Source organism: Homo sapiens, chromosome 5 (genome assembly GCF_000001405.40).
Source record: "Homo sapiens chromosome 5, GRCh38.p14 Primary Assembly".
NCBI classification, from domain to species: Eukaryota; Metazoa; Chordata; class Mammalia; order Primates; family Hominidae; genus Homo; species Homo sapiens.
The window spans coordinates 51,349,549-51,421,637 of NC_000005.10; the positions used below are offsets into that span (position 1 = coordinate 51,349,549).

The 72,089-nt window shown below is 39.6% G+C and overlaps 1 protein-coding gene, 1 long non-coding RNA gene and 1 pseudogene across 3 annotated transcripts, besides 6 other annotated features; 1 reads left to right on the forward strand and 2 right to left on the reverse strand.

The window, feature by feature from the left end:
- Positions 1-23,187: 23,187 nt before the first annotated feature.
- On the reverse strand, positions 23,188-33,784 carry ISL1-DT (ISL1 divergent transcript). The gene is made up of 2 exons (NR_046243.1): positions 33,426-33,784; positions 23,188-29,527 (listed from the first exon to the last, which is right to left on the reverse strand). It is a non-coding gene; the product is annotated as an ISL1 divergent transcript (long non-coding RNA).
- Positions 33,900-45,182, forward strand: ISL1 (ISL LIM homeobox 1). 2 transcript variants are annotated; one of them, NM_002202.3, is made up of 6 exons: positions 33,900-34,151; positions 34,993-35,182; positions 37,942-38,201; positions 40,098-40,384; positions 41,726-41,893; positions 43,946-45,182. In NM_002202.3, the coding sequence occupies exons 1-6, from the start codon at positions 34,124-34,126 to the stop codon at positions 44,060-44,062; spliced, it is 1,050 nt and encodes a 349-aa protein (NP_002193.2). In that variant the 5' UTR covers positions 33,900-34,123; the 3' UTR covers positions 44,063-45,182. The 2 variants fall into 2 exon arrangements, with proteins under 2 accessions (NP_002193.2, XP_011541682.1); XM_011543380.3 differs by lacking the exons at positions 33,900-34,151; positions 34,993-35,182 and adding an exon at positions 36,641-37,078.
- Positions 35,609-36,137: an enhancer, noted in NCBI's record as "ISL1-reporter-2". NCBI's record gives the evidence for it as "EXISTENCE:reporter gene assay evidence [ECO:0000049][PMID:23455426]".
- Positions 35,939-35,993: a protein binding site, noted in NCBI's record as "oligo 1". NCBI's record gives the evidence for it as "EXISTENCE:protein binding evidence [ECO:0000024][PMID:23455426]".
- Positions 35,954-36,137: an enhancer, noted in NCBI's record as "ISL1-reporter-2del 3". NCBI's record gives the evidence for it as "EXISTENCE:reporter gene assay evidence [ECO:0000049][PMID:23455426]".
- Positions 36,022-36,077: a protein binding site, noted in NCBI's record as "oligo 3". NCBI's record gives the evidence for it as "EXISTENCE:protein binding evidence [ECO:0000024][PMID:23455426]".
- Positions 43,243-43,774: an enhancer, noted in NCBI's record as "OCT4-NANOG hESC enhancer chr5:50688625-50689156 (GRCh37/hg19 assembly coordinates)". NCBI's record gives its function as "activates a minimal SCP1, AML or CMV promoter by ChIP-STARR-seq in naive H9 embryonic stem cells {active_cell/tissue: H9 hESC(naive)}" and the evidence as "EXISTENCE:reporter gene assay evidence [ECO:0000049][PMID:30033119]".
- Positions 44,838-45,553: an enhancer, noted in NCBI's record as "OCT4-NANOG hESC enhancer chr5:50690220-50690935 (GRCh37/hg19 assembly coordinates)". NCBI's record gives its function as "activates a minimal SCP1, AML or CMV promoter by ChIP-STARR-seq in naive and primed H9 embryonic stem cells {active_cell/tissue: H9 hESC(naive and primed)}" and the evidence as "EXISTENCE:reporter gene assay evidence [ECO:0000049][PMID:30033119]".
- Positions 59,869-60,671, reverse strand: HMGB1P47 (high mobility group box 1 pseudogene 47; annotated as a pseudogene).

Here is a 72,089-nt window from a genome sequence, read left to right on the forward strand (position 1 = left end):
TCTGGAGTGGACCTCCAGCAAACTCCAACAGACTTGAAGCTGAGGGTCCTGACTGTTAGAAGGAAAACTAACAAACAGAAAGGACATCCATACCAAAACCCCACCTGTACGTCACCATCATCAAAGACGAAAGGTAGATAAAACCACAAAGATGGGGAAAAACCAGAGCAGAAAAACTGGAAACTCTAAAAATCAGAGCGCCTCTCCTCCTCCAAAGGAACATAGCTGCTCACCTGCAATGGAAGAAAGCTGGAAGGAGAATGACTTTGCCGAGTTGAGAGAAGAAGGCTTCAGGTGATCAAACAACTCTGAGCTAAAGGAGGAAGTTTGAACCCATGGCAAAGAAGTTAAAAACCTTGAACAAAAATTAGACGAATGGCTAACTAGAATAACTAACACAGAGAAGTCCCTAAAGGACCTGATGGAGCTGAAAACCAAGGCACGAGAACTACGTGATGAATGCACAAGCCTCAGTAGCTGATTGGATCAACTGGAGGAAAGGGAATCAGTGATGGAAGATCAATTGAATGAAACGAAGTGAGAAGAGAAGTTTAGAGAAAAAAGAACAAAAAGAAACGAACAAAGCCTCCAAGAAATATGGGACTATGTGAAAAGACCAAATCTACGTCTGATTGGTGTACCTGAAAGTGACAGGGAGAATGGAACCAAGTTGGAAAACACTCTGCAGGATATTATCCAGGAGAACTTCCCCAATCTAGCAAGGCAGGCCAACATTCAAATTCAGGAAATACAGAGAATGCCACAAAGATACTCCTCAAGAAGAGCTACTCAAAGACACATAATTGTCAGATTCACCAAAGTTGAAATGAAGGAAAAAATGTTAAGGGCAGTCAGAGAAAAAGGTCAGGTTACCCACAAAGGGGAAGCCCATCAGATTGACAGCTGATCTCTCGGCAGAAACTCTACAAGCCAGAAGAGAGTGGGGGCCAATATTCAACATTCTTAAAGAAAAGAATTTTCAACCCAGAATTTCATATCCAGCCAAACTAGGCTTCATAAGTGAAGGAGAAATAAAATCCTTTACAGACCAGGAAATGCTGAGAGATTCTGTCACCACCAGCCCTGCCCTACAAGAGCTACTGAAGGAAGCACTAAACATGGAAAGGAACAACCGGTACCAGCCACTGCAAAAACATGCCAAATTGTAAAGACCATCGAGGCTAGGAAGAAACTGCATCAACTAACGAGCAAAATGACCAGCTAACATCATAATGACAGGATCAAATTCACACATAACAATATTAACCTTAAATGGAAATGGCCGAAATGCTCCAACTAAAAGACACAGACTGGCAAATTGGATAAAGAGTCAAGACCCATCAGTGTGCTGTATTCAGGAAACCCATATCACGTGCAGAGACACGCATAGGCTCAAAATAAAGGGATGGAGGTAGATCTATCAAGCAAATGGAAAACAAAAAAAGGCAGGGATTGCAATCCTAGTCTCTGATAAAACAGACTTTAAACCAACAAAGATCAAAAGAGACAAAGAAGGCCATTAAATAATGGTAAAGGGATCAATTCAACAAGAAGAGCTAACTATCCTAAATATATATGCACCCAATACAAGAGCATCCAGATTCATAAAGCAAGTCCTTAGAGACCTAGAAAGAAACTTAGACTCCCATACAATAATAATGGGAGACTATAACACCCCACTGTCAACATTAGACAGATCAACGAGACAGAAAGTTAACAAGGATACCCAGGAATTGAACTCAGCTCTGTACCAAGTGGACCTAATAGACATCTACAGAACTCTCCACCCCAAATCAACAGAATATACATTCTTTTCAGCACCACACCACAACTATTCCAAAATTGACCACATAGTTGGAAGTAAAGCACTCCTCAGCAAATGTAAAAGAACAGAAATTATAACAAACTGTCTCTCAGACCACAGTGAAATCAAACTAGAACTCAGGATTAAGAAACTCACTCAAAACTGCTCACCTACATGGAAACTGACCAGCCTGCTCCTCAATGACTACTGGGTACATAATGAAATGAAGGCAGAAATAAAGATGTTCTTTGAAACCAATGAGAACAAAGACACAACATACCAGAATCACTGGGACACATTCAAAGCAGTGTGTAGAGGGAAATTTATAGCACTAAATGCCCACAAGAGAAAGCAGGAAAGATCCAAAATTGACACCCTAATATCACAATTAAAAGAACTAGAAAAGCAAGAGCAAACACATTCAGAAACCAGCAGAGGCAAGAAATAACTAAAATCAGAGCAGAACTGAAGGAAATAGAGACACAAAAAACCTTCAAAAAATTAATGAATCCAGGAGCTGGTTTTTTGAAAAGATCAACAAAATTGATAGACCACTAGCAAGACTAATAAAGAAGAAAAGAGAGGAGAATCAAATAGACGCAATAAAAAATGATAAAGGGGATATCACCACCGATCCCACAGAAATACAAACTACCATCAGAGAATACTATAAACACCTCTACGCAAATAAAACAGAAAATCTGGAAGAAATGGGTGAATTCCTCAACACACACACCCTCCCAAGACTAAACCAGGAAGAAGTTGAATCTCTGAATAGATCAATAACAGGCTCTGAACTTGAGGCAATAATTAATAGCTTAGCAACCAAAAAAAGTCCAGGACCAGACGGATTCACAGCTGAATTCTACCAGAGGTACAAGGAGGAGCTGGTACCATTCCTTCTGAAACTATTCCAATCAATAGAAAAAGGGGGAATCCTCCCTAACTCATTTTATGAGGCCAGCATCATCCCGATACCAAAGCCTGGCAGAGACAAAACAAAAAAAGAGAATTTTAGACCAATATCCCTGATGAACATCGATGCAAAAATCCTCAATAAAATACTGGCAAACCGAATCCAGCAGCACATCAAAAAGCTTATCCACCATGATCAAGTGGGCTTCATCCCTGGGATGCAAGGCTGGTTGAACATATGCAAATCAATACACGTAATCCAGCATATAAACAGAACCAACGACAAAAACCACATGATTATCTCAATAGATGCAGAAAAGCCCTTTGACAAAATTCAAAAACGCTTCATGCTAAAAACTCTCAAGAAATTAGGTATTGATGGGACGTACCTCAAAATAATAAGAGCTATCTATGACAAACCCACAGCCAATATCATACTGAATGGGCAAAAACTGGAAGCATTCCCTTTGAAAACTGGCACAAGACAGGGATGCCCTCTCTCACCACTCCTATTCAACATAGTGTTGGAAATTCTGGCCAGGGCAATCAGGCAGGAGAAGGAAATAAAGGGTATTCAATTAGGAAAAGAGGAAGTCAAATTGCCCCTGTTTGCAGATGATATGATTGTATACCTAGAAAACCCCATCACCTCAGCCCCACATCTCCTTAAGCTGATAGGCAACTTCAGCAAAGTCTCAGGATACAAAATCAATGTGCAAAAATCACAAGCATTCTTATACACCAATAACAGACAAACAGAGAGCCAAATCATGAGTGAACTCCCATTCACAATTGCTTCAAAGAGAATAAAATACCTAGGAATCCAACTTACAAGGGACATGAAGGACTTCTTCAAGGAGAACTAGAAACCACTGCTCAATGAAATAAAAGAGGACACAAACAAATGCAAGAATATTCTGTGCTCATGGGTAGGAAGAATCAATATCATGAAAATGGCCATACTGCTCAAGGTAATTTATAGATTCAATGCCATCCCCATCAAGCTACCAATGACTTTCTTCACAGAACTGGAAAAAACTACTTTAAAGTTCATATGGGACCGAAAAAGAGCCCGCATTGCCAAGTCAATCCTAAGCCAAAAGAACAAAGCTGGAGGCATCATGCTACCTGATTTCAAACTAGATTACAAGGCTACAGTAACCAAAACAGCATGGTACTGGTACCAAAACAGAGATATAGACCAATGGAACAGAACAGAGCCCTCAGAAATAATGCCTCATATCTACATCCATATGATCTTTGACAAACCTGACAAAAACAAGAAATGGGGAAAGGATTCCCTATTTAATAAATGGTGCTGGGAAAACTGGCAAGCCATATGTAGAAAGCTGAAACTGGATCCCTTCCTTACACCTTATACAAAAATTAATACAAGATGGATTAAAGACTTAAATGTTAGACCTAAAACCATAAAAACCCTAGAAGAAAACCCAGGCAATACCATTCAGGACATAGGCATGGGCAAGGACTTCATGTCTAAAACACCAAAAGCAATGGTAACAAAAGCCAAAATTGGCAAATGGGATCTAATTAAACTAAAGAGCTTCTGCACAGCAATAGAAACTACCATCAGAGTGAACAGGCAACCTACAGAATGGGAGAAAAGTTTTGCAATCTACTCATCTGACAAAGGGCTAATATCCAGAATCTACAATGAACTCAAACAAATTTACAAGAAAAAAACAAACAACCCCATCAAAAAGCGGGCGAAGGACATGAACAGACACTTCTCAAAAGAAGACATTTATGCAGCCAAAAAACACATGAAAAAATGCTCATCATCACTAGCCATCAGAGAAATGCAAATCAAAACCACTATGAGATACCATCTCACACCAGTTAGAATGGCAATCATTAAAAAGTCAGGAAACAACAGGTGCTGGAGAGGATGTGGAGAAATAGGAACACTTTTACACTGTTGGTGGGACTGTAAACTAGTTCAACCATTGTGGAAGTCAGTGTGGCGATTCCTCAGGGATCTAGAACTAAAAATACCATTTGACCCAGCCATCCCATTACTGGGTATATACCCAAAGGACTATAAATCATGCTGCTATAAAGACACAGGCACACGTATGTTTATTGCGGCATTATTCACAATAGCAAAGACTTGGAACCAACCCAAATGTCCACCAATGATAGACTGGATTAAGAAAATGTGGCACATATACACCATGGAATACTATGCAGCCATAAAAAATGATGAGTTCATGTCCTTTGTAGGGACATGGATGAAGCTGGAAACCATCATTCTCAGCAAACTATCGCAAGGACAAAAAACCAAACACCGCATGTTCTCACTCATAGGTGGGAATTGAACAATGAGAACACATGGACACAGGAAGGGGAACATCACACACTGGGGCCTGTTGTGGGGTAGGGGGATGGGGGAGGGATAGCATTAGGAGATATACGTGATGTTAAATGATGAGTTAATGGGTGCAGCACAGCAACATGGCACATATATACATATGTAACTAACCTGCACATTGTGCACACGTACCCTAAAACTTAAAGTATAATAAAAAGAAAAAGAAAAGTGGTTCTTAATCTGAAAAGATATTTCAATCTAGTTGTTACAGATATATACATGGAGTAATGGCTGTTCACTTGATGAAGTGGGGAGCTAAATCCATATTGGTAATGAATGACATTAAAAAATGTTGCAATCATATGATTCTTGAATGCAGAAATCGGTTCTTTCCCAAGAATTAGAGTAAGTTCTTTGTGAAGATTTTCCTTATGTACCTAAACAGATGAGATAGATCATTTCTCTTTACTCTCATAGCAACTGTGAATTACACTGATGTTATTCTTATATCTACTTCAAGAGTATAAGCACTGTATAGAATATAGATTTCTTTTATCTAAATTGCTATGGTATAAAAACTATGAATTCTCTCCTCACAGATACTAACAAAACATAACTATGTATCCACACTTAGTTCAATTCTCAACAAAACCCAAAGAGTAGGAAATGGTGTCTGCTCATCATCACCCCTCCTTCCTACAAGACTTGTCTTTATCCTATAGAACTGAAAGGAGGGCATGACATGTGAAGGAAGAGAGTGTACCCTAACATGTTAATTCTGACTCATTTAGTTTGATATATACTTTTGTTCCTTCTGTGTAAAATCCTGAACAATTATTCTACTTAGAGTTTAGCAGGCATTTTGATCTTCTAGTTTTATTTACTAGCCCAAATCTCCTTATTGATCAAACTTGTACTTTAATAAAATGAATCTTATCATATTCCAAAGAATAATGCATATAATTTTAGTTTTCAATAAATGAATTCTTTGTACTAAGAGAATATAGAATGAGTTGGTCATTGGGTGGTGGTTCCAGGTGACAACTAGAACTCAGCATATGTTTAGAATCACATCAGGTCACAACTGCAACAGGACTTTTTCAAGAGATTTGCTGAGATTGGAATGAAGCAAGATAAATAACCTTGTAAGCAAGATACACTAGAAACAGATCAGACGAGCATATTCACAAGATCAAACAAAGCAGGGAGTCTTTGGTCAAGTGTTTAAGCCGCACCAGGGAGAGTTCCCTGTGTACATGATTATCAACATTCAGGAAATGAATGGTCAGTTCTTTTACAACTGGTGGCCAGGAACTTGTCAAACGGACCTAATTCCCAAAAATAGTCTGTCAGATAGCATAGGTCTCAGACCTGTTTAGTCAGATCCCAATCCTCGATGGAAGTGATTCCATTCTCATCTATCTAAAATGTATTGGGATACATAATGCAGGTTAATTGGGAGCTCAGTGGAATGGGCTAAAAAGAATCACCTTACCTAAGGTTATTCTCCCCTTCCCAGAGCAGCCTGAACCCAGTGACTCATTGATTCTGTGTTATAAAGGTCAAGCTCTCTTTTCTCAACTCTGGGAAATTCTGAAGAGCCATTAACCCATTTATGCTGGAGGTTGCAAATTTTCTTGTGTGAAAAATCAAACCTTGGAGATGACTTTGAGCAGTAGGATATAAATAACTCCCACAAGCTTAGCTTTCCAATAATGGAACACCAGGCATAAATCGGTTTAAAACTTCAAGCCCCTCCTGGGGTCAGCTAAGACCCTATTGTGACTGTATCTAATTCACCTCAATCCTGCTTCATTTATTCTTCCCAGAAGTGTTGATCCTGAGAACATCCACCACCATAGAAAGAACAATGAACAACCAGACACATAGAATTATTCAGCCAGCTGATATAGTCAACATCTGTCATCAACCATCACAGTGCTGGTACAATGACTGCACAAATGTAATAGCCAGAGAGGTAGGAATAGTTGCTAAGCAGGGGCTAGACAAGGTAGCTTCACATTCACCAATGCTAATAACCATTACTGCTGCAAAATTCCAACCTGCTGGCAACAAAGACCAGTACTAAGCATCTAATATGGCACTGTCCCTTAAGGAAACAAGCTGGCCACTTGGTGACAAGTCTATTACATTTGATCCTTTTTATCCCAGGAAGGGGCAGTGATTTATTTTGTCAGTAACTGACACATATTCTAATTGTGGGTGTGACATTCTTATCCACAGAGCCTCAACTAGCCACTGCTATCCAGGGACTTACAAAATGTTTTATATGCTGGCACATCATCTCCTATAACTTTGCATCAGACCTATGGGCCCTCTTTATAGCAAAGCTGGTGTGACAGTGAGCACATGACCATAAAATCTACTGGTCCTATCACCACAGTAGCTGATATCCGCATAGAGAATTTAATGGCCTATTACAGGTACAGCTGAGGTGTTAGTTTAGGGATGATACCCTCCAAAGACAGGTGTTATGTTTCAGGACACATATCCACACTAAATCAATTACTATTGTATAGTGCAAAGATTCCAGTAGATAGAATACACAGGCCTGGAATGAAATGCTAGAAGCAGGAGTAGCCCTGCTTACCATCATTCTCAGTGACTCACTTGAGAAATTCACATTTCCTGGCTCTGCAATCCTGTCACTGGGGAACACAGAAACAGTCTCATTGCACTTTAAGCTACAACTCTTGCCTGGACACTATGTATTCCTTGTACCAAGGTACCAACAAACAAAAAGAAAAATTTTCAGCCTGGAGGGAGCAATTAACTCAGATTATCAAGAGGAGGCAGGGCTGCTGTTATACAATGGGGACAAGAAGGATTATGTTTGGCACTCAGGTGGTCAACTGGAATGTTTCTTGGCACCCCCTCGTCCAATGTCAACGGCAAATGGACAAGTGCAGTATCCTCAAAAGAGCATGGTAACCAGCAGCGTGGACCCCCCGAGATGAGGATATTGGTCAACCAACTAAATAACCATCTAGACTAGCAGGGTTGCTAACTGAACATGAGGCACTCTAGAACAGATAGTAGGGAAGAGAGATGCTGTTTCAGTGGCAGCTCTGAGACCAGCTGCAGCAGCAAATGCTGTGGATCCTCCACTAAACTTTCTCATATTGGTTTCCCTGAGGAAAAGAGGCCCTTAGAGTGCACAATGAAGAAATCAATTAGCCGTATATATAAAGTGGAGTCAAGTAGCTGAAGGGTTGGATTGTCAGAGATACTGTGATGTCCTGCCCAAATTCTCCCTTCAGAACTGAGAAAATGATTGTCCAGCTTCTGAGAAGTTTGTTGAAGGTTTTCAGACATGTGCTTAGCCCGTTTTAGAATTACCACTGGCTGAAGAGAACTGCCTTACCTCTCACAGAAGCCCAAATCCAGTGCCTAGTAAACATGGGGCTGTAAAGTCTAGAACCCCTCTTCGAAATTTGGGAAAACCTAGAAGGGCCATTCCAGCTTAGAGCTACCAAGAGGATGGCTGAGGCCTTTGTTGCATTTGTATCAACAAAGACACTGCCTAAATTCTCTCCCTGCCCAATCCTGCCTCCTTTCCTTTCCAAAGGACACTCTAATGAAATGCCTTCATACTAATCTTCCATTTCAATGTCTGCTTCAGAGGGGACTCAAACTGTGACATCTTTGGTTTACTTTCAAATAGGTCCCCTGTCAAGTTCTGCTGGGGAGCAAGACCACCGGTGTGAGGTTCTGCTGGGACCTCAGAGAGCCTGCATCCCCGGATGCTGGGTGGCCCTGCGGCCTCCTCCACCTCACCTCCATGACAGCGGTAGAAGTGTGTGACAGTTGGGAGCCTCTGGGCTGTTGAAGTCACCTTGTGTGTTCCAAGTTTCCAAACAACAGAAAGTCATTCCTTCTTTTATAATGATGCTTAAGTTCCAGCAGATGGCACGTAAGGGGTTTGCAATTTGATACCCCTGGGGAACATTTCTGTAAATACCATTGACACATCCGCCTTTTGTATAAGTTTTGGGTAATGAGAGGTGGCTTTTGCGGCCAGTATTAGACTGGAAGTTCATACCTAAGAACTGTAATAATACCTCAATGTTTGAGGAGCATGTTTTGTATACAAATATATTGTTAATCTCTGCTATGTACTGTGCTAATTCTTACACTGCCTGTATACCTTAGTATGACGCTGATACATAACTAAATTTGATACTTACATTTTTGTATGAAAATGAGTTGTGAAAGTTTTGAGTAGATATCACTTTCTCACTTTTTGAACTAAGAAATTTTTGTAAAGAAATATATATATATATATGCCTTTTTCTTAGCCTGTTTCTTCCTGTTCATGTATTTGCTTATGTTTGGTGTGTAGAACTGGATAAATGAAAAGTTCTGTGTTTAAGTTCTTCAAAATGTATATATTTAGTGCTGCATCTTTCAGTACTTTGAAATACCTCATGTTTCTAAAAATAAATAGCAATTAAATTATGCAACTAAAAAAACTGTGACATCTACTAACAGCGAATGAATTCAATATTTCTCTGGATAATATAAGCCCTATTTACAGCTAAAAGAGACACAGTCTTCATGGTCTGTGAAAGAAATTCATATTATATTATGTGTACTTAGTAATATCCTCAATGTGTTCAAATGATAGAAAAGTGTAAGTTCCTTGAATCAATTCTCATTTTTTCCAATAGGAATGTAGGCATTCCTCTTTTAATTTTTTATTTTAATTTTAATTTTTAATTATGGATACATAATAATTGTATACAGTTACGAGACATATGTGAGTTTTTTATAGAGGAATATGATGTGTGATGATCAAATCAGGGTATTGTGGTATCCATCACCTCAGGCCTTTATCATTTCTTTGTGTTAAGAACATTCCAATTTTACTCCTTTAGTTACTTTTAAATATGCAATAAATTGTTGTTAACTATAGTCACCCTACTGTGTTACTGAACACTAGATCTTATTCACTCTATCTAACCGTATTTTTGTACCATTAACCATCACCACTTTCTCCCCCTCTATGCTTCTCTCCCCACTATGCTTCCCAGCCTCTAGCATCTATCATTGCACTCCCTATCTTCACGGTTCAATTTTGTATATGAACCCATGAAGCACATATTGCAAAAGTTATATGCTTTGGAGAACATCCTTAAATGTTGGGAAAAATCTCTTTACTATTAAAGAGAATTAAAATTATAAATCTTTAATACACATATACCATAATTGTAGCCAAAGATTACATCATTCATATCATTTAATTTTTAACCAAAGCATCCCAGATGTTTCAGTTTCAGGAGGATCATTACCCAAATAGAGTAAACTCTCTATCTGTCATGATCAGGAAAAGGAATGCGTTAGCTAATCATATTCTCCTTAATAGATATTCCATACTCACCACGTTTGAATTAACAACTTTCAAATAATTAGAACACATCAATATACATTTAATATCCAATGACTATGAAAACAATCTAATAGCTTTTTTATGATTCATAAGTAGTTTTGGGATCTTATTACATCAGAGGTTTATCAATACAGACATCGTAATTTAGACTTGCTAAGGAAGGCTTCTGATTGATCTGCTGTTATATCGCAGAATAATTATACTGTTATAATATTTTTGAACTACGTGTTTTAGATACAAAGACTGCTGAAGATGTTCAGGCTATACCTTAATTGTGTCCCACAATCAAAAAGGAATAGATCAAGTGTTTGCTTAGCTTCCAAGTAGTAAACTAGTTGGTCAGGCTGTGTACTTAAGAAATAACTGGGGGAAAAGAAATGAACAGTAGTAGTAAACAAATGTAAAAATGTAATAGGCCAGTGTTGAGTGTCTGTCATGTGTATCTGGCTCTTGGTTCCATAGAAACCACCTGCAATGTGAAGTTCCTTCATTAGCATCTTTGCTCACAAGAGAAGACAAGGTTGCTCTGATATATTTCTTCTGAACAACTACAACTCACTTTGCGAATACACCTGACATGTACTCTGTATCATTTCAGTGCTCACCCTACCTCATTGTCAAGGAAACAGACATCAGCACCACTTAGAAAGTGGTAAGAAACCTGTAAAAGAACAGAAGTATACTGTATATTGTGATGGGGTAGAGTCCCTTTCTCTGAGGGACAACTTCATGAGATTCCAATGTTAATGAATCAAACCCAAACTCACTGCAAAGGATGAAATCAGAGAATGATAGATAAGATGCTATAAACAATGCTCACTGATGGCAAAATAATAACAAGGGTGAGCTGGCCTTACATTTACAGATAGGTTTATTAACTAATATACCCATTATACACAACATATAGTATGCTATGTTCACATAGTGAAAATTGTAAAACTGGCTTAATTCAGTTAGTCATTGTTTTGAAAAACTTAATAACTAAAATCAAGTATATAAGCAATTGACTGCATGCAACTAATTTATTTCAATTTAGAAATTCATTTACTTGGGGGATATGTTTTTGTTCAAGTCAATATATTGAAGTGATTAAGGGCTCAGGTTCTAAAGTCAATTATCCTTGTAATCAAATTGCAACTAACTTCCAAAGGGAGAAAAAAAAGATGGCATGTTCAGAGTAGATAAACTGGAAATAATTTAAGGAAGGAATTGTTTGCAGAGGTGTTGGGAAGATTGAGAAAAACAAGAGATGGTGAAAAAACAAGGGGCTAGCAAAAATGGGAAGCCATTGGCCAGGTGCAGTGGCTCACGCCTGTAATCCCAGCACTTTGGGAGGTCGAGGCAGGCAGATCACCTGAGGTCAGGGCAGCCTGGCCAACATGGCAAAACCCTGTCTCTATCAAAAACACAGAAATTAGCCGGGCATGTGGCAGATGCCTGTAATCCCAGCTACTTGGGAGGCTGAGGCAAGAGAACTGCTTGAAGCCGGGAGGTGGAGGTTGCAGTAAGCTGATATCACGCCATTGCACTCTAGCCTGGGTGACAAGAGCAAAACTCCGTCTCAAAAAAAAAAAAGGGAAGCAGCCATTATGACCCGCCAAGAACTCAAGAAACAGTGTTACCAGAATGTGGTATGGAAGTGGAATGGGCACCAGTAAGAGCTATGGTTGTACAGGGGAAAAGACCCTCCCTAGCAAGGCAGGAAAGGAACAGGAAGTGGCAGTAGGATAGGGGAAAATCTTTCCTTTTCTTTCTTCTTTCACCATTAAGACCCTGTTAATATGTCCCATTGGCTAAAGCCAACCAGAAGCCAGGGGAAAAGAGAATGTGGTTGAGGCAGTGTGAATAGTTCAGCCTCTCACAGGAGGGCAGAGAAGGGCGGAAAGTTGATCTAGGGAAAACAAATAGAAAATGATAACATATCCACGCATTACACATTAGTTACACTACCTGAAGTATATTACTTAACTTATGCTTCTGCCTCATCATCTTTAAAATACTGCTGGCCAGGCATGGTGGCTCATTCCTGTAATCCCAGTGCTTTGGGAGGCCAAGACAGAAGGCTTGAGGCCAGGGGTTCGAAACCAGCCTGCACAACATAGTGAGACCCCCCTGCCATCTCTACAAAAAAATAAAAAATAATAATAATCAAGCACAGTGGTGTGAACTTGTAGTTCCAGGTACTCTGGAGGCTGAGGTGGCAAGATTACCTCAGCCCAGGAGTTTGAGGTTGCAGTGAGCTATGATTGCGTCACTACACTCCAGCATGGATGACAGAGCAAGACTTTGTCTCTAAATAATAATAATAATAGTAATAAATAAAATAAATTATTGCTAATAGTATTATGGATATTGTAGAAATGGCATGTGAAAGTGGCTAGAAAATCATAATAATTCAATAAAACCTAGCTGTTATTATTTTTCCAAGTCTGTTTATGAAAAATCTCAAAGTATTCTTGTCATGAGATGTGGAGAGGCTAACTTGGAAAGTGGCTACTTTAGAAAGCATTCAAACATAAAGGACTAAATATATACAACAGTTAAAATTCAATGGAACACTAGTTCAATAATTTTTGCATCCTTCAAAAAAGAAAATACTTTACAAATTATAAAAAGCAATTCCTTCTTCACTGTAAAATGTGTACACAGTCTTTAGTTTTACTCTCCCTATAGCAGAGACATCAACTTCTTTCATAGTTATAGCTAGTTGGGATCTGTGGTCTGTACACAGAAAACTCCCTTCCTAAAGATATTCACCTGCCAATCCTCAGAACCTGTGAATATATTACCATGCTTTGCAATGTATGGGATTAAGTTAAGAATCTTAAAATGAAGAGATTACCCAGGTGGGCCCAACGAATCACAAGGGTCCTTATGAGAGGAAGCAGGAAAGTCAGAGTGAAAGAGGATGTGACAATGGAAGCAGAGGTTGAAGTGATTGGAGGAAGGAGTCAAAAATGAAGCAAAATATGTAGCCTCTAGAATCTGGAAAAGACAAATAAATCAATTCTCCCCTAAGCTTCCATAAGGAAGGCATCCCTGCCAATCTCTTTTTTTCTTTTTCTTTTCTTTTTTTTTTTTAGATGGAGGCTCCTCTGTCACCCAGGCTGGAGTGCAGTGGTGTGATCTCCACTCACTGCAACCTCTGCCTCTGAGTTTAAGCGATTCTCCTGCCTCAGCCTCTTGAGTAGCTGGGATTACAGGTGTGAGCCACCACACCCAGCTAATTTTTGTATTTTTAATAGAGATGTGGTTTTACCATCTTGACCAGGCTGGTATCAAATTCCTTACCTCATGTGATCCGCCTGCCTTGGCCTCCCAAAGTGCTGGGATTACAGGCATGAACCACTGCGCCCAGCCTCCTGCCAACCTCTTGAATGCAGGACTTCTGATCTCCAGAACTGTATGATAATAAACTTGTGTTGATATTAGCCTCTAAACTTGTGATAATTTGTTACCACAAACATAAAAAACTGACACTAATTGTTTTCCTCTGATTTAGCAGATCCACTTCCATCCTACTCCGACTTGGTCTGTGCCACAGGAGGCTGACCTCTGGCTTCTACCTGAGATCAATGAATAGAAGGTACTGGCAGGCAATGGGAAGGCCGTAAGAAAGAGTCCACGGTATTTATCCTTTTGTGACCTTTAGATCACTGCAGTTTTGGTAGTGATATTTTTTCCCTACAGCCACCACTCATAACATCATCCTCTTTTCCCCAGCTTTCAGGATCCTAGGCCAGGACTCAGAACTCCCCACCGTTGCTAGTCTCATATGCTTCCCTAGCCCTGCTGGATCCCTTAACCTTGCCCACATTTCCAAACATAATCCCTTCATTAATAGTTGTCTAATTAAACCTTTGGAGTGTGTTGTGTCTTTGATGCCAGTCCACTGATTCAACATAAAATATATTTTTCATAACTATTCATTTAAAACTCAATGAGTTGAGTCTTAAAATTCCCCTAAGGTACTCTGAAAGAATACCAAGCTTAAGGAAGTTTAAGACAGCATAATGGTTCATCAGTAATTCAATTTTTAATTTTTTCATCTTTCAAAGTGAGTTATAACATAGCTGCCCTTTGGCTGGGTGAGGTGTCTCACGCCTGTAATCTCAGCACTTTGGGAGGCCAAGGTGGGCGGATCCCTTGAGTCCAGGAGTTTGAGACCAGCCTGGGGAACACGGAAAAACTCTGTCTCTACAAAAAATACAAAAATTAGCCCGGCATGGTGGCACATGCCTGTAGTCCCAGCTGCTTGGGAGGCTGAGGCAGGAGGATCATTTGAGCCCAGGATGTGGAGGTTGCAGTGAGCCAAGATTGTGCCATTGCACTCCAGCCTGGGTGACAGAACAAGACCCTGTCTCAAAAAATAAAAATAAAATAAAATAAAATAATAAACCATAGCTGCCCCCACTTCAGAAAAATTGAATCTTACCATTTAAAAAAATTATGATTGCTCATATTTACATATAAAAGTAACACTTATAAAAGAGTTACAAAAATGCTTTCAAAGAACAAAAAAATGTGTTTTAGGTACTTTTTTTATTAATTAGCAAAGGTATAAAGAAGAATAGAGACACTTATGAAGTTATACAATTTACTGCAATATGAAGGTCAGATAAATGGATCATTACAGGAAGGTAAATAGAATATGATTTTTTAAATGTATGTGCCTATCAGTTGCACATTTATTTTGTGTGCAGTCTATCAAAACTATTACTATAGTTGCTTTTAAAAACTATATCAATTCAATGCCAACTATCTGGATTGATCAAAAATATTTAGTCAGCCAGGTAAATAATATAATTTTTAAAATGTATGTGCCCATCAGTTGCACATTTATTTTGTGTGCAGTCTATCAAAACTATTACTATAGTTGCTTTTAAAAGCTATATCAATAAAATGCAACTATCTAGATTGATCAAAAATATTTAGTCAGCTGGGCATGGTTGCTCATTCCTATAATGCCATTATTTTGGGAGGCCAAGGTGAGAGGATTGCTTGAGGCTAGGAATGTTAGAGACCAGCCTGAGCAACATAGTGAGACCCTGTCTCTACAAAAAAAGTTTTTTAAAATTAGCTAGGCATGGTGGCGTTCACCTGTAATCCTAGCTACTCAGGAGGCTGAGGTGGGAGGATTGCTCAAGCTCAGGAGTTCAAAGCTGAAGTGAGTTATGATTGCACCACTGCACTCCAGCCTGGATGACAGAATGAGACCGTGTCTCTTAAAATGAAATGTCTATTTTCTAGAGATTTTTCTCTCATATGAAAATAAATACCAAAAATGACTGTCACTTTACATCCGGCTCTTTTGAAATTATATATAGACAGACCAACCAAATTATGCCCTGTAAGAACTGGGTCAAAGTTGCCAATAGAAGGAAATCTATTTTATGTATTTAAATGACAAACATTTACACTTCGTTCAATTAGGTAAGTTAGGTAAAGTAATAATAAATCATAATTCTTAAAACTCTTCACCAGTCCCTCAAATTGGTTGAATAACGGTATTTCATACAAATCATGGAGTTATCTCTCCATCTCCCCAGTACCAAACCCTAGAGGTTAACTTCTGCTCTAAGGCATATGGTGAAAGATTCTGGAAAATACAGCCAAAGTGGGCTGGGGAGATTTTACACATGAATTAAAATTGTCTTAGGTTACCATTTTGCTATAGCTTCTACCTCAACTCGGAACTCCGCTCGCCTCTTCCTACCTTATTCATGAACGAATATCACAAAAGATAACACGATTTGTAGATGACTGAATACACATTATTGTTCCTGGAAATGCTACAAAGAGTCTTACATATAGAGACACAATAGAGTCAGTTCTACATTCTCACTGAAATGAAGGTACAAGAACAGGCTTTACTCTAGATAAGGCATATTTTTAAAATGCCTCGAGTCAAAGTATTGTGACATACAAAGCCAATTAAATATGCACATTAAGATTATAATTTTAGAACTTGCATTTACCTATAAAATAGGTTCCTATCTCTACAGGCATATGAAGAGCAGAAAAGATTTATGCCCATATTGTCTACACTAATCATTTGTTTAAACTACCCTGAGCTGCTTTCCTTAAACGTACTGGTGGTACTCGTTAGTAAAATATCATATAACGTGCCTGAAGTGTACAAGTAAGCATGAGTGCTTGCCTTTCTAAGGTCAATTTAACATTTTTACACAATATTATAATAAATAATTTGTGCTTAGCAAAGAAACTAAAGATAGGTTTCTAATTAAAATATATGATAATTGATGTCTTTGATATGAGGTTTAACTCCATTTTAACTTGATGTGTATTTTATTATAATGTGTGTGGAGTCTACATTATAATTTTGTAATATAATATTATGCATTACACCATGGCTGATACTTATATACGTACATTAGTGAATATGTGCTTACATTAGTATTTATTTGCATATTATATAATATGATATAATATATTATTTTCCTAGGATCACTGAGAAAATAATAAATCTATATATTTCTGTGGAGCTAGAATAAATCATCAGCAAGTCATTAACAATTAAACCCCTAGTGTATTTCCCAGTCTTAAGTCTTCTGACATTTGAACAGGAATTGACTATCACTACCACCAGTAATAGTAACAAGAGTAAAATAATAGTAATAATGTTATCACTACTATTGTAACTATACTGCTTATAGAACTAATCTGTTTTATATTTACAAATTATTTTCACATCAATTATCTTATTTTTTCAGATCAACCATGTGTATTAAAATGTAATATTTAATGGTAGAAGAACTTATTGCAGTAGTAGAAAAAGAAAATTTGCTTTGTTTATGTCTCATCTGTATTGCAACTAAGACTTACACTTTAACCTTCTTTAGGAGTAGACTTTCCATTTCTGCTTTTATGAAATCTGCTTCTTTATTGCTTCTTTATGAAGCAATTACCTGCAAAATGCTTTTTCTGGTTTGGTGCTGGAAAACCAACCAAACTCTAAATGATATGGGGCTGCCTCAACCCACCAGAGACATTACCTGAGAGTAATAAATGCACTTCAACAGCCTGATAGGTATTGGGAACAAGCCTTAAATAGACAAATCAGGGCTGGGAGAACTTGTCCACTCCCCCACCCACCCATTTTTCGGGCCCTTGAGCTTTGTTGGAACCAGCATGGGCATCCAAATTCTCCCCATAGAGTTTAGAGACTGATAAGATGCCTCAGCAGGGTCCTCAGGCATCCTGGCCACAGTACCTGACTGAGCAATAGAGGACAGGTTAAGAAGTGGAGGATGCTAAAAATCAACTTGCTTCATCATTCCGCCTTCTCAAGAGTCATTCTTTTCCTTTCAATTTGCCATGTGAACTGGACATGAAGCAGTATTCCAGTTTACAGACTGTGGAAGGCAAGCGGATAGAACACCTGTCAAGAACAAAGACCAGAAGACGGAATGGTGAATTTGGTCCCCTATTGTCTGCTAAGCTGATCAACAGTAATTTCTTACTAATGTCAAGCAAGGACTAGATGTAAACTGCATGTTCTGTGGCATCTTTCCAGGAGTTACAGAGGCGAAAGAAGGTGCAGTAGCATGCCTACATTACACCTTTTTGAACCATATTACATGGAAAATTTTGTGAGAGATTTCATCCTTTGAATACTGGAATTCCATACAGAGATAACTTTCATTTTCTGCATTTTCTTCCCAAGAAATTACAAGTTATCTTAACTAATGTAGACAAGCAGCCCATATTCCCTTTCAGATAACTCCAATTACTTTGTAGATAAGATTTATAACACTTGCTTGAAAGACTAGAAATGTGAGATACATACATTTTCCAGTGGGAACTTCAGAATAAGCTTGGAAGGGGCCTCTTTCTCCAACAGATGAGAAAAAAAGGCTAGCTGCTGGAGTGGAGTGTCTCTTGCTCCAGCTTTAGAGAGAAAATCATTATAGACAATGTATTTTGGACCAAGAACGTTTAGAATACTAGATAAGAAGAGAATCTCTCTGTAAATGCTAGAGGAGAGCAGAACTGTTCTTCATTTTGTTTCTGTTGGAAGTATTTATTTGCCCACCCAAAAAAATTCCCAAAGCATAGCTTATTGAGATTATTTTTAAAAGATAAATATTTAGAAGAACACAACATACTCAACATATTTTTAGAAAATGTTGATATTAGCAGCAGCAGCTAGTTGTTTATTTTATACAATTTTGAAACAAAGACTAATCAAGATAAATCCTACAAACTCTAACTTGATACTGACTCAGAATGTGAGAGCTGATGCTTTCTCTTTAAAAAGTATATATATTATGTATGTTATATACATTTTCTAGACATAGTTATGCTTTCTCTTTAAAAGTATAGTTATATAAAATACATAGAAAACATGCATTTCATATATGTATGTGTATACATTTTCACATATATAAAACACATGTCCTATGTTGATAGGAGAATATATATAGCTCCCACCAACAAAGGCCATTTTTTGCACGACATTGAAATGTACCTAATAAAGTCTGGAATTATCAACCACAGCATGACCCTACATAATATGAATTATATGTGTAATGGACAATTTATAATTCTTCTATCCCCAATGCAATACAATATATTATCTAATTTGCATCTTTTTTTTCTCATCAGAGATGTTCTTTGGGATGAAAATAAAAGCAGCCCCTGACATATGGGAACTGGTCTGACACGTAACAGCTGGGTCTCAGCATTGTCAGAATTTGGCCTGGCTCTCATAGCCAGGGCTTGATGTTCTCCTCTTGGACCAAAACATTCTCAGGGAATATCAGCATGAGACGAGGTAACTCTGTGACTGTGAAGAAGTGATACAAAAAGTGAGACCATTCATAATTTTGTCTAAGCACAAGACAAAAACAAGGTCACTGTAGCAACCACAGAAATACCAAACATCTCGCTCTCCTGGCTAATTTAAGTGATTGCTTCTGCTTTACCAGTTACAGCTTTACTTTCCTTCTAGTCTTTCCTCCTTCTGGAAAAGATTTATTAAGGTGCTCAATAATAGAATTATCTCCATTTCCTGATAGCATCCAATCCAAAGTGAGCAAACCCCCATTTCCTTGAACTCTCCCCAGATCACCCAAACAAAGCGCAAATTCTCTAAATCCTAATACCCTCTTACTAAGACACTCCACAATACCCCATGATGTGTAGTCTCCCTTGTGGCAATGAACAAGGAACCCAGCTTGTTCAAGTGCAGGTGAATTCCTGGTGATATTTGGCTGGGGGTCATTAACAAAACTTTTCCAGAATATTATGTATTGTATGATTTGATTTATAGTACATAGAGATGTGTATAGGTTTATGAATATACAATTATGTATGTTATTATATATAATACATACCTATTTGTATTGTAAATCCACACTTTTTGTCCTTTTGGGGCTAGGATAATCAAAAAGTGGCTGCTAACAGTGCCTACCCTTAGGGAGTAAAGACATATTGGTATATTTGAAGGAGAGCCTTCACTTTTCACTCTACTTTTTGAAATTTTATTTTTCGAGACAGGGTCTCACTCTGTTACCCAGGCTGGAGTGCAGTGGTGCAACCATAGCTCACTGCAGACTCAACCTCCCAGTCTCAAGTGATCCTCCCACTTCAGCCTCTCAAGTAGCTGGGACTACAGGAATGTGCCACTACGCCCTGCTAACTTTTTAAAATTATTATTATTTTGTTAGATACAGAGAGTCTCACTATGTTGCCCTGGTTGGTCTCAAATTCCTGGGCTCAAGCAATCCTCCCACCTCATCCTCCCAAAGCGCTGGGATTACAGGTGTGAGCCACTACACCTGGCCTCAACTTCTTTTTTTTTTTTTAGACAGAGTCTCACTCTGTTGCCCAGGCTGGAGTGCAGTGGCGAGATCTCGGCTCACTGCAGCCTCCGCCTCCCCGGTTGAAGTGATTCTCCTGCCTCAGCTTCTCAAGTAGCTGGGACCACAGGCACCCACCATCATGCCCCGGCTAATTTTTTATTTTTAGTACAGATGGGTTTCACTATGTTGGCCAGGCTAGTCTCAAACTCCTGACCTCAAATGATCCGCCCGCCTCAGCCTGCCAAAGTGCTGGGATTACAGGCGTGAGCCACTGCACCCAGCCTGAAATCAATTTCTTTTTACTCAATTATTCCTTTGCATTCCCAGAATAAAAGACATAATTTGTAAAATTAAGGGAAATAATTAAGTATACTTTATTATTTTCCTGACATTTCCAGAGCTTGTAACAGGAATTGTTTCGTTGCAAGTATTAGAGATGTGCCTGTCTACTCTGGTGAAAGAAATGAAGGGCTTATCATCTTAATGTGCAGGAAGCCCACAGGTAAAGAGTTGTGATAGGCAGAATTCTAAGATGGCCTCCAGCAGTCTCACTTCCTGTTATACATATGTCATTTGAGTGTGGACAGGACCTGTGAATATGATAGGATGTCACTCTCATGATTAGGTTACATTATATGGCAAAAGTGAAAGGACTTTGCAGATGTAATTAAGGTCCCAAATCAGTTGATTTGGAGTAAACAAAAAGGGAGATTATCCTGGGTTAACGGACTTCATCAGGTGAAATCCCTTAAAAGAGGAGAGAAATTCCTGAAGAGAGAAAGATTCTACTGTTGGCCCTAAAGATGCTAATAGCCATGATATGAGCTATGGAGATCAAGGTCCTAAACTAGTTGCTGACAAGTAGTCTCTGACCAACAGCCAACAAGAAAACAAAATGGAGACCTCAGTCATACAACTGCAAAAAAAATGAATTCTTCCAACAATCCAAGTGATTTCAGAAGCTGATTCTTTGCCTAGTCAAGCCTCCAGATGAGAACGCTGCCTGGTTAACACCTTGATGATATCCTTGTTAGACCTTGGGCAAAGGCACTGGTCAAGCCATGCTCAGACTTCCGACCCAAAGAAACTGAAATAATAAATGGATGTTGTTTTAAGCTGCTAAAGTTGAGGTAACTTGTTATACAGCAATATATAACTCCACAGTCCAAAGACAATATGATGGTTCTTGAAAATAATCAGTGATCCAGGCAACACCCATTGCATCTGACTTCCATCCTCGGTGTCACCCCAAAGTGAAAAGAGGGTGATGGAATTCCAGCCACAATACCCAGGTTCTAGTCAAGAAGAAGGGAAAGAAAAAAATGTCAGAGAAGTTTGTGCCAGTTGTCTGTCTCCCTTGTAAGTAGTTTTCCCCGAAGACTCACATGGCAACCTCTACTTATCAGCCACTTCTAGCTATAAGAGAGGCTAGAAAACAGAGTATTTTAGCTGGGAATATAGCCAATAGGTAAACAAACACAAATATCAGGATTATATTAGAAAGGAAGAATGAAGTCAAGGGAACAAGGACTTTTTTTTAAACAAATAGCAATCTCCTCCTCAGAGAGGAAAAAAAATAGGAAAAATTTTCCTCACATCAATCTTTTAATGTGAGTTTTTGTTTTAAAAGTTTCTGATAAGAGAAAATTTTCAAAGCAGAATGCTTCTAGCAAACACAGAAATATATTACAAGACATGTCAGCTGTGTGCCTCTGATCAGAGTATAAAGAAAGAATTCTAGTCAATACTAATGCTCTTAATCTAGCTCCATCTCCTCTGACCCTAAATGCTTCATACCCATCCCTGTCCTTAATGAAGCTATTTGCTCCCTCACTGGGTACATGTCCTGCCCTGTGGAAAGACTCACAAATATGATCCACAAAGAAACTGACTGATCTTTTCCCTGATCAGTGATGTTTAAACCCCAAATCCAAAACATGAAAAGAAATAAATCTTGTATTTAAACACATCCCAGTTAAATCATTTCCCTTCTTCCTTCCCTCTGCCTCACAGAAAAGTCTGTCTGTGGCTGATTGATTTACCATAGAGCTGATATGACTACTTGAAAATCAGATATTGAAGTCAGCTCATAGCAAATTAAGTTTATGAGGAAAAAGGAGTGGGATATGGACATGCTGGAGCCTCATTCACAAGGGCCAGAAAGAGAAGGTGGCAAACCTGTCTGGAAAGACTTGGGGTGCAGCCAAGTCTCAGAGGGAGTGCCCAATGGGTATGAAGAACTCAGATATGGATCAGGCTGACTCCAGGGTCCCGTGGGCCAAGAGAACAGGGTACCCAGGAAATGGTGTCTTTGTTCAGGCAAGCATTTGGGTGAACCAGCAGTTGATGTCTGAGGAAGTTCAGCCAAAGGCAGCAGGAGCCCAGCTATCTGGCTGGGAGACCATTTGATAATTCACCGAAAATTTGTAGAGACAATAGTTCACAGTAATGGTCCAGATATGGACTCTCTCCTCAAAAACTTTTTTTTTTTTTTTGAGTCTTGGAAGATGGTGGCAAACCCTATATGTAAACAAATTATAAAGTGATGTGTTGAAAAAAATAATACAGAGTGCTAGGAATTACAGAATTAATTTGACTTTGGGGAAAGCAAAATATAGAGATGTTTTCTGGGAAGCCTATCTTGGGATCCTGAAGAGTAGTATTACAAGATGGGAAAGTGCTTGAAATTGTAGTATTAGGCAATAGAAAATTCAGATTGGTATTCCCCAGTACCCACTGACCAAACACCAATTAGGCTGAGCTAAACTCCTTTTTTTCTCCCTTCAAGTACCTTATTTCATAAATACAGTGCTGCGTATTTGCCCTTTCCCCTTTATTGTAAAAATTATGTAATACTACTACTAATAACAATAACAAAGAACAGGACAACACAATGCAGTTTCTTTTCTATTTTTAATAGCTTTATTGAGGTATAAATGATACACAATGAACTGCCCATATTTAAAATATATAATTTGGTAAGCTTTGCCACAGCATACCCCCATTAAACTACCACAATAAAAATAAGGAATATAAATTAAGGAATATGTCTATCACTTCCAAAAATTTCCTCTAGTCCCTTTTTAATCTCTGCCTTTCCCATCTACCCTTCGCCTACTCCATCCCACAGTCACCACTCATCTGATTTCTTTCACTATCAGTTTGTCAAACACTAGTTTGTATATCCTAGAGTTTTACATAAGTAGAATTATAGAGTGTCCATTTTTGTTCTGGCTTCTTTTACTCAGCATATTGAGACTCACCCACCCATGTTAAAGTATGTATCAGTTGTTCTTTCAATTGCTGAATAGTATTCCATTGTGTATCATTTATTTTTAGGTTTATCATCTTTATTTCCTTTTCAACTCCTTCTTTCCTTCTTTTTTCTTATTATTGGCATGCTTATTATAGAAATCTTCATAATGGTACAAATGGGTAAAGAAGCAGGAAAAATCAATTACAGAAAGCTTTGGCATTAAATAACCAACCAACAAAACTAAACAAAACCTCCTGAAAACTAAAGAGTCTTTATGATTGTCAAAGTAGTAAATCTTTCTTAGAGTTATTTGAGATGCTTTGACAGATATAGAGGGGCTACCATTTCAGTCTGGGTGGCCTTGCCTAGAGCCCTCTAAACTGCACAATTTAGTGGCGCCTATTCAGTCTTCCAAAGACTGTCATGTAACATGTTTTGCTTATACAAATGATCTCAATGAAGGGAGATTATGAAATGAGGCAATATGTTAAATCTAGAAAGACAAGGGAAATACATTAAAAGTAAGGTCCTGGAAAGCCACAGGCTAACAGCTACCAATAATATTTTTTAAATGGTATTACCCCAAAGTGAATGTCATGAGAACTGAGGGGGAATGCAATTTTGATCACGTGTGTTATCAGGAGTATTTCTACTGTTGAAACACAAATTATTATTTTTTTAACAGTAAAAAATCCTTAGGTGTTCTCCATCTGCCGTGGGAAACACTCCGCAGCTGCTTCTTTAGCCTAGCAAAGATCAACCTGACCTTGGCCAACCAGCTTGTACTTTGAAGAGTGTATTTTGTGAAACCTGTGAGTAGAGAAGGATTCATGCTTGGCAGAATTTGTTGTCTCTTTTGCTCAGTATCTTACCATGATTAATCCCCAATCCATCTTTCTCTGCTGCTGCTGTTGCTGCTGTCAGACACATATTTCTTCTCCATAACAGACGCTGTTCCAACGTTGCTGGATTCTGGCTGGGTGTGACCTTTTATGGGGCACTGCTGCCTCCTATCAGGCTTTTATGGGCATGTTGGTTTATGCACATGTGCAGGCATTCTGACCTTGTGACCTCCAGAATAGATTCTAAGAGAACAACTGTATCTGATTTTTCTGACATTTTGGGCACCCAAACTCTTCCCAAGTGCATAGGTACAATGAATACTCCCTTGTGGTTTGGGTTTACATTCTTCTCACATCAGAAGAACTCCTCTAGGAGAATGTGAAGCCAGATCAGAACTGCTAACATAACAACAGTGTTGCTGGCAGCCTTTCAAGTTGTTTTGCATAAATTTGAGCATGAGGCAGTGTTTTCACAACATCTTTCCCTTTTTATTGTGGTTTAAGTAAGCAGTGCAAATACTTGAATTACACTTTCTGATATAACCACGTCTGCAGAAAGGGCAATGGCTAACAAAACTCTGGAAAACTTTGAAACCATTTTTTAAAATTCCTTCTCAGATCTGGTCTTTTTTCTTTTCTGAATCCTGAATCTTATTGTTAGATAAACCTAGTTACATTAAAAAGAGAAATCCGTATTGTGATATTTCTAGTACTTTTAGTTTGTATTTTCTGTACTGACAGTGTACTGACAGTTTACTGATAGTGAGGAGTTTACAAAGGTGAACAGTCTAGTATGATTAAAGATGCGACAGAAGTTTTTAAAATTATTGCCAAATAAGCTGCTTTTCTACCATTAAAAAAAACCCCTCAACTCAGATTTTAAAGTTTTAAATGCCAAGTTAAAATAATTATGAATCTACTGTTCCCTAGTTCCATCCACTACCTATTTCGGATCTGGGTTTTGCCCTTAAACGCCTATTCTATCAGAATGAACTGGGTCACCACGCCCTATTTCTTTATGTTCCTCTTGACATTTACTCCATGTTTTCTTTTTCTAAATAAGCTTTCTCTTTCTGTTTTCAAAATTGAATACTTTTCTCATCTTAGCCAAGCACCTATTTTCACTCTTTCTTCTGCTAGCTAATAAAGTCACCCACACTCAATTCTTTCTCCAATACTATATTCAAAAGTGTGATTTTTTTCCATCCACTTACATTTTCCTCTGCTTTAAGAGCTCTACTCATGTTTCTTCCTCATTGATGGCCTAGCCTAAAAGAAAATGCTTGCCCTCACATGGTATATCCAAAGTCACATCAGATCTGCTATGGCTCGGGTATAGGACAACGAAGAGACGTATCACGTGACATTAGGGACAACTATACGAACACTTCAGAATTGGAAGAAACACATCGTCAAGACCTAAAAGATATGGCTTATATTTGTTCATACATTATATGAGAATCCAAAGTCAGTAAAACTATATAGAGTGGTTCTCATTGTCACCAATGGTTTGTGCAGCTTGTAACACGGAGAGTATAGAATAAATCTAAAGACTGGGCCAAGAAGATAAAATAGCACATTGTGCTATGTTCTGAAGTGAGACATAAAATAATTTGGGTCCTGATATTTAAGTGAAAGTCAGGAGGATTCTACTTATGGGTAACGACATAGTTTCCGATTCAGCATTACTGTTCAAGATGCAGGGATCTTCCTGGGCTAGTACATGTATCTGGAAAGAGGAGGGAGAGTCTTAAAATATAGCATAGCATCAATTTAGCAACATTCAAGTAATGGCACACATCATATGATAGTTCAGTGTGTTTATAACTAGACTGAACTCTCCAATAATAGAGTGATAGCTACATATGTGTTACACATACATGAATCCTATTATTACTATATTTTGGTAATAGGTCCTTAAATAGACATTATAGAAAGTAAAGCAGCTTGTTATATTTGCTTTTCCATTTTTTATAAATTAGGAGGTGATGAAATTATCTACTTATATTAATTTCAATATATTAATATTTGCATTTAAAGATCAGCACAATATTGTTAAGCTACAAAAGTTAAACCATACTTATTCCTTACACATTGCCTAGGACTTATTCAGGTTTTATTTCCTGCTGAAATGATGTGACTGAAGGTTTCAGAATAATAAGTGGTAAAACACACATTGACATGCACAACTGTAAAATGTGCACTTTGTGCACAAAAAGTTACAAAAACAAGAGTATTTTAAGTTATCATTAACCCAAAGCAACCTAGTTATGGACCACCTTGCTTGATAGGATTTTAGTTCATGAAGCTTCAGATTTTGTTCTCTTGATAAAAGCACCCTTGAATATCATTTTTAAGCCTGACAATTATTTTCTTGTAAAGAGGGTGTTATATATATCAAAAATAGAACTTCAAGTTTTCTATAGAATTACCTTGTAACGTTAAATGATGGTATCATTAGCATATAATTATAACATATATAATTATACATAAATGATATGCTATATACTTTCGACATCTCTTATGTATATGACTGTCAGGTATAGACTATCTATTAACAAAGCCAGGTAAAATTAAAGTAGACCTATTATCATTATTACCTTTTTAACTTACGATTTATTCTTCAATTTTGGATAGAATTTTGTACAATGGAAGCATACTAGAAGTAAGTCAACAATAGACAGTTAAGAAGAGGCAACAAGATAATTGTTCCATCTTGCCTGGTGAACTCTTAAGTCAACAAAGGAGCCCGCCCCTCTGGCTAATCACCCAGTGTGGGTTCTGTGACTGACAGGAGAGCAGAGAAGTGCATCTCTGCTGCGGGAGTTCTCTCCTGTTTTCTAATTCAAACATTTGCAGCACAAAGTGAATAAACTTGAATAATGCCAACTAAGAAGTAAGGTATCTGTATTTTGGGGTGATATTTAGAATTAAGCTAGTCATGAAAATATTCTGTACCAATAACTGTGCAGTTATCGTTTCCGCACGCTGCCAACAAGGCAGACAGATGCAGAGGAAACGTCCTTACAATTTTCTGGAATGTAGACACGAAGCGCAAATTGAACCTCTGGCAGATGGCAGAAAAGGTGACTTGACAATGAGTTTGAAACAATTAAAGTGATATTCTCATTCATTCATTTCCACAATTTTATTCATTTCGAGGAAAGCCCAGAGGATTGGAACATGGATATAAAGGAGGACAACCTAAGACTGCAAGTTTCATCTTCCGAAAGGCTGCATTTATAAGCAGGCTGCCAGAGGCTGCGCTTTCTTTCTCACTCTTTGCATCCAGGAGCCTGGAGGATCTTGCTGCCTACCCCCCGCCCCACGCCAACCCCATGAGACAGGGACACCGCCGCCCCTTGTTTAGTAATCCTCGGGTTGTCTGATCACTATCCTCTAGGCCAGCGATTGGATTCACCTCTTCTTTCGCGTACTTACGGGCAACCGAGGCCATCCGAGGCCCTGGTCCCGAACGAACTTGAGTAGCGAGAGATTCACAATAAAGAACTAAGTGTGGCCTCCCAGGGGCTGCGCTCGCCATCCAGGGACTGAAAGAGACCTGCGGGATGATTTTCTGTTTTCCTCTAGCAGGAATCAGAACAAGGGGCGTAGATTCGGTTCAATTTTTCTGCTTCGGTCAATGGGAAGATGAAATAGAAAAATTCTCTTTCACTCGCAACACGGAGACTTAGGGGGCTGTCTAGCTAGAAGGTTGGCAAACTGCAAAACGGCGGGGCAGGGGGCCAAGGGGACGGTTGGGGTCTCTTTGTTTAGCTCTTCTCTCATCCCAGGACTCAGGCTAGGCTAAATTTCTAGCGCCGTGTGTGCTTGAAAGCAGACAGGTGGGATTCTTGGAAAGAACATACACAACACAGCTTCTGAGCCCCAGAAGGACCTTAAGACAGGAGTTCCTGAGCCCTGAACAAGAGGCTACCTAGGGTAAAGCGATTGATCTCCGCGCGGTGCGGCTGAGAAGAGAAGGCGTTGTTGACCTTTCGGGGAGCAAGTTAATAACTCAGCCGAGTTGATGAAGTGACGTTCTTTCTGAAAGGGGTCGTCTCCTGGGCCCCTTTTCTCAGTCGGCATTTAGCAGGTAGGGAGGCAGGGCAAATTCTTCTCTCCACGTGAAGTCACAAAGAATTGATGAGTTTCAACAGCATGGATCTGAAGTCGTAGATAATTCTAAACACACCCGCGCCAGAGTTCACACTCTTGTTCATCTCTGCGGAGTTGGAGCAGACAGCGACCTTCAAAATTGTCCCTAAAATCTCTCTCGAACTGACCGGGCATTTACTGGGATTTGAGGGGTTTTTCTTCAGCTTCCAAACTACTGTTACATGCAGAATATACTGGTAGATGCCACCAATGATTGCCCACCTCTCTTTAAAAGTTGCCCCGTCCACGCACCATTCAGCTTACACTAAACTGTCCCGACATGCCTTAGCCGTCAGTTTAATTCATAAAGTAGCTGTAACTCTTGACATCACCTCCGCAGCCCACCCGAGGACTCCTTCCCAGGACACCTTATGAGGCTGTTTTCCGAGGGCTGAATTCTGAGACTTAAAGGAAGGTTACTTGAGGCATCCTGGTATATTTCCGGGCTTCCAACTCCCTCCCCTGCTTGGCTGGTAATTTTCTGCTGCTCCTCCTCCTCCCCCACTTGACCTCCTCCGAGGTACCTTCGCCTCCCCTCCCCCGCTCGTCCCCAGTAAATCTCCAGCGGGTGGGGGAAATCAATCCTTTGGCGCTAAAGCTAAACTCAGAGCTGCCCGTTGGACAGGATTGCAGTGGGGTAAATGGTGTCCGTCCTTTCAGAAAGAATGATCAACTACATGGAGGTAACTTGCTCTGGGTTTCCTGAGATCTCGGGCGGACCCGTCCGTGTTTTGCCAGATTCAGTGCAAATGTAGATTTCAGCTGAACCGGTCAGGACTTGAGAGATAGCTGTTTCACTCTCCGGACTGCAACCACTTCCGCGAGAATCTGATACATTTAATGAAAGCTTTGCCAAATGTACGGGTCAGCGCGTCCTTGGGCCACCACCACTTGGGTCAGCACACTGCACTCACTAGCGCCAACCTGGGCTCCACGCAGCAGAACTCGGTTAAAAATCGTCTGTTCCTGGTCACTTAGGAGTTCTAGGGGGCAGGGGGAAGCAAGAAAAAGGTTTCACTTGACACTGCCAGCCGCTTTTGATAAGTCATAGTAAATACTTTCAGAAGCACAATTTTAAAGGGAGAATACAAATTTCCGTCCTCGCTTGGCCGAACGCCTCCCTGCAATCAACTGCGGACCTTCGCATGCTCAGGACTGAACTGAGGTTTGTGGTTTCGCAGCTGCCCCGATGCCGGGAGCATGAAATTCTATCTCGGCTGAGAACCGAGCAACAGACCGCACAAGAACGGTGCCTTCTGGCCTGTCGTCTGCCAAGAAATACCAGGAAAGCTGGTGTCAGAAACAACTACCTGAACTCAGAAAGTAAGGCTAGGAAGCTCTGCGTGCAGAGAAAATTCTTGCTAATTCACCCAGACTGTTTTATCTGGTTAATAAAGCAATTGACACTCAACAAAACCACAATCGCAGCAGGAGTCCTAGGCATCAGAATAAGAATCACAACTAAAGGTTTGTTGTTGTTAACAACTGCCTTTATTATCATTGCTTAGTATTTTTTTAAGTAAAAGGAAAGAAAAAGAGAATCATTTCATACCCACTGGTATCTCTTCCTTTTCTCTGAAATTAGAGCACAGATTCTCCTGATTGTTCCTCAATAAGCCACCACCACCAACGGGAAGAGACGCAAATTGGTTCTAAACACCCACACCCCGTTCGCGGTGGAATATAAATGGTTAATCGTAACTCCCTTTAAACGCACATAATTTTATCTGACCCTTGGACATGATTAAAGATACTGAGGATTTATATAGCCTTATTCTACATCATTAGAGACTACACAGAAAAGATAAAAACGGGAAAGGGGATACATACGCATCTACTCAATATCCATTTTTAGAGGTAAATAAAATCTTCCTGTTTCATTTTGGCCCCCAAATTATATGATGTGGACATCAGAAAATATAAATCCTTCAGTTATACATATTTTTTCATCTGAATACCTTACTCAGTAAAACTGGCAGTGTAACTTATTCTACTCTTTCAAACCTGATTCTGATGTGAGCTAAACATATAGCATCATCTCCCTGGGAATAAATTCTCAAATTTATACCTCCATTGGAAAGCTGATCAAAGCCCCTCTTCCCTTCCCAGTCTTGGTTAGATGAGAAGGAATAAGCTGTCTTACTGTTTGTGATTTCCCAAAGAAACAACTTAAAATTCATTTATATCTGCCAGAGGTTATTGGGAGATAAATAAATGCTAAATGTGTAATTTTACCTTTCAATTGCAATTAAAACCTATTTAGATTTTTGAAATGTAGCTTGAGAGCATGATGTTTGTGCAGGAATCTGTATCTGACATTAAGTTTGATGTGGAATGTTTAAATGGTAACTAAAGCAGAGAAAGCAACAGTACACAAAAACACAAGTCTAAGAGCCCATCAGGAGGTTGGGTGTAACAGCCACATTTTGGAAGGTGTATACAAGGGCACATGGGCAGATGCCACAGACTCCAGAGGAACTTAAATTTCAGTATCCCTTTTATATTGAAAGACACTGTCAGATATATTGAGGCAGCCTGGAGGTGATGGGGACTACACTTAATAACTACTCATACTCCTCATTTTCTCAGTAAAGGAATCAAACCAGAGATTCACACTATTGCCGTTTTCAAGGATATATTTTTGACCTAACAATATACAAAGGTCAAAACGAGTCCTTTTTTGAGAGGAGAGGGTCTAATCCCCGCTTTGAACACAAGAGGTCGCTCCTGTGATCAAGTATTACGGATAAATTGCTCATCAGTTTTATGTATACAAAATTTTACAGATATATTTGATGCACTAAATCCACATACAGCAATCAGCTGAGGAAATCATAATAATCCATGATCAATTTAGAACTTCAAGGTAAAGTAAAACTACAAAGCCTGCTATTCTAACTTGGATTTTAATGCAAAATGTGTCATGATACATGCACTGAACTTCAGAGCATGTCCATCATGGTGGGGTCCCTCAAACGTCTCCTTTTAATGCTGGTATCTTCACCATGCGTCTTGCTTCTATCAGTTTAGGAACTTATTAAGAAAATACTTGTTTACAACAATGGTGCAGAATGAAAAGAGGAAAATGTTGTCTTCACCATTAAGGTGAAATTGTCTATTACTAAAGGTTTCCCCCAAGCCGCATGCAAGCTTTTCTACTTGGAAGTGCTATCATCTGCAATAATTCTTTGTAATAGCTTATTGGTTTAGGGAGTTAAAATACCACACTGTGGGTGGGAGGTGGGGGCTGGTTTGAAGGAGGATGGATAGTGAGGGTGCTTTGTGGATCTCAAATGTAAGTCATCAGGCTTCTGGTGGCTTCTGGTGTTTAATTCCATCTTATAAAAGTGGCATGATGGAATATGACTAGGTAAAACTCTATTTTCTGGCATTGTGGTGGTATCTTTTTTTTTTTTTTTTTTTACTAGGGTCAACATGTTTATCTCTATGGGAAACACACACAAATACTAGGAAGATTTGCTTCGTATTGAGATTAACAGCATCAGCTTTGCAAAAGCAGCCTGACAAAAGGCTCCATACATCTAATACCAGAGACTAGAAACAGACCAAAAAAAAAAAAAAAAAAAAACACACACCACACAACTGGTAAACTTATCAACCTAGGTCTATCCAACTTTCGCTTTCATACACGCGCTCTAAAACAACTTATAATAAAAATGGAAGGGAAGACAGATCCAATTTGAAATCCTCCTTGAGAAAAAACAAATCAAAACTAGTTCCTGGGGAAGAAAGCCTCAGCTAGGTCAGGAGGAAACTTACGCATCTTTGATTCCCTTTCCGCTTTGGAGAGGCATTACCCGTTCAAGCCCAGCCAATGCGGCCGGCCAGGATTTACAGCTCTTATCAAGGGTTAGATTTTGCGAAAGATATAAAGAAAGGAGTTTCCTAACACACCGGGTCTTCTCACAGCAACAAGACACCGAAATTAAGCCTTCTATGGTTTGTGTCTGTAGGACTTTTTAGATAAAACTGGCAGCCCCATTAGATAAGAAATGGCTTTTTAGAAGCTTTGGGGGAAGCGCGGGGGTTCTTCGTGGCCTTCCTGTGACTGTCTTTGGGAGACCGTAACAGATGATGGGAACATGTAAGAATGATTGAAGAAGGTTACCGGCGAGTTGCACCTAACAGTCTTCTCTCTCCAAGTAGTTTCTCGAGAGAAAATTATATATTAACGCCTGGGGACGTGAAATAGGTCTTTCACTGTTCTGTAATAAATCCCTCCCTACTCGCGCCCTTAGACTAATGCATTTTTAAAAAATCTCCACAAAGTCATGGAGACTTGTCCTTATAATTACCAAAATACCACAGCTAGTTGCACAAGTTTGCTTAAAAACAAAGGGCAGGAGACCAGCAGTGAGAAGAATTGAACAGTATATAAAAATCTTACAAACTTTAGACTACTGAAAGATCATTTCGCTCTTTGGCTTCGGGTTAGTGAGCTTCAATTCTAGAGTTAAACTGAGAAGCAGACCTCGCGGGTCTGAAAGACAAAAAGTCAGTCCGCGGAGTCAACTTCGGTTTACCGGTGCGTTCCAACCTGATTGTCCCAACAGCAAGAAGCGCCCCTTTCCTCCCACCCAACGTTTTTAGATATCTGAGGTTGGGGGAGACGGAGTAATGGTGTAGCAGTCAGGAAACAGTTCCTCTGGGTTTAATCATCCCATTCCCGATTCTTCTTCCCCTAGCGCGCCGAGCGCAGCCAGTTCTGGAGGAACTAGCCCTCCGGAGCAGCCAAGGCAGGCCAGGCCCCGGGGATGTGCACCACGGCGTGGGGACCAAACCAAGCTGAACGGCCTGCTCCAAGTTCCCCCCTTTTCCTAGAGCCCGGGAGGGACCTCGTCAACAGGTAGACCTACCCACCAGCCACTCGCCACCGGCGGCAGAAAGTGAGCCCCGCGCGCAACGCGGCCAGCCGGACTGCGGGGACCCCAGGAGCGCAGGGCGGAGGAGCAGCGCCACAGGAGGCGAGGGCGCAGGCGGCGCGGCCGGGAAGGAACGCGGGAGGGGACAGAAGGAAGAGGAAGAGGAGGAGAGGGAGGCCAGAGCCAGAACAGCCCGGCAGCCCGAGCTTCGGGGGAGAACGGCCTGAGCCCCGAGCAAGTTGCCTCGGGAGCCCTAATCCTCTCCCGCTGGCTCGCCGAGCGGTCAGTGGCGCTCAGCGGCGGCGAGGCTGAAATATGATAATCAGAACAGCTGCGCCGCGCGCCCTGCAGCCAATGGGCGCGGCGCTCGCCTGACGTCCCCGCGCGCTGCGTCAGACCAATGGCGATGGAGCTGAGTTGGAGCAGAGAAGTTTGAGTAAGAGATAAGGAAGAGAGGTGCCCGAGCCGCGCCGAGTCTGCCGCCGCCGCAGCGCCTCCGCTCCGCCAACTCCGCCGGCTTAAATTGGACTCCTAGATCCGCGAGGGCGCGGCGCAGCCGAGCAGCGGCTCTTTCAGCATTGGCAACCCCAGGGGCCAATATTTCCCACTTAGCCACAGCTCCAGCATCCTCTCTGTGGGCTGTTCACCAACTGTACAACCACCATTTCACTGTGGACATTACTCCCTCTTACAGATATGGGAGACATGGGAGATCCACCAAAAAGTAAGAGGCTATTTTACCTTGTGGGGCTCGGTGTGCTGTTCTTGTGCGGGGTTCTCTCTCAGGCACAGGCTGAGGTGCCAAGGGCTCTTTGGAGTTGGAGTCATTGCCTGGAGAAAGAGAAAAGGTGGCTTTTTCTTGTTGCCGCCACGCCTGCATGCTTACTGTCGGTTCTTATCTTCGGGAAACTGATTGTACCTTGTGTGTGAATTCGCCTGTGTGCCCTCCAAAGCTCTAGCTTTCTGGTGCTAAGCGGTGATTTCCTCCTGGGGAATCCTGAGCTCTCCGAGAAGGTTATTATGTTGCAAAGGTCTGCCTGCACAGTCAATGCCCAGAGATGTGAATTAGCATTAGACTTGCAAAAGAGAACGAGTGACAACTGTATTTATGCCTGCTCTTGCTAACAATATCCAGTCCTGTGTGCTATTTAAGAGCGCGCTTCACGGAAAATATAGACATCCCTGCGTTCACTTAACGCTTCTAGTCAAAACCTTTTCTTTGACTTGACTTATCCATAATCTTTCCCAATGATTATAGCAAAGAGGAAGGGGGGGGGGAGAAATACAAAATGAGCGGGTTTGATTGCGTGCTAGGCGTACAAATGTAGACTATTCCAATCTGCATTTTACATATATTCCACCTCCTTTTAAAAATGAGTCAAGGTTTTGATGGCACATTTCAATTACCATCCCAAAGTGCAATGCTCTAAAAAAAAAAAAAAAGAAAGAAAGAAAGAAAGAAAAAAACCTCCCAGAGTACGCCCTATAAGAGAACGACACTAAAAGTGTGTTTATCTCTGTAGGAAGTAAACGGTTAGTCAATCATGTATTTATTTTCATTTCAGAAAAACGTCTGATTTCCCTATGTGTTGGTTGCGGCAATCAGATTCACGATCAGTATATTCTGAGGGTTTCTCCGGATTTGGAATGGCATGCGGCATGTTTGAAATGTGCGGAGTGTAATCAGTATTTGGACGAGAGCTGTACATGCTTTGTTAGGGATGGGAAAACCTACTGTAAAAGAGATTATATCAGGTATGGCATTTACACTTCTTTCTTAATTTTGTGGGATTTCCCTGAATCTCCCCACTCTTTATGTATTATTTGGTGTGGCTTTGTCTTTTTGTGAAGTTTGCCTCAGTGTAGTCATACAAGCCAAAGTTACCCTGTACATGTGTTAAAAAAATCAAGCTATGCTGTTCATTTCATTCTTTAGTTGAGAAAAACAAAAACCCTTAACAGTGGTATTCATAATTCCGGGGTATTGAGGCTTGTTTAATTACTCTTGGAGTTTATGATGCACAAATTATTTTCCTCTTTCACCCTCCCCCTTACAAAACAAAATTTTAAAAAGATGGAGAAGTTTGGATTTTTAGCTTTAAAATAGGGTTGATTTTTGTTGTATAGTGCAGTGTTCTGTTTGTTTTAGTCCTTTTTAAAATTAGTAGCTTACAAATTCTTTGGTGGCATCAATGCAATAGGTGAAATAAAAGTTTGACCGAAGCATGTTTAGAGATGTACTTTGAAAGAGCGAGTACAGGTATTGCTCCTTTTATTTTTGGGGTAAGACCTCCTTCTGAGAAAAATTTAAAACCAACCTAAATATTCCTTGGAAAAAACACCGGAAACTTAATCTTTTTAAATATTAACCCTTTGGTGACATCTAACTGTCTCTTCTTTCTTATCTTATCTGAGCTGATGAATTAGAGCAGATCAAATTGCCCATCATCTGTCTACGAACAATTGGTATATTTAGATAATTGAACAGCTTCCTTTCTCACATTAAAATCTGGTAACTGATAAAATGAGCGAATTGTCCAAATTGACAAGACTGAAACAACATAGGAACTTTCTGAGTTTGGTTTTGTTGTTTTGGAGAGTTTTTGTTTTTTTTTTCCTCCAATTTATTCTGCAACACGTTTTGCTAATCTCAAGTTTCCTCTGACTTGTGTGTATGTATCAGAAACTTTGTTTTCTGCCTTAGAAAGCCAGTAGTCTCTAAAGAAAATTGTATTCATTTTATTAACAAACAGAAGAGACATCAGCATCATTATTATGTTAAATAATAGCAAAATATCACTTTTTAAATGTCCGGTGGCTATTAACAAGTAATTAATTAGCTTTTGTTAGGCAAATGGTTTCTGGAGCTTGAGAACTTTTATTAAAGTTTAGTTAAGATTTAATATACAGTCACAGTTTGCTCCTGCTCACTTAGTATCCAGCATTTTTTTCTTCTTTTTTAAAAATCATGACACAGAGAGTATAATCTTGGTAGATAAAATTAACCTGGTTGGGGGAGGTTAATACTTCGGAGAGGGAGTGAAAGGAAGTAAGGGAAGTCGGGGTACAGGAAGGGGGAGGGATTTTCTAAATTGTTTGGTCACCGCCAAAGTCAAGTCTTCACCCTATGAAATGGAAGATCTCACATTGAGTAGGCGGAGGGAGGAAAAACTTTTGAGTCCACCTTCTAACCTCTGACAAATGAGCGTTTTCATTGTTTACTAGATTGGTGTGTAAACGCAAGATTCTAGAGAAGGAGAGCCCACTTCAGGAGTATCTTTACTGCTATGGAAATAGTATTTTGCTCAATTGCACACAGGCTTGCATGTGCCTAATTCTGGATACACACATGTGTAGAAGGAACTAATCATTTTTACCTTCTCTTCACTCTCTCTCAACTCTGTGTGTGTGTGTGTGTGTGTGTGTGTGTGTGTGTGTAATCTTGTAGTTGTAAAAGCAGAACAGACTGGACAGTTAGATTTCCACATCTCTCCTTGGAGAAGCAGGATGCCTCCTCCTGTTATGTGGATCTTTTCCTCTCTCTTCCATTCTTTCTGTTCGTAGGAATGCCCCAGCTTCTGTTATTCCTGAAAGATGGAGAAGGGGCCAGGGAAGTGCAGCCTAGATGGAACCTATAAAGATTGTCCCTTGGTAAGGAAAGGCCAGGAGTGAGAAAGACCTTAGAAGCGGGTCTTTGCATTTTTTTCATTCTGGTCATGGTTTTCAAGAAAATTGAAATGAGGTAGATGATTCAGCAACTTGAAAAAGATTGAGGGAACAGACGCAGATTTTTTTAAAAAAATAATAATACAAGGAAGAATGGAGAGGAAATTTTCTGTTAACATTGCTGCCTGAAGAAAATCTTTAGTTGGAGAAAGACTGGAAAGTACTTGTGCAAAAGGAGATGTGGAAACTCTCAGAGGTTTCATTTTGTTATTCTGCTTGTTTATTTGTGAGTGTTTGCAAACCGAGTGGGGTGACAATCCCCTTCTCCTACCTCCTTTTTTCTTGGAAGGAGGACTTTTTGTTGCAGTTTTAGACATTTCTAGCAGCAGAAATTGTGGGATAGGGAAGTGAAAGTGTTGGTGTCGGTGGCCACCAGAGTCTTTCTGGATTCCTTCCTGCCAAGATCTGCAAGATCAACACTGGGATTGATTGCTAGAGCAGCAGCCCGAGTTTGGAACCCATCAATACATTTTCTGTGGTACAAGCTAGGTGTTTTGAGCTAAGAGTTACCAACTAAGACAGAGGTTCATCGGAAAGGAAACGGGAGTAAAAGAAAGGGAGGAGGGAGGGAGGGGAAAAGAGAGATGGGGGAAGGAAGAGAGACAGGGAAGGAGAGAGCAGGGTTTCATTTCTGTCCTTCTGTTTCCAACTTCTGTTTGGAAATGCTGTTTACTTGGGGCGTCTTGCCCGGGATCTTGGGCCAGGGAAGTGCCGGCCTGAAGTGACCCCCTCTTCCTGTACTTCTCTCCCCGCTCTGGGCCGCCTCCGCTCCCCCCTCCCCCGCACAGGTTGTACGGGATCAAATGCGCCAAGTGCAGCATCGGCTTCAGCAAGAACGACTTCGTGATGCGTGCCCGCTCCAAGGTGTATCACATCGAGTGTTTCCGCTGTGTGGCCTGCAGCCGCCAGCTCATCCCTGGGGACGAATTTGCGCTTCGGGAGGACGGTCTCTTCTGCCGAGCAGACCACGATGTGGTGGAGAGGGCCAGTCTAGGCGCTGGCGACCCGCTCAGTCCCCTGCATCCAGCGCGGCCACTGCAAATGGCAGGTACTCCTCTGCCCGGCTCGGGTAGGCAGGCGCCAGGTTAAGCCAGCCTGTGTGCCAGCGGCCACAACAACTATGGTAGCTACAGGGGTGGTCGTAGTGTTTGCCTGCAGTTAAATGAAGTGTTCTGTATGCAATTTGCGCTGTGCTCTGCTCCTTTGCAGCAAGGTTCAATGCACTCACTGTCTCCCTTGATTCCCCGAGCACACCTACACCGTCTGTGTGTCTCTATATGGTTACACATAAATGTACACCACTTGTGTACACGTGTATACACACGCCCAAACATTACTTCCAGTTCGCTCTGGCCTCCAAACCTTGGCTTGCTGAAAACGGGCTTCAGCTCCCAGCCAGGTATTCTCCTGCTGCCTAATTAAAGGGGCGGAGCCCCGGGTCCCTGGAGCTTCATCCTTTAACCCAATGAAGGAAGCTTAGGTGGCCTGAAGTCATTTAGTCTCCCAAATCCTTTTTCCTTGTGAGTTGCTTCACACTCGAAATTTTTTTTTTAATTTTTTTATCTTTCTGTGAGAGAACAGGACTGAAAAGATACAGTTTTAAAAACTGCAGGCCATTGCACAGAGTTGTAATATAAAACTGTCAACAAGCTTATCTGCAGTAATTGCCTTTTAAAGGGAGCCTGCTTCTTTAAATCATTCATTCTATATGATTTGGTGAGAATTTCATCTTCAGGCCCATGGTTGTAGCTCTAAATTGACCCCATAGGTGTTGGCCTGACCCTAGGGGGTTGTAGAAGGTGCAGGATTTGTATCATGTAGATAAGAGGACTCATTCCCAAGGAAGAGGAGTGGAAACACAGCAAGGTTGGCCGGGACCAAAGCAGTGGGTTAGAAGGTGGACAGTGTTTCCAAACCTGACTTCCTGCCATGAATAGATCTACCCCTTTGCAGTTTTAAAGTATCAATTCCCACTAAACACTGAAGGTGAGGAAACTATAGCCCTCCCTTACCCTTCTGCCTTCTGGCAGCTCTAAGAATTCTGTTCAGGGGGATTTGTGACTAGTTTGCACCGGGGCACGGCTGGGGTGGTGCTCCTGTTCAGTGGAGCCTGCACTCTGCTTGTGGGGAAGCACAGAGGAAGCTAAAATACCGAGAGGGAGGCGGGGGACATCTCCCAGCCACCGTTTATCTAGAGCCTAGGCAGCTCAACAGAGTTTCCGTTTTCCACTGCTTGGGATCAGCCCATCTCAGGAACATCCATGTATTACCTTAGATTTAATACTAAGAGCAGGGATTGGAGATATGGCAGAAATAGCGAATCTCTTCAGCCCCTTCACATGACTGTCCTCTCGGACTGAAGTTCAAGGCGTTCTGGCAGAGTTCTCGACCTTCCCCTTGCAGAAGTCCCTGCTGGTGTAGTATTTATGGCTGTCACTGAAGTGCTCTGCGTTCCTTTCCCTGGTACCCTCTGTGGCCTTGGCCCAAGAGAAAATTCTGATCCTGGAGAGGGTGGTAATCAATGTAACTGGGGCCCAGTCTGGGCACAAGGAAAGGTGAGAATGGAGGAGAAACAGTGCTGAAAAATGCCACCCCTGCTGTGAACAGGGGGACAGACTTTGAGACCTGCTTCCCTTGGCTAACACTTTGTTGACACGAGGAGGGGCGAGTGCTGCGTTTCAGGCCGGGATTACTCAGCAAAGACCTCTGCAGATTAGAGAGGAAGATTTTATTCTCCCTTTCACCCTCTTCGCCCCCACCTCTGCCGCCCCCTGCTTTGTGTGCTGAGGCTGCAAACCCTAGCCATTGTCCTGAGTATCTCGGGCGGGCGAGCAAGTAAGCGGGCGGGCGGGCGGGCAAGCGAGCGAGCGAGCGAGCGCGCGACCGCGGGCGGGCCGGCAAGCGAGCCTCCAGCCCAGCGCTCACGGCGCTCCTTGCCCCGCAGCGGAGCCCATCTCCGCCAGGCAGCCAGCCCTGCGGCCCCACGTCCACAAGCAGCCGGAGAAGACCACCCGCGTGCGGACTGTGCTGAACGAGAAGCAGCTGCACACCTTGCGGACCTGCTACGCCGCAAACCCGCGGCCAGATGCGCTCATGAAGGAGCAACTGGTAGAGATGACGGGCCTCAGTCCCCGTGTGATCCGGGTCTGGTTTCAAAACAAGCGGTGCAAGGACAAGAAGCGAAGCATCATGATGAAGCAACTCCAGCAGCAGCAGCCCAATGACAAAACTGTGAGTGGCTCTGGGGCCGGGCAGGGAATGCGAGGGGGAAGGAGACGCAGCGTGCGAGGTGCGTTCCTGGTACGCAGGATCGCACGGTTTTCAATCCTGCTCCTGGGCAGGAGTTTGGCCGGGGCTGCCCCTCATCCTTACCCCCCTACCCATGCCCCGGGGGACAGGCTACCCGGCGCCGGCCGCCAGCTGAGGGCGGGGAAGCTGGGAGGCTCCGTGCGCCGGGGGAGCAGCATCCAGGTCCCAACCTCGTGGGTGGGCTCATGCCCTTCCACCTCGCCTGTACCTGTGAACCGGAGAAACGCCGTCCTCCCCTCTGAGGGCAGGCGGCAACGAGGTTTGGCCCGGGTTTTGCCAACATTCAGATCGTCAGTTCCTCACGTACACAAGAAGAGGGAGGGATAATACCTTGGATTCCTGCCTACATCCAGGGGTTCCGTGGGCAGGTCACCCTGTGAGCCCCCAGGGCGCACCGCACTTCTAAGTAAGGTCGGCCGCTGCGCCTTCAGGCTGGCGAGTTCCCCCAAGGTGACCCGCATGCCCAGATCACCCTCTGCTCCAGGTGAAGCCCAGGCCTCCACAGAGGCATCAGGCCCCTCGCACCAGTATCCACTGTTATCTTGGTCCCACGGAAGCACCCACTCTGCAGGCCTCCTGGTGAAGTTAAGCTAGAGTTTCTTTTCTTCCTTTTTTTCTTTTCTTTCTTTTTCTTTTTTTTTTTTTTTTTTTTTTTTTTTTTTTTTTTTTTACTGCTTTGGACCTATTTTTAAATGCCATAAAATCTGCTGTCATTAAACTTGGCAGGCTGGCCAAGATTGGGCCAGGGCACTTTCTGAGTTGGTTAGTGCATAATAGCACAATAGGAACCAGACCCAAATGCTTTGGGGGGATGGAGTGGGGGGCTGGCTCTTCCTTGAGGAGAACGGCTTGGAAAAAATCTGCAGCTAACTGAAACTGCTCAGAAAACCACCCTGTCTAGAGGCTGAAGGGAAGCCCTGCTTACCTCAGCTTTTTAGTTCTGGGAAGCTATGGTCTGAGAAGGCAGAGGGGAGGAATTGGGCTGAGCTGTGAAGGTAAGGGGGAAGAAGAAAATCAAAGTAGAATTTGGTTTAATAAGGTCCATGCAGACCTAATAGTCCAGCCCACAGAGGCAGAAAAACAAAACAATAAAACAAATTGAATTCTAACTAATATCCGTAGGTACGGCGGATTAACTGAGTCAATAAAGACCACTATATAGATAAGATAATACCAGGGTATATTTGCTTAGCCTGTGCAGACAACGGAGGGAGGGAATTTGCTCATTAACATGTTGGGATTGGTTGGGGGGCCTATTCACAGAATATCCAGGGGATGACAGGAACTCCCATGGTGGCTGCCAGTCCAGAGAGACACGACGGTGGCTTACAGGCTAACCCAGTGGAAGTACAAAGTTACCAGCCACCTTGGAAAGTACTGAGCGACTTCGCCTTGCAGAGTGACATAGATCAGCCTGCTTTTCAGCAACTGGTAAGTGTCAGCTCCCAGATGGAAGAGGCTGAATTCCCAACAGGAGACTCTGGTTTAACTGTCACACATTGAAAGATTCAGTGGGGAGGGTGCCTTCTTGGGCTCAGGGTTGGGGAGAAACCAAGGAGGTGGGTAATGAAGAGAAGGGAGACAAATGCAGGGAAAACGAACCTCTTGGCATCTTTTTTTTTTTAATGAGACTGCATAATTTGACCATATAGGTTGAATTTTCTATCAATCAGGCCTTCTTTGAAGGATTAATTTCAAGGTACCTAACTCTAGGTAGCATGTGCCAGAAGATGTACAGTGTTGGAGAATCATACATCTTAGAATTTTAGAGTTGTCAAGGACTTCAGGAAATCGTCTTGGCATTTCAATCAGCAATTAGTAAGTTTATCCTTCCTGAGCATCTAGAGAATGGGATATATAGGACCCAAATCAAGGCGATTGTAGTATATAATCAATGCTATAATACACAATCAGTGTTGTTATCAATAAACAGCAGGCATGTGTCTGGGTACAATTTTCAAATATATTAATAAAGATTATTCAAATAGATGAATACTTTTTGTTACAGTATCCCTTGCTGGGAATGTCTTAATCTAAAATGTAGGACCGTTTAAATGTTTTCAAGTGTATGAGTTCAAATGTCATAGAGACACACAGTGTGTACCATGTATAGCAAAAGGGACATGAGCTCTACCAATCAGAAGTAAAGTGTTTAATCTGTGAAAACCTTAACATGTTTTCCACATCCAGAGAGGAGAAAATTAATTCACTTTTTGCCTACAAAAGGCTTAAGGGGTCAAGATAAATAAGAACAATAAATATATGTCCTTTGTAATATGCTATATTTATATAGATGATTTTTTTTTCTTAAAGAGTAATCAGCCTTATAGAATCTTGTTTTATAAAATGTAAAGATCTATCCTGAAACCTTGTTCCCTTTTTTGGAAATGAAGCTTTAGTTGAGGTTAGCTTTTTACCCTCATATTTACCTGGAGGGCATTTGCTTTCTCAATGTCAACAGTTAGGTAATTGGCCAGAGGCAAGTGGTTAAAAGGGCTTGGCCCCAGGCTTGTGTTTGCAAATGCTAAGTGGGTGCAGAGGCTAGAAGTCCCTTAATCTCATATTGGAAAAATTTACTGTAGAAAGAAATGTAGGCTCTAGAACTAGGAAAAAAAAATTATTCTAAGCTCATTAATCTGTTGAGTTATTTGAGCGAATCCTGAATCACAGGAGGAAGGTAAGGGGAGGCTTCAGGGCAGCCAAATGTTTGCACTTTCTGAAACTTTAGTGTCAGATGAGAGCAGTGGAAGGGAAGCTGAGGCAGGAGTGGGCATAGTTAGAGAAGGTTTACAACAGCAGTACAATGCGTTTAGGGTTAAAAGAAGGAGTCAGATATTTAAGAAGGAGTCAGATATTAGGGTTAAAAGAAGGAGTCAGAATGGGATGATGTCATAATATATGGGTCTCATTTTGGAAGGAAGAGCCTGATTTAAAGAGAGAGAGAGAGAAAGGCCAAGAGGCAGCAGGACCAACAAGGAAGAATGCCCAAGCTGTGAGCCTGCTGAGGAGTTAATCTTTGTTCTGTGGAGCCTCCTCTCAATCTCCTGTCAAAGGATCTGAGCCTGTTACGGATTTTCCAACTGAAGAAGAGAGTCTTTGATGCCTAGAGACTGAGAGCTCACCTACTCCCAGGGCAACATGTAGCCAGCAGGATAATTTTATTTCGAGCATGCATAGTAGAGTTGTGATGCCATTTTACAGTGGGAAACACATTTGTTCTTAAATAATTTAATGCAACATAATGTTGGGAATTCAGTTTCAGTTAAAACAGAGATCTTTTGGAAGATGGGAAAGTGAGAGGATTTCTTCCCAAGTTTTTCTCCTCTAGGCTTTCTCTAAGCCTGTTAAAATTCAGTTATCTATGTGAATATCTTTACATATCTATCTACACAAACATTTCTACATATACAATATGATGAGTTTATAATCTTTTTATGAATACTATTCCAGTGTCCTTTATTTATTTCTCAACCTTCTATGCAGGTCAATTTTTCAGAAGGAGGACCGGGCTCTAATTCCACTGGCAGTGAAGTAGCATCAATGTCCTCTCAACTTCCAGATACACCTAACAGCATGGTAGCCAGTCCTATTGAGGCATGAGGAACATTCATTCTGTATTTTTTTTCCCTGTTGGAGAAAGTGGGAAATTATAATGTCGAACTCTGAAACAAAAGTATTTAACGACCCAGTCAATGAAAACTGAATCAAGAAATGAATGCTCCATGAAATGCACGAAGTCTGTTTTAATGACAAGGTGATATGGTAGCAACACTGTGAAGACAATCATGGGATTTTACTAGAATTAAACAACAAACAAAACGCAAAACCCAGTATATGCTATTCAATGATCTTAGAAGTACTGAAAAAAAAAGACGTTTTTAAAACGTAGAGGATTTATATTCAAGGATCTCAAAGAAAGCATTTTCATTTCACTGCACATCTAGAGAAAAACAAAAATAGAAAATTTTCTAGTCCATCCTAATCTGAATGGTGCTGTTTCTATATTGGTCATTGCCTTGCCAAACAGGAGCTCCAGCAAAAGCGCAGGAAGAGAGACTGGCCTCCTTGGCTGAAAGAGTCCTTTCAGGAAGGTGGAGCTGCATTGGTTTGATATGTTTAAAGTTGACTTTAACAAGGGGTTAATTGAAATCCTGGGTCTCTTGGCCTGTCCTGTAGCTGGTTTATTTTTTACTTTGCCCCCTCCCCACTTTTTTTGAGATCCATCCTTTATCAAGAAGTCTGAAGCGACTATAAAGGTTTTTGAATTCAGATTTAAAAACCAACTTATAAAGCATTGCAACAAGGTTACCTCTATTTTGCCACAAGCGTCTCGGGATTGTGTTTGACTTGTGTCTGTCCAAGAACTTTTCCCCCAAAGATGTGTATAGTTATTGGTTAAAATGACTGTTTTCTCTCTCTATGGAAATAAAAAGGAAAAAAAAAAAGGAAACTTTTTTTGTTTGCTCTTGCATTGCAAAAATTATAAAGTAATTTATTATTTATTGTCGGAAGACTTGCCACTTTTCATGTCATTTGACATTTTTTGTTTGCTGAAGTGAAAAAAAAAGATAAAGGTTGTACGGTGGTCTTTGAATTATATGTCTAATTCTATGTGTTTTGTCTTTTTCTTAAATATTATGTGAAATCAAAGCGCCATATGTAGAATTATATCTTCAGGACTATTTCACTAATAAACATTTGGCATAGATAAATAAATAAACACAGTGATCCAGGGTCCCTCTTTTATGTTTACAAACAAGCTATTCAAATGTCTGAAAGTAAGGATTGCATGTGAATTGGGGTAAACTGACACACAGTAGGGGTGATATTGTATTGCAAGTAGTTAAGGTCGAGTTTGCATGTTTGGGTTTCAGTAGTTGGATCAAAGTTGGTTGGAAGCCCCTTAGCTCTCAGCTATGATAATGCTACTGGTTTTGTGAAAATGAGATGCTGTTCTCTGTCCTGCCCCTCTCTTTCCTTCCCCCAGTCTCTTTCTTGCCATACCCCACCCATCCACCCACCCCAAATAGGAAGAGGGTCTTGCTTAAAATGGCTTTTGATTCAGAGTCACTATTTTATTTTCTTAGAATACGTGATTTATACCAAAGTCTCCTGCTTGGGATTGTTGAAATGACCCATATGTCAAATATATAAGCTCTTGGTAAGAGAGACTTTCTGCCTAGCCAGTGAGGTATGACCATTATTTACCAGTGGCGGCTGTCAGCCGATTGAGAAATGCTGCTCTATTTGTGCAGAAGGAACAGGCCTAGAGAAGAGAGTATGCTCTGCAATTCCCAGACTAGTCGGTGTATGCATTTTCTTGCCTCTTCTCCCCTCTCCCACCTCCGCTTCGTCCCTTGCCCAAGTCCAATTTCAAAAATCTTGGGAAGCATGACTGGCTATGGAGAGAAACATGGCATATATACTGTTGGGAAACCACCTTTTATGGGATGGGGTAGCAGGTCATGTGCTTTGCTGGACCCATCAGCTATCAGGGTTACGGGCATGCTCTCTGGGACAGACTATTCCTCCCCTGGCATTTAGCAATAGTTCAAGTGCAAGAGCCAGAACCCTGGAAAAGATAAATGGCACTGCCCGAAATCGGGCTTCTTGGTGCTTCTTCATTTGCTGGCATTGAATTAGGATTTGGGGCTCCACCCTGTTCCCCCTCCTCCCTTTACCCCACCCCAGGATGATGCTTTGACTCTGGAAACTGCATTGATTTGTATGCGCGAGTGTAATGCCATTTTCAGTACCTGACAATTCTTATTATGAAAGCTAAAGTACCCTAATTGTGTGTCATGTGGCGTACCCCTCCAGGCTCGATAGGGTGAGGTGGAGGCTGTGCCCCCCAGCTCTCAAGTCACTTTCACCCTCTGCAAACCTGCCTCAAGTCTGGAAGCCAGCCTCAATTAGGCTTTTGTTTGGCTTGGTTCTACATAACGGGTTAATTACAGGCTCTAACGTGGGGGCAGAGAGAAAACAAACTTTGCATTGAAAATGTTACAGTGCATTAGACATGCCCGTTGATTACTTTGATTGTTGTGTCTAATTCTTGACAGAGGGGTAATAATTTGGCTGGTGGCAATAATGGCTTGCAGTCTTCTGCTGAGAAAAACAGAAGTTATGTCTTATCTCACACGGATCTTCTCCGGGAAAGGTTTTTTTGTTGTTGTTTGTTTGTTTTGTTTTGTTTTGTTTTTCACTCGGATCTCCCTCCTCTAATCTCTTGCCAAGGGACTTTACTCTTTTAGCTTCCCATTCACTATTTCTATTGGTCTCTTTTTTCCTTTTTCCTCACCATCATAGCTGAAATGGCAACTAATATGCATGTGTAAGGATGGCAGGTTCAACATGAATATTGGTGTCATGCCTGCAAAGTTACTGAGAGTCCAAGCCTTCCTTACTTGGAAAACACTGGACCCACTTCCCCAGCCGTAGCCTCTGGTGGACTCAAAAATGTTAGGGACTAGAGATGGAAAACACTTTATTTAGGATTTGAATGCAATAGAGAGACTTAAGTGAGGCACCCATCTTTGAGAATCTTTTTCCTCCTCGAATTGATGAATTGATTTCTAAGATTAAGAATATGTTTGCATGTTTGGGTGGGGGGCGTTGATGTTTTACATACATAGATGTCAGTATTCTGAAGTCCATCGCTTGAATTTAAGCACAATAATTTAGGGAGGGGGTGATGAATGATTTGGTTTCACTTGCTAGATTCAAGATATTTGTTGCCTGATGGCTGAGAATGGATTGATGGGTCAATAGCATTCTAGTTCTTTTATTATTTATACGAAGGTGTGTCTTCCCCTTTTAGACTCCTCAGCCTGCACTCTAAAATGTGTAGCTGAAATGTCATTTTGTTTGCAAATCATCTCTTGCATACTTTTCTCTGCACACCTCTGGAGACTGAGTTTTGAGCTCTGCTCTTGTAATGAAATTCCTCTTGTTCGTTATTATCTTTAATCGTCCCTCCCTTATTACTCTGAATTCTTCCTTCTGGACATTATGACTCATTTCCTCCAGCTTCTGCAAGCTAAAATTTAATGCAGCTAAAAAACATCTAGTATGCTCCCCTTAAATCAGAAAATTCATATCAATATACATAGTCTTAAAGTCAGGATATTGTTTCCCCTGTAGTTTCAGCGCAATGCTATCTTCCATTTCAGCCTATTTTCCCTCTATCCCATTCATCAAATGAACTTGGGTTTTCTTACAAATCAAAAAAGTTCTTTTCTAAGTTAGAAGCATGTTTGAAGATTTTTTTCTCCTTTGAAACAAGGTTTCTGGTTATTTGTAATTCTGTGTGTACCCACTTGCCCATTGACGACTTGCTTGGAGTTCACGATTAAATAGATGACTTTGTGATGCTTGGCTGCTATTCACCCTGATCAACTTGTTAAACTCATAATGTTGACCTCTTTTCTGGTGTATCTTATCCTTTTGAGACTAGCTAAAAAGACAATGTGCTTTCAGGTTACGTTGGAAGTACCTTGTATTTCCCTAGCACCTTGAATTTTAAGCCATAAGATCTATCTCATGAAATGTAACTGTTGTAAAATCCCATGTGGCTTTACTTAGCGTTTTCTTTTTTCTAAAAAAAAAAAAAAAAAAAAGTTTAAAGAGTTAAGTTTGGATGGCACCCAGCCACTTTGGGTTTTTAATCTCATTCCTAATACGAGTGAACTGTCTAAGCAGAAAGTACTTCTTTTCTTATTTGTAAAGTTCAGTTTAGTCAACTTTTGTAAATGAGATTCATCATCCAAATGATGCCTGAGTTCTATTTCTTTAGGAATATTTACTTCCTTTTCACTAATCAACAATTAAAGATTTACGTCGCAACAGGGCAAATTGTTTTTCTTGGGGGTGGGGCACAAGAAGAAAAAAGGAGGGAGCAATTTTTGTGTATTTATTTTAAAAATGTTCTCTTAAAAAAACGGCCCCACATCTTGAATTCTCAATAACTATTTACAATAAAAAGTAACTTGTACAGTGTGAGTTGGTATTTTTAAACTAAAACGCAAGGAGTTAATTCAAGGCTCTGGCAGCCGATTTTGTTTACTGATCTTTTCTGATTGTTGTTTTCTTGATAATGGAGCAAGCCACTGAATGGCTGTTTGAGCCCAGGCGCCACAAACATAAACTTCACAGCTTACAATGTCCCAAGCCGTGATGGAGGATCTCTCCACACCTCCCAGAGACTTCTGAAGTGTAGACAGAGAAGTTGGTTCACAGGGAGCGAAGGAGGGGGAGGGGCGGCAGGGAAGGCTGCTGAGTGTTTGCTGTGAGCATTGTTACTATCACATCCTTTAATTTTTATGGTATTTAAGCTGTTGGCTCCAAGAAGCCAGTTTCTCTGTCTCGAGGAAGCCAGTCTCTTCCCGGAACTGCACTTAGGACTCCTTGATTCTAATTTCTAAAAATTTATTTTGCAAATCTTTCTGCTTAATTATCTGTCCGCAAGAGCGCTCAGCATTGAGAAGCAAAAGATTCTAAAAAGAAAATTATATATATGTATGTGTGGGCATACATGCATATATACATACATATATAATATACACATACCTATATGTAATTTTCTTTATATCATTTATATGTGTATGTATACACACACACAGCCCCCAAAAGAGACCACCTGGATTTGGAAGAAAGATGTATGGTAAGATTGCTTTTTGCCAGGTTGGGAGGAAAGACACATTGATTCTCCCTTTCCGAAGCCATGTAAGATTCTACTTAGCCTTAGAACTGCTTATTCCTTGCCTGGGATCCTCTTTCCATTACATTGATCAAAAGTTAGTGTTCATTTTGAAGTGATGTTATTTGTGGATTTGACCGAGTTAGCTACTTAATTTTGCGCGTTGTCCCATTGGTTCTACCCCCAGGTGCGTTGCCCACGTCCAGCGGGCAGGGCAGCGCAGCGCCTGTCTGCACTCAGGTTAGGGGTGGGAAGTGCTGGGAATGGGGGACCCGGACACTGGTCTAACCAGCCCCGCCACTCCCGCGGGCAAGTCAGCCCTTGATCCTTTAAAGCAGGGACAATCGACGTGGTCCGAGAGAGGAAAATAAGGGTATTTCTGGGCCCTTCTCTTTCAGGAGTTGATCAGGTTGGCAGATCTGGAGGGCTAATCCAAACAAGGCGCTTGACTTGTGAGGTCGCGAGTCTAGACAGAGCTGGTGGCTCGGCGGCTCCTTATCTTTCCCTGGAATCAGCCGAAGAGGCGCTCCCCGGCCCACTCCGCTCGGCTCGCCCGGGTCCGGAGCCACCGCTCGACGCAGACGGCACAACAAACAGCACCTGAGGCTTTATAGCTCGCTTTATTGTTTAATGGAGAATGCGGCATAACATTCATTTGTCTTCTTGGTTCCGCGACCTGGCCGCTTTGCAGCCACAGACGCTGGGTACGGGCGTGCGCCAGCGCCCGGCCGTTATGGTCCCCATGTTGAGCAGCGCCGGGCGTTCCGCTTCGGCATCGCGCGTGTAAGCGCGCACGGCTCTGTCCGTGCGCCCTCAGGCCCCTGGAGAGGTACCCAGCTGCAGCCCCTTTCTTGCTTCCAAAGCCCGGAGGCGGAAGGGTGGAGGGACAGTGAAAGAAAGCTTAGGCGAGGTGTCTTTGACTAATCCAGTATCTCCTCTTGCTGCTTGGAAATGACAGTTTTGCGCCAAAGCCATTTATGGTTCGCAGGGTCAGTGGGCTCTGACTCAAGGGCAATCAATAAAATATTTAGTTCAGTAATAAGCTGAGTTTTTTTCCCGAATGTACCGAGAAGGATGTGTCACCATCTTGGACAAGGTGTCACTGCGTAGCCGATCGCCCTTTCCCCACTAATGTAAACAAGTGGCGTGACTTTCCAGTGTTTTCGTGACCACTTCACGGGACACATCATGGAAGCCTTGGTCCTCCCTAACAGGCTGCCACCACAAAGAGAATGGCAGTGTTATCCACTTGGGACCAAGGGAACTATTGGGACAGATTTTGTAAAGCCCTTTTTGGAGGAGCCAATAGCTGGGCTTGGAGATTTATAGTCAAGGATTTTGTGGCTCGAATTCCAAATTAATTGAGATTAAGTTGTTTATAATTTTGGCCCTTCCCTATGGGATTTGTTTTTTCTTGTTTCAAGAAAAGGGGGTTTCTAGTTACATCTTAGAACTGACTATTCTAGTTTACAAGTGTGTGTGTGTGTGTGTGTGTGTGTGTGTGCGCGCGCGCGCGCGCGCCAGATAGAAAGAGAGAGATTGGAATAGAATAGGTACTACTGCCTCTGTCTGAAAACTACCTATAGATGTAGGTGAGAGTAATTTGGTTATGTGCCTAACGTGGTGTTAATGCAAACACCACATTTCCCAGGTTTGGTGACAGCGAAAATCCACATCTTCGTGTTTTCCCTGCCTGTTTTCTGTGTCACAGCTGTGTGTCACCAAGAAAAAAAACAACAAAACAAGGCAAAACACAAGTTTTGTGAAATTGAAGAATATCTGTAGGGAGATTTATTATCATTATTTCTTTCTCCAGAAAACAATCCTTAGCAATAACTCAGGCACAGACTTTTCTTTTTCTCATGGGTAAAGGTTACTGTTTATTTTGACCTGTCACAAATACAACGTGTTGTTTGAAACATGTTAAAGTTAGCAGGTATGTAGAGATAATACTAGACAGGCCACTGAATATGATAAAGTAAAATATGGTGGGAATTAACTTTTAAAGGCTATGAAAGATTTTACTTTTTTCTAATAGCTTTTTAATTAATATTCTTTCAAAAAGTATTAACTATTTTCTCAGAGTTCTGTAATAAAAAAACAGTAAACTTGTTCAATGCACAGTAAAGATATGATTTGCAAAATGTTACTTGTGCAGGTTCTATTCTGTGATTTTTTTGCTGATTTTAATTACTCATATTCTCGTTTAGTTTTAAATAAGTTTTCTTTCCCTCCATAAAAAAAAAAATTGCCCACACCTAGGTAAAGACATGTTTTGTCTTAAAATTTTCAATTCTTATTTATTAGAACAACTATTAATTTGGTTTATTAATTATAAACAGGAGGTTTACTCTACAAATAGGTTTAACAAAAAAAAAATTTATCCCTGATTTTTGGAAGGATTAGGAGGAAACAGAAAAAAAATGAATGAGATTTGTAAAAAGAATATATACTTTGAAACAGTGTATTTTAAGTATGGAAAAACTTTTGGGCCCAAGTAGTAAAAATCTCATATTAAACTCTAAAAGTATAACTGATGGTTATTTAAATTTTTATTTCAGTAGTCCAAGAATTTTTGTTATAGGAGATCAGTTCTCAAAAAGAAATAGTTGAAATAAAAATAGGCTGGCAACCTAAAAAGCAGTGTTTCATTTACCAAAAAAATGAGTTATTTTGTTTTTAAAATACAGCAGTTCACTTTCACTAACATGGAACGGCTGATATCTGAAAAGATTACATGTGAAAAATATGGATTAGCAGTTTCTGAAGAATAACACTTTTTAGTAAATTCTGAAATAATTCATTTACTTTCCTCCATAACATATGGAGATATTTTGGAGATCGCTACTTAGAATTCTGTTTTTGTATCAAAGCACATTTCATATTTTAAGACTATGATGTATTCTTAAAATCTTCGCAACTTCAAAGGCACTAGTCACGTTAACAGTTTATACATGGGCAAATATCTATCTATTTACTAGAAGTTGAACACTTGGGTGAAGGACGCTTTACTGCCGATAAAAACTTACCTTTTAGTTCTGTTATCCCATCAGGATGGACTCATAAGTCTCATTAATGTTAATGGAAAATGTCCTTGTCTGTCATGTGGAAAAAAGGGCTTGGAGATATTTCAACCAGCAATTTCTTTGTAGCAAGTATGCTAGGGCTAAAACCACCTAAGAAGTAATTTTGATCCCATCTAGGCCCTGGAAATATGTTGTCTAATAAATGAAAATAAGCATGTGAAATGGTAGGATTAGAATTGACTTTAAAGACAAATGCATTATAGAAGGGGAAAAAAAGGCCTGAAAATATTTTTCTCATACTTCCGAATTTTAGGAGTAATCCCTTAGTTAACTGACAGTTCAGAAATACTGCTGCTAGGTAGGTGATATAACTTCTCTGCTACCGAGATCTAGAACCAAAGTTGCTCTATACTGCTTACTTACCACATAGGAAGTTGTTTGTATTCAACTATTTACTGGAATTTGAGTGATGCTTTGTTTATGTTTTCATTTTGTAATAGTGATAAATTACATGAAATCAATCTCGTGGATAAATATATGCATTCCTAATGTGTATTGTGGCAGCCTTTGGCTGTGGTCTAGAGTTTTCTCTAGGGCAAAGCTAAGTCTCTGGTATTGGACTAGATTCTCTAACATTATAGAACTGAGAGTGATAGTCCAAGATTATAAATGATGAATGTTGTTCACATTCAATATTGTTTTGGTTATTCAAGCTAAAATATTCTAGAAGCACTACGTAGACTGTTTTAATTCTTCTTTATAGGGAACATTAAGAAAGGAGTCAGTTTCTTCTAGAGTGAGAGGTGCATAGTGGTTGTTTCTGCCATGGCGTAACACTTTTCTATCTGTAAAGCACTTCACAGTCATCAGTTATGCATGAGAGCCACCAGAGCCCGTTTTCCTAATGACCTCTGTACCTGTTTTTCAGAACAACTCTCAGTTCCCTTGTTTTTCCTTCATATGTGTAATAGCAGAACTTCAAAGAAGTCCTTGGTGACTCGAGTGAGGACTATTTTAGATCAGATAATGAAAATTATTTTACCAACATTTTCAGTGATTTCTAGTCTTCTTACTTCTAGGAAGTGAGGAAAGAAGATGACGGGGAAAGGGGTGGGTGCCAAAAACTGTAGCAAAACTATAATTTATCACCTTAAAGCAGTGGCTCCCAAACCTGCTTTACACTCTTAGAAATTATTGAGGACAAAAACGGAACATGGGAAGGGACAAATAAGGGAATAAAAGCTGGCCATCCCAGCCAGCAGTGGCAACCCGCTCGGGTCCCCTTCCATGCTGTGGAAGCTTTGTCCTTTTGCTCTTCACAATAAACCTTGCTACTGCTCAAAAAAAAAAAAAAAGGAAAAAGAAAGAAATTATTGAGGACCTCAAAGGTTTCATTTATGGGAGTTATATCTATGAGTAGGTACCATATAATATATTAAAAATAATTTACAAATATTAATTCATTAAAAATAACACTACATGTTAATGTAAACAACGTTTTAATAAAAATAACCATAGTTTAACAAAACAAAAAATTTAATGTGAAGAATGGAATTATATCAGTTTTTGTAAATCTTTGAAATATCCGGCTCAAATGAAGACAATTGAATTCTTGTATCTGCTTCCTCATTCAAACTATAGTGATATCATGTAGCCTCTGAAACTCCAGGTTCACTTGTGAAAGAATGAAAGTAAAAAGGCAAATGAGGTCTTAACTTTTTTTCTTTTTCTTTGAGACAGTGTCTCACTCTGTCACCCAGGCTGGAGTGCAGTGACATGATGTCGGCTACTGACCTCTCCCGGGTTCAAGCTATTCTCCTGCCTCAGCCTCCCACGTAGCTGGGATTACAGATGCCCACCACCATGCTTGACTAAGTTTTGTATTTTAGTAGAAACAGGGTTTTGCTATGTTAGCCAGGCTGATCTTGAACTCCTGGCCTCAAGTGATCCACCCACCTTGGCCTCCAAAGTGCTGGGATTGCAAGCATGAGCCACCAGGCCTGGCCCAACATTATCCTGAAAAGAGTTTTGACCTCACAGACTCCCTGAAAAGATTTTGGGAACATCTTCTTAGAGTTCCCCAGAGCACATATTGAGAACCATTGCCTTAAAAAATGGGCTTTTGCAAAATGATTACAGAGAAACTATTGCTTGAGGAAATTTATAATAACTGCTTGTATTAATGCTCTGGTGATATAGATTTGTTTTTTACATCAAATCTAGGTTGCAGTTTTATTTTGTGACTTTTCAATTACATTATCAAACACTGTTCCGAAAGCCCCTTATATACAGGGCCTTGAAGAAAAATGTACGGTGATGTCATATAACTGAAAATTTAAGTCTCCACTTTAAGAAACTCTAGGAGAGAAAGCCACATGAACATTGGCTAGTGTACGTAAAATGTGCTGGACTTTAAAAATTTTTAGAGCCTAACTTTGTGAAGTTGTGGAGGATATCAGCACTGAAGAGAATTTTGAAATCCATCCCAAATAATTTGAACTTGTCATAAGTAGGAATTGCTAGCCACAGGATTTTGAGACCAGGAATTAAAAGTCATAGTTATAATTTGGAAAAGTCATTTGGCTTTTGAAATGAGATAGGGTGGTAAGATGAAAGACTGAAGGCCAGGAAAATAACAAGTCAAGGATCCTAGTGGTTCAGGCAGGGAGTGGCATGAAGAGAAAGGAAGAAATTGATCTGTGACAAATTCCAAGGAACTTACTCATATGGGGAGTCTGGTAGTTGTGCATCAGAATTTATTTTTCCCTTCTTTGTAAGCATATGGATAGGCTGCGTATGCCAGGCTCCCTTACAGTTAGTTGGGTGGATCACATGACTACATATTGCTAATGGAATCTAAACAGATTTGTTTTTTGATGTAAAAAACAAACCTAAATCACTAGAGCATTAATACAACAGAAGTACTGTGGGTCATTCTAGGCTTAGACCTTGAGATAGTGAGTATGCTTCCTTTATGCTGTCTTTTTCCATCCAACTAGCTGGTACTCACAAAGGTATACATATAGAAAAGCAACATGACAGAAATAACCAATGTCCCAGATAACGTCAGGGAGTGGAGCTGCCTGCAACTTGAAACATTCAGCTCAAACTGTAAAGGAGAAATAAATGTTTTAGTTTCTTTAAGCCACTGAATTATTGTGTCTTATTTGTTGCATTTCCCTAGCCTAGACTAAGCCAGATATAGACTAGAGCATTAAGGCAGCATTAAGAAGTCAAGGATGACTGAGGTTCCGAATCTGAATTACAGCATCTGAAGGAAATGTGCATTTACTCACTTACTCACTGTTTCATTAATCCATTCAAATTTTTCTCTAGTGTTTACTATGTGTCATGCACTATTCTATGTGCTAGTTATGTAGAAGTGAACAAAACAGAGTTCTGCCTTCATGGAGCTTACATTTTTGTGGTGCATTCAAAGAACATACAAATAAGTGCATACTATAATGAAGGCACGGATAGACACTATAAAGAAAAATCACCCAGAGAAAGGGGATGGAGAAATTGATATCAAGCAATGCTTCTTTGAGGAGGTGACCTTTGAAAAGGTGGCGAATGCTCAAAAAAAGTGAAAATGAGATAAATGTATATGCATAAATTGTATTAATATATTGAAGCTGTGTGTTTGAGTTTTGATATACCCTTGTTGTATCTAACACTGTACATAAAGAAATAGATCAGTGTTAGGTATCTGGAAGTTATTCTCTTGTATAACTTAGTGAAAATAAAAGAATCTGTGAAGAGTTTTAAAAAGCAGGAAGACACAAATAATATAGTAATTCATCAAAGATACATTGGAAAAAAAGTGACTGGAAAGGTATAAGAAAAAAAAGAAAGACATAAATGTGAGAAATAAGTGAAGAGATCAGGGTGGTGATGAGGAAAAATAAAAGACAATAGAAATGTCTCCGGAACTGAAGCCAGAAGTCTTCAAAGGGGCAGGTATGAAAAGCTGTGCCCCATACATCAGAAAGATCAAGGAAGATAAGGACAGAGAAAATGCCTTTGAACTTGGCTGAATGGAGGTCATTGGATACCATAAAGAGGCAAAGATGGAAGCCAGATTTAGGAGGGGAATTAGGGAGAAAATATTTTAAATATAGTTCTTCTAACTCTTCACTGTTGTTATTGGACATTTATTGAGTGTGGTGATTCTATAGAGATCCACTCTAATAACCAAACATTCACTGAGTCTAGTTACCAGGCTTGTGAAGAATGACTGAAGAAGTACCAGAGGCCCGTACTTCTATTAACCCTTTTAGATGGGTTCCAGAGGATAGAACTAACTAAAATATTTTTAACTCCTTTGGCTGTCTGACTTTGCTGAGTTCAAGAAGACTCAAGATTCCACAGTCTAAGCAAACAAACCAATTAGATGTTAAACTCCCAGAGGCTAGAACTAAGCTGTCAAAAGAAAGTGAGTATGGAGAGGTAATTGTCCAATAATTACAAGAGTCTAGGCAAAAATCTAAGAGAAATGTCTATTGGCATGTTGTAAAACTGTTTAAGAAGTTAGCAATTTGCTTGGTTTCGTTGCCACTATGCTAAAATTTGTGGTGTTTCATCAGAAGGTAATATTCCTTGAACTATGTATTACCATACTGTTAAAAACTCAGCTGCAAAGATTTGAAAACAAGCAACAGACTTAAAAACCACGGTAAGTTCTTAATCTGTTGAGCCTTTGAAATTCAGGTGGAAAGAAGCAAGGTTTTTATATATTTTGTACTGCGACATATCAACCAGCTGATACTTTGCAAGCCTGATAACACTGAGCAATCAGAGGGTAATGTATCATTTTGCATTGCTGAGGTGTCCATGGTAATAGAAAATCAGTAATACTATCTGCCATAATTTGCCTCTCCTGGGATGGATACCTACCAAGAGTTTATAGTTTCTCTTAGTTCTGCTTTGCTTTTTGCAAAATGATAGGGCATATTCAACTATAGGTGTGCCCTAGAATGCAAGCTCATTGGGGGAAATAAAGACTAAACCTAGTAGCACTTATAATCACACTAGGTTAGCTATTATTTGTAATTCAAAATAACTTTAAAAGGTTAATGACTCACCACCCAATAGTTTGGAGTATATACAAGAGGATAAATCATAAAGTCGCTAGTAAATGTTGAAATGAATAGAGGAAGAAAAGATTTGAAGATTTTTGAGGGTCAGTGTGGAGCACATAGAAAGGAAAAACCCATCTGATGGGTAAGAAAATGCATAAGGAGTAGTATAGATAAGTGTGTCAAGATAAAGCAAAATAATTTGATGAGTCTAATTGAAAACACTCAGTTTTAAAAATGTTTAGTTATGGTGACTTCTTTAATGCCATTTCCTTCCGGAATGATAAGGATTCCATCTTTTTTCTTTTGAGCTCTAACTTTGATTATGCTAAAATTATACAAAGCAATAAAAATGAGAGTACTTCCATAATTATAAATATTTTAATTATTCCATTCCTTGAAGAATCCAAATGTGATACATAAAAGTCTTCTAATCTAAATCTTGATTTTTTTCTGAATGAACTATCATCATTCAGTGTTCACCCATGCGATTTCTAAAATGCACATCACGTACAAAGTATATTAACAATGGAAAAATAGTTTACCTCTTCTAACTGTATTAATTTGATATTGTGATATTAATTATCTGTTTTCAAAGACAAATCTTGATGGTCCATATGTGGGGGAAAAAAAAAACACACCGTAACTGTTCAAACTACATTTGTTTTCACCAAATTGGTGTTCTTCTAGAAAGGAAAAAAAAAATTTCTTCAAAATTAATGATACAAAAAATAATTATTAAACTTGAGAGTTAATGAGAATCATTTTCTTTCTCATCACCCACTATCTCAGGGTGGCAGTCCAAATTATTCACTATTGCTTAGCAAGAATACATATACAGCGTATCATGGAAAGTTGTAGAATTAAATAAAGGTCTAGGTTTTACAAGGCATAATACAATTAAATGTCTCAGAAAGATACATGCCTAGATAAATTCATAACAGTCAGGCTTTCTAAAGGACTCCCCAGACCTCTTGGCATTGAACTGATTAGCTCTATAGTAAGCCACTCATAAGCCAGATGGGTAGCTAGAAGACAGAGGCAGCGAACAAGAACTTTTGGGGCACCTTTTGCTAAGCCTAAGAGCATCCTAACTGTTCCTAGAGTCCTTATCTTGAATGTATCAAGACTTCTGACTTGAAGCTGTTGATCCATAGCACATATTCTTATTAAAACATAAATGGACATGAAGTAGGGGAAAGGCAGGAAGGCTTTGGAATCATTAGCAAAATTGAACTCTGCTGTTAGTAAAATATTCACGTATTTGAACAACCAATCAGGACTGACGACCAAGTATGAAGCAGATGAGAAAATGACTTTTTCTGCTTCTTGTCACTAAATTGAGATTTAAAGACATTTGGCTTTCTAAACTCTTCTACTATAGCTACCACTTAATGGTTATCATCTATGTGCCAGGCCCCTGGCTAGGTGATAATTTTACATTGTTTCTCATTCTCATCTGCAAACGTGTAAGATAGGTTGCTATAGTTTGAATGTGTCCCACAAAAGTTCATATGTTAGAAACTTAATTGCCATTGTAACAGTGTTGAGAGGCAGGACCTTTAGGGGGCGATTAGGTCATGAAGACTCCACCATCATGAATGGATGAATGGTGTTATTGCAAGAGAGGATTGGTAATAGCGAGAGTGAGCTCCTGATAAAAAGAATGAATGCTGCCCAATTTCCTCTCTCTGTCTCACCATGTGATATCTTCTGATACGGGATGACCATCACCAGATAACACCTCCGTACTCTTGGATTTACAAACCTCTAGAACTGTGAGCCAAATGAATTTCCTGTCTTTATAAATTACCCGTCTGTGGTGCTCTGTTCTAGCAGCAGAAAACATACTAAGACATAGGTGTATTCCATTTTGCAGAAGAGGAAAATAATCTCTAGTCAAGAGAACATGCCCAAGTCCTCACAGAATTTGTGGATACAAGCAGCAATTATTTAAGTTAATTGAATCAGTAATTTGCATAACAACACTTAATTTAGATGTGCTTATTCAAAAAGCAGTTTTTATTTATTTATTTTAATAAAAAATTATATATAGTTGGTTAGGCACAATGGCTCATGCCTGTAATCCCAGCACTTTGGGAGGCCAAAGCAGGCAGATTACTTAAGGCCAGGAGTTTGAGACCAGCCTGGTCAACATGGTGAAATCCCATCTCTACGAAAATACAAAAATTAGCCAGGCATAGTGACTCATGCCTGTAATGCCAGCTACATGAGTGGAGAATCGCTTGAACCCAGGAGGTGGAGGCTGCCGTGAGCCGAGATCTTGCCACTGCATTCCAGCCTGGGCGACAAAGTGAGACTCCATCTCAAAAAATAAATAAATAAATAAATAAACCTTACTTACTTAGGAGCATTCAGAATGTCAACAAAAGAACTGCAAGAACTGCAACTTTTTTTTTTTTTTTTTTTTTTTTGCAATTACAGGGTAGTATTCTGTTAACAGAACAACAATTATTTCCTAATATAAGCTGCATCAGAGACAACTGAAGATGACAACACTACTATCCCCATATAAAACTAATTTGTGCTGTGCACCAAGAAGAACATGCTTTAAATTTCCACACCAATTTACAACCCCCACACTGTACCAGGCAAAGTTAATGGCTATTAGACAGGTCTATCTAAAGACACATTCAACAGTGCGCTGACTATACACAAAATGAATAGTTTAAAAACAAATCTTAGTCTTAGATTTCAGTTTTTTTTCCTTAAAAGGAGGGAGTTGTATACAGGGGGGTTAAATGTTTTATAGACAAAGGAGAAAAACTGTTAGAACCATCTTATTCATCATCATCTTCTTTTTTATTTTCATTTTCCTCCTCTTCCTTCTTTTTCTGGCTTTTTTCAGCCTTAATAACTCCCGTTTTTGTTGCATCAGGCTTTCCTTTAGATTAGTATACAGCAATATCCTCTTTGTAATTTTCCTTCAGCTTTGCAGCCTTCTTTTCATAAAGCTTCTTGTCATCTGCAGCAGTGTTATTCCACCTCTGCCAGTTTCTTTGCAACATCACCTACACATAGGCCAGGATGTTCTTTGATTTGGGGGTGACAATCATAAGAGAACAATAAGGCCAAAGGAGGCCTATTGGGTGCACTGGGATCCTTGATTTCTTTTTTGTTTCCCCTGCAGGAGGGATATTTGTTTTCATTTCTCTTTCATAAACTGACCTTGTCTGCCTTTGCCCTATCTTCAGATTTCCCTTTCTGTTTTGAACCCATGGTCTTTCACCTCTCTAAGCATTTCTTAGAAAATTCTGAGAAGTTGACGGAAACATCTGAGTGCTGCTTCTTGTGCTGTTCTTGGCAAGATTTCATGAAGAATGCATATGATGACATTTTGCCTCTTGGCTTCTAAGGCTCTCCTTTGACCATGTTTAGTTATTTTTTCTCAGTGAAGAAGAGTTGTCCAGGGACTGTCCAGCTCTCACTTGTCCTGGCACTTAACTCTGTAGAGCTCAGTGTATAGCAATGGCTGTCTCACAAAGCAATTTTTACTGTTGACATGCAATAAGGCAAACCCTAAAAAGTGTTGAGTGTTGCTTTTGAGATCTTTAATCATTTTTTTCCTGGAAAAGGAAACCCTCCAGGTCTTTAAAAATGTGACTGTTCCAGTTACAACAGTTCTGATGCTTATTATCGCACTCTAAGTCTGGCTAGATGGATCACTTTCAAGTTTCTGGAATGTACCATGGTCGTTTTTTTGTTTTTTTTTTTGGTTTTGTTTGCTTTTTTGTCTTCTTTTTATTTTTTTTCCCTTTCACCCTCTACAGGGATTTTTTTCCTACCATGCAGCATTCATCTGCCTTTCCTATCTCTTCCTTTAATTTCTCAGTTCAGTTGCCAGTTTTTCAAGAAGCAGAGGTCTTGGGCTCTTGTAACAGACTGCATTTGGCAGTTTGCATATTTGTATTCCTGACATGTCTGTAGGTTCTCAAAGTGTTTTTTTTTTTTTTCAGCTTTGTATCTCACAATCTTTGTACCATTACAATGCATGGAAGATACTGAAATATTTATTTACTGGATATGAACTAAAGTATGAGTGAATATCAGACCTTCCAATGGCAGATGAAATCTGTACTGCTTTATTAAAGGCTATGGTCAAGGGAAGAAACAGAAAAGAGGGCTACTTCAAAATGATGACTGGGACTTAAAGATTCTGAACAGCAGAGAGACGAGGGAGAGAGACAGAGACAGACAAAAGAGAGAGAAAGGAGAGAGAGAGAGAGAAAGAGAGAGAGAGAGAAAGAGAGGCTGTAACAAAGGTTAAGAGCATGGAGTCAGGCAGTCTGGGATATGAATACTTGCTGTTTGACCTTGGGCATGTTACTTAGTTTCTCTGAACCATAGTTTCCACATGCAGGAGAAATGCTTGCAGGATAAATCTGATGTGTACCTACTAGGCAATAAACCCTATATGTGGGATTGTTATTATTGTTATTAAGAAGGGTATGAGAAAAGCTTTATTCTCTTGAATGAATTTACTTGGTGTTCTTTGCATCTTTCTTTTTTCTCTCTGTTCAGATGGATGCTAAATCTTTATGTTTTTCCCTAAAGATGAAGTGGGAAATACTTTGTGTTTTTACATTTGATTTCTTTCTTTTTTCACTGTTTCTGTTTCCTTCATGAGAATGCTTGTATACATATATTAATACTTTTGTGGTTTCCTTTAACTGAGGAGAATATGCAACATGAAAGGGATTTTAGCAAATAATTAAAGGATAGTTTACAAAAATCATAGCACCTTACCACAACCCATTTCTTTTATGTGTATTACTTGCCACGGGCACAGATTCCTACATAGTTATGATTATTATATGTATTTATAGTGTTTTGCTCTTTTTGCTTAATATCCCAGAATAAATATTGTCCATGTGCACCTCTACAATGAAAACCATCTTGGGAAAATGGCTTTGTTGCATCAGTTGTCCCTTAAGTGTTTCTCATTGGTTCCCACTGTACAGTCTAAACACAATATTTCATCTAACATTATGCATGTTTCATTATTTCATCACATTTCTTGTGGGATAGATCCCTAACCTTTTAATTATGGTGAAATATTCAAAAGGTTAGTCAAACAACCTTCAAAGGAGCTTCTGGTACAATGTAGTAGCAGAGGCTTATTGTCCCTGGCTTAAAACTGATTATGTGAAAGAATAGTGTGCACCTCTAGAAAGGCTAGCAATTCTGCCATCAGATAAATGATTGCAGCCTTCAGTGGGCTGGCTCTCCCTTTATTTTCGCCACTGGTTGTGGAGCTGGGAAACAGATGCCTGTATGGAGAATGAGGGCCCAGACTTTTTTTTTTTTTTTTTTTTTTAAGTGAAATGTCAAACTATGTGACTATGCCCGGCGGAAGACGACCCCCTGCGAGATGTGATAAGCCCCAGGCCTGCTCCACACACTACACTGAAAATGCCGTGGGAGGGCTTCCCAGGCTGATGGAACTAATGACAGTAATAGCTCCGGGTAATTTGTCTTTTTTCTTACTGTGCACATTCTCTACATGTGGTGCACTTTACACCTACCACCAGGCACACATCTGGAATGCTATGACCCTCTCAGGCCTGATTCAGATAGGTTGAATTCTCCTGTAAAGTAAATCTGACCTCTAATTTTCTTAATAATTCAGGATTATGCTAATGTTACTCAGCAACCATTATAGAATGGTGCAGGAATACCTAAGAAAGCTTAAGCCCTTGTACTGGAAGCATGACAAAGGTTTCTTTGCCTATTTGGCTATAATGTTTCCCCTCTGTCATTCTAGTAGAGAAAATATAAATTTTGAAAAGTGTATTATTTACATTATTTATTCATTGTTTCAAGTCGTAGGACATCCTCTACTTAAGAAGAAATTTTGTTTCCTTTCTTTGGTGTACAGATTTTCTACTAAGAATTTATAAGACTACTAATGAAAGGTTTGGGTTCTTAATTCTAACTGTAAAAAATACTTAGATAGTAAAAGAGACTGACAAAATAATTTCAAGGATGGATAAAACAGACTTCACAGCAGCTTAATCTCATCAATGCAGAGTGCTCTTAGGAAGATTTTAACAATAAAAATCCTATTTTAGTGCTGGCTCCATAGCAAGATTGTACATTTAATATTGTATTTATATCCTGTATTTTCTGTATTTATGTAAAAATAGCTATATTATTTAAAGTGTAAACATCTGAACATATCTTTTAGAAAAACATAAATGATCTTAAGTTTTAAGAAATGTTCACACTACATTAAAAAGATAGGCTCTTCAATCCTCCCTCTCTGTGAATAAAAAGAGAATAAAAGTTCTCCATAAATTAGTATGTGCAAGATTCCCCCAGAGAGCAAAATATTTTCAGCCATTGTGGAGGTATGAGAACCACATGTTTGCCTGGAAAAAAAAAGTATGCTCTTTACTATGGATTTCTGAATCATTCTGTCAAAATATTTGTAGTTATTTCTAAGTTATAAATAGACAATTAATTTTATTACTTTTTTCCTTTAATTCATATCACTAGGAAGGTACTAGTGAAGAATTTTTTCCCCCTGCAGACTAAATATTATACACAGAAATATAACAAATGAAAAATTGTTTATATGGGTCAATAATTTATGTTTCTCACAAACAATGTAGATATTGTAAACTTCTTTCTACAAGTAATATCTATGTAATTGACCAATAACAAGGTAATAGTTTATCAAGAATGCTAGTCTCTCTCTCCGCACCTCTGACCACCAACTCAGTTACTCAAACTCCACCCCAGTTTGAAGGCAGAAAAGTGTGCATATCTAAGTATTGGGTTCTCCTAGAATTTAATCATGGACTCAGACCACTCCAGAAAACTCCATGTGTACCTGCTGGATGGATGGTACAGATGGACTGTAGAAGAGATCTTTTTCCCCGCTAACTTAGATATCCTAAGAGGTATGTCCCTACCCAGACACACTTATGGAAAAATCAATCCAATTAGAGGGAGAAATGAGGGAGGAATGGCATGCCGAGTGTCCCACTGCCCTCTCAGTTCCATTCCTTCTTGTCAGGCATGAGCCTTTTGGAAGGATTGCTCTAGGAAAGTAAGTAATGACCACCATTATCCCTGGGTGAAGCAAAGCAGGCTGCAGAAGGACTGCTAGACAGGCTAATTGTGACAGGTATACTGTATTGACCCTTCCTGGGCCATGTTCCTTTGGGCATGATTTGTGCACAGAGTGGATCATTTGGCCTATATGACAGATTGTGTGAAGTACAGTTACTGACTGCTGCTTAGCTCATGGGTTTGGAATTAGATGAAAGTTTGAAACGTTTTGAATATAACACTCTCTTTTATACCTAATGCTTTACAATATTTGATACAAAATCTCCCCAAAGAACAACAACAAATTAGATGATAACTGTGTGACTTCAGCAGAATCTGCACAGGCTGAAAAATCAGTCAGTGCATTTCACTGAATTATATGATAATCCAGTAACAAGAAATCTGCAAGGACACATGGCTCATGATAACGCCAAAGTTGATGACACCGGCTGTTATTACCAATACCTCCAGTTTGTTAAGCTAGGGACCTCACATGCATCATCTTACACAGCTCCTTACAACAGCTCCAAGTAGCCCACATTGTTATAGAGAAGGGAGCTGAACATCAGAGAGGTGCATACAGGGACAAGAATAAGATATGAACCGAGATTTGTCTGACAGCCAAGCCCTCAGCTCATCCTGTCCCTCATCCTCTAGTCCACACTCCGTCCTTCTCCCTGCCCACTTCCCCAGCTCTTGGTGGTTTTATTCTCGATAGACAGCAGAGTGCCAAGAAAGCAAGAGTCTGTAGAAACAATCAGGTATACAGGGCCTTGATCCTGGTTCTGTCAGTTCAATGACTGTGCAGTTACCCAACCCCTCCAGATCTCCCTGTTGTCATCCATAAACCACAAACAAGCCCAACTCATAAGAATGTTGTTGAGAAGACTAAGTGAGAGAATGATGTAAACTGCTGAGCATAGCACCTGGTGTACAGTCAGCACTCAGTGAGGGCTATCCACTAATTTATAATGATAAACCTCTCTGTCAAAGTTTAAAGTTTTTTTTTTTTCCTTTAGGAATCTGAAGTAGAGGTGTTTATAAAAATATATCACTTTTCTTTAGAAGCCTTATAAAATTGAAATACGCTTATACATAAAGGTATATTTATTTACATTTTTATAAAACATAACCTCTTAGGATGCTCAACACTTTTTGAACACAGTTTTTATAAGTAAAATAGTACTTTGGAATATTTTTCTTTAAACCAATTTCTTTCATTTGGAAAAATGGTAAGTGTGACATTTTGATTTAGAAAGTATTTAAGGTTTTATAGCTGATTTAGCTGATTCTTGAGAAATGTTGATAGTCATTTATCTTGTGTGGTCTTCCTCTCACTACCGTCTTTCCCTGAGAGGGACTTCCTTGCATATTTAGGATAGTATGGGGTTGTTAACTAGCCCTTAAGAGAAGAGCACGTAATGGGCAAGCACTGTGTTCTGGATCCTATCCACTGCTATATTTTCATTGAGTCATAGATTCAGCATATGTCTTAACAATGCCTAAATTACAGAAATATGAAAAAAAGGCCTGTTGACCTAAAGCAGCTTCTTGCTGAGTAAAGGAGCTGAAGCATTATATATAAACAGATATAAACCTATGCACAGGGGAAAAAACTGAGTTCACAGGAGGAAGGAATCACTTCCCTGAAGGGAATAGGCTTCATGGATGGGTGATTTGTGAACTTGGTTATAGAGCAGGCATGATTTAGATAAAGATAAGGGGAAGACATTTCAGGTGGAGAAGGAAGGAATAAAATGAACAAAGGCACGGGAGTGATAGGGCCAGGGCTGTGTGCAGGAGACAATGGGAGTCCTGCTCCATTGAGCACAGGGGTGTTTTTCATCTTGAGTTTATAACAGAATCACCCACAGAGATTATTCAATGTATGCATTCCCAGGATTCACCCCAACCTTCCAAGAGTCTGTTTAGTCACTCTGGGGTGAGGCCCAGGAATCAGCGTGTTTAACATGGACCCCAGTTAATTTTGATAGAACCACTGAGAAGTACAAACATTGCTGAGTCACAGGAAGAAATGGAATGGCTGGAGGGTAGGCAAATGGTTCTAGGCCCAAACAGGGCAGTAGGGTCACACACAGAGCCTGCTTGCTCTTTTTCTCCTTCCCTCCCTTCTTTCCTCTCCCTTCCTTCTTTCCTTCCTTCCTTCCTTCCTTCCTTCCTTCCTTCCTTCCTTCCTTCCTTCCTTCCTTCCTTCTTTCTTTCTTCCTTCCTTCTTTCCATCCTTTCTTTCAGTACCTGAGTCCCAGACCAATTAAGTTAGAATCTCTGGAGGTGGGGCCTTTGTATCAATACACGTTTTTTAAACTTTTTGTTATGAAAAATTTTAAATATATACAAAAGTAGGCAGAACAGTATAGTGAATGCTCATGCACCCATCACCTAACTTCAATAATTGCACACTCACAGACAGTCTTGTTTCATTTGTACCGCTACAGCTCCCCCTACCTTCTATATTATTTTGAAGCCAATCTCTGAGATTATAATACTCCATCCATAACATTTCAATATGTATCTCTAAGTACAGACTTTAAAGTGCCACAATACCATTACTACACATTAAAAAACAATAATTTTTAAATATCGTCAACTGCCCAGTGTTCTAATTATTTTACTCTTTCATAAATATGGGTTTGTGTATGCTTGTATCAAAACTCTCATGTACACCATAAATATGAACACCCACAATGTACCCACAAATTTTTAAACATTAATTTAAAAATTTATACAATACTTTTGATTCATATTTATCACTATGGGGTTTTATTTTGGTATCTCCTTTTTTCCAGGTTTCCCCAGAATCCCAGCTCTCAGTGACTCTAGGAATATTAGAATGAGATTATATAATGAACCATTTGCTTTGTCCTACAATGCACAAATGGAAGTTTTAGATTAACAATATTAATAATATATTTTCTAATTATCTTACCACTGGAAAGTATTTGTAAAAAATTCTTTTTGTTCTAGTGCTTATGTCACTAGAGGAAGACAGCCAATTTGCTCTGTTTTAAAGTTACTTTGAATCATTTCTCTGTTTGATTACACCAACTGATTATATGTCAAGGCTCATCTATTTTATTTTATTTTCATTTTTAGAGATGAATTTATAAACTCAATTTTGTTTTATAATAATATATAGAATATTTACATATATAATAACATATAGAATATTTAAATTTTGCAAATTTAAATTTGCAAAACAAATTATTGTCAAAGTAATCAAGCCTGTTCCTCCCATCTGCTTCCTCTCTCTATAGATCATCATTTAAACAATGTATGGTTTATCATTTCATTGTTTGTTTTCAGTAAATAATTATAAAACTCTCCCTGCTTCTTGTAAGAATCTCTCCCTTCTTACAAGAAGTCAGATTGGAGATTCCTTACTGCAGAAAATGATGAGCTAGAATATTTGTCTTATGGAGCTGGACTTTTTACACCATTTATATTTTCTACATCTAGATTAGTGGCTGGTACCTTTCAGGTGATCAGTAAATATTGAATGAGTGGATGAATTCTTATTTAAAGTTTGCAATCAGAAGAGTGAGAGGACCAAAATTCTATTTTTTTTTGACAAGTTAATCTGATAGCAGTGGTTAAGGGGGTTAGAAATACTGAAAAGTGGATGATCAGTTTGGAGACTTATTTAGTTAACTGGATGGCAGTAATTTTGAATAAGGAAACAAAAAGCTGAAGTGTGTGTGTGTGTGTGTGTGTGTGTTTTGTGTGCTTTTGCTGTGAAACAAAACACTCCACAACTTAATGCTTAAAACAACAACCATTCACTTCACAGTTTTGTGGATTGGCACATTTCTTTGTCTAGGATGGCTCCATAGGTGTCTGTGGGGTTCACTCAGGTGTCCTTGGTCAGGTGGCAAGTGCTGGCCTCACATCACGGGCAGTTGGCAGGGTGGTGCCTGGGGGCTGTCTGATGGTTGTCTGTGTAATCTCAGTTCTCTCCCTTGAGGTCTTTTATCTTTCATCTTCCAGCGGATAGCTTTGATTTTTTTCCATTGGTGGTGGTCTCAGGACACCAGGTATAGCAAAAGGCCGGTAAGGTGCAGGTGTTTTTCAGACCTCTGATTGTGTTCTGTTTGCTGATTGGCCCAAGGACCACCACAGTGACAACATTGATGTAAAAGGTAGAGAGAAATCACCACAGTTAAAATGGCTTGTCTCCAAAAGACAGGCAGTAACAAATGTTGGCAAGGATATGGAGAAAGGGGAACTCTTGTTTACTGTTGGTGGGAATGTAATTAGTACAACCACTATACAGAACAGTTTGGTGGTTCATCAAAAGACTAAAAATTGAGATACCTTATGATCCATCAATCCCACCACTGGGTATATGCCCACAAGAAAGGAAATCAGTATATCAAAGATCTGCATTCCTGTGTTTGTTGCAGCACTGTTTACAATAGTTAAGATTTGGAAGCAACCTAAGTGTCTATCAACAGTTGAATGGATAAAGAAAATGTGGTACTTACATACAATGGAGTACTACTCACTCATAAATGAGAATGAGATCCAGTCATTTGCAACAACATGGATGGAACTGGAAATCATTATGCTAAGTGAAATAAGTCAGGCACAGAAAGAAAAACATTAGATGTTCTCACTTATTTGTGGGATCTAAAAATTAAAACAATTTAACTCATGAACATAGACAGAAGAAAGATGGTTACCAGAGGTTGGAAAAAGCAGTACGGGGCTGGAGGGTAGGTAGGGATGATTAATGGGTACAAAAAAAAAGTAGTTAGAAGAATGAATAAGACCCACTATTTGATAGCACAATAAGGTGACTGTAGTCAATAATAACTTAATTGTACATTTAAAAATAACTTAAAGAGTGTAATTGGATTCTTTGTAACTCAAAGGGTAAATGCTTGAGGGGATGGATACCTCATTCTCCATGATGTGCTGATTTCACATTGCATACTTGTATCAAAACATCTCATGTAAATACATACACCTACTATGTACTGACAAAAATTTAAAAAGAATGAAATGTAGAAAGAGAGAGACTAGCTCTTGATGGAGAGGGAAGAATTTGTAGCCACTTTCAATTTCCCATTTTGTGGGATGTGTGTAAAACAGATATGTGAATGAACTCAGTTACTCCTCATAGCTTTTGGTTGCAAGAACCTTATATTATTATTAATTTCTACTTCTGTGTCCTTTCTTGTGTCCTTTCCTGAAACGTTTCTCATCCACATAGTGCCTTTTGAGTTCCATACCCTCCACAAAACATTCTTTTACTAATTTTTCACTTGAACATTTCACTAAACATTTATTTAGTATTTCTGGTTTTTCATTTGGTAATTTTCTTTTTATTTGTGCTATTTTACATGTTCCCCTTGTTTTCTAATTTTTTTGTGTATGCGTTTCCTGAGTTCTCACCCAATTCATCTTATTTTGCTATTGTAACACACAATAAAGTTAGACTAGTACTAAAATCTAAGTACTCTATAATGATTGTTACTTGAATTGGGGATTGACTAAGATAATCCTTCTAGAATTGGATATTGCCAAAACTGTCTTTACTTTGGTTTTTCATGGGTATGTCTAATTCTGATTTTGCCATGCCTAAGTTAAAAACATCTGGTTGAATTCAGTAGAATCCCTGATTTTAAGCATTTTGACGACTGGATTGAATCTGTTAAAAAGAATATACTTGTGATTGGTTATGTATAATTGTGTTTTGGTCTGTAATAAAACCATTTAAAAGTAAGACATATACAATACCCTTGCTAAGCCATGTATGGCTGAGATGGGCTCTAGCAGTGGTCCGGAGTGGTTTTAAAAAAAGGCGTGCACACACACACACACAAGCAGCAGAGACTGTAATGACTAGAGTGTGTGTTATTGGGAGAACCTCCTTTAATTTCTTTTAAGGCTAGGCCATATTGCGGGGGTGGATCTCAAGAAGGGTTGGTCGTGTTTATGTGAGGTGGAGAATCAAGATGAAGGCTAAGAGAAAAAGAGAAAAGGAGGAAGAAAAGAGAAAAGTAGTGCAATGCTTAGGACATCATTATCAACTTATATGTGGCTCTGATTTAGTTTCCTGTGGTCTGGGAAAGAGTACTCAATAATTCTCAGAGGAGAAAGGACTAAAGAAGTCCTTTCCTTCTCATCCTTACTGAAAATTTTAGACAAGAGTGAAACAAGGGGAGATGTTGCTGAGAGAGGTGAGTCAGAAATCTTTATAGGTCCTAAGGAGAGGCAGAAGGGGAGGTGAAATACAATTTGTGTGAAACTCTTCCCATAAACCATTAGAGCTCTTTGCACCATGATTGAAGAGATCCGTACACAATTAGGGGTGAAGTAAACTCAAGTGAAACTTGCCTATGAGGTCTGGCTTTCGTAGGTTGTTTGTTAAATGCTCAACCATTTGGAGGGTAGGGTGGTGGGTGTATTGTAAATTGTGCAATTTTTCTGAATAATGAAAGATATACAGAAAGTTCATTTTGTGTGTCTGGAGGCTGTCAACCTAGACTAAAGTGAACCCCAAAAGTCTACATTGATCTCCCGTAGAGGAAAAGGACCATAAAGGAGTTATTTTATATATATATATATATATATATATATATATATATATATATCTATATATATATATATCTATATATACACACACACACACACACACACACACATATATATACACACACATATATATGTATATATATATGGAAAGAAATTAAATGCAACAAAATCCATAGCAATTCATCATTGAGAGCTGCATTAGAGTACAGAGTGTAACGGATGCTATCTTTGTCAATAATTGTTGTAGATTGCTTGTCAACAGATTGGATTGTTTATCATGGATGTTGACAAACTACAGTATAAGATCCTTGAACTTGTTATATATGTTTTAAATATTTATATAAATATACATGTGCACATGTGTATTTTGGAGACTAAAGTTTTTATGCAATATAAAATTTCAGAATTTGTGTAATAAGGCTTAAGATATTTTTACTAAATGATAGAACTTACCACAACATTTACATACTCTATCATCCAATCATCTTGGTTTTAATGAAAATATTTGTCTTAAATATTTTGAAAGTAAAGCATCTTCATTGAATCAAAACTGACATTTTAATTTGAACTTTCCACTCTGAATAGAATTTGCAGTCCAAACTTGTCAGGAAGAAAACTCAATGAAATGAAAAATAATTTTATGCTGGATAACTCTAAAAATATCCAGAATAGAATTCTAGTGACAGTATAGTTTAATATTAAGTTGGCTTCTTTTACTGCCATGCAGAGATTAAGTGGAAGCCAACTTTCAGTATAGCAGAAAAGGCCATGGACTTTAAGAAGAATTACATTTATGATAGAGCTGTCTCCCTTATTTATGAAATGACTTAGTTCAAGTCACTTGGTCTTAAGACAATATTGTATGGAAAATTACAAATAATATGGAAATATAAGATTATTGAAGATATACTTTACATGTTTTCTAATAAATGGTATTGTTTATAAGTAGGGTTATATACAAATCAATATACATTCATTTCCATTATGTTTTCTATTGTAAAAGGACTATATGGTAAAGGTAAAGAATGCAGAAAATTAAAACAAGCAAAAAGAAGAAATCAAGAATCACCCAAAATAATTCCAAATAATTATTATCACATGTCTATATAATTTTCATCTAAATTTTTATATGTGCATGTAGTTTTTTAAACTATGCTTTCTTCTTTATCTGCTGTTGTTGTGATGTACAA

Excerpts from the sequence above, each read along its gene's own strand:
- ISL1 (NM_002202.3), top strand. The coding sequence starts at position 34,124 with ATGGGAGACATGGGAGATCCACCAAAAA. Across the intron at positions 35,183-37,941 it reads TGTAAAAGAGATTATATCAG|GTTGTACGGGATCAAATGCG; the intron begins GTATGGCATTTA and ends TCCCCCGCACAG. Across the intron at positions 40,385-41,725 it reads AGCAGCCCAATGACAAAACT|AATATCCAGGGGATGACAGG; the intron begins GTGAGTGGCTCT and ends GCCTATTCACAG.